The 62,246-nt window shown below is 37.2% G+C and overlaps 2 protein-coding genes across 2 annotated transcripts; both read right to left on the bottom strand.

Moving 5' to 3' along the window:
• Positions 1-1,557: 1,557 nt before the first annotated feature.
• Positions 1,558-10,991, bottom strand: LOC122001474 (zinc finger MYM-type protein 1-like). The gene is made up of 4 exons (XM_042556236.1): positions 10,071-10,991; positions 9,264-9,480; positions 9,048-9,160; positions 1,558-1,593 (listed from the first exon to the last, which is right to left on the bottom strand). The coding sequence occupies exons 1-4, from the start codon at positions 10,989-10,991 to the stop codon at positions 1,558-1,560; spliced, it is 1,287 nt and encodes a 428-aa protein (XP_042412170.1).
• A 5,227-nt stretch (positions 10,992-16,218) lies between these two features.
• Positions 16,219-18,141, bottom strand: LOC122008939 (basic transcription factor 3-like). Its single transcript, XM_042564871.1, has 5 exons — positions 18,068-18,141; positions 17,280-17,428; positions 17,125-17,181; positions 16,794-16,830; positions 16,219-16,384 (listed from the first exon to the last, which is right to left on the bottom strand). The coding sequence occupies exons 1-5, from the start codon at positions 18,133-18,135 to the stop codon at positions 16,219-16,221; spliced, it is 477 nt and encodes a 158-aa protein (XP_042420805.1). The 5' UTR covers positions 18,136-18,141.
• Positions 18,142-62,246: the final 44,105 nt, after the last annotated feature.

Raw genomic sequence — 62,246 nt, 5'->3', positions numbered from 1 at the left:
TAATTATATCATCGTAGTAAATGGTGATCATTACCATGTGTTTCTAGCAGACCATCCCAAATTATATAAAGAGAGAAATTATGAAATCTATTGTCAAATAACTAGGAATGGAAGAAATTTTGTTAACTGATCATGTGGCAAAAATAAATAATTCGCTCGTCTCCAATGTCCCCGTTTGTCCTACGTTAACACGAAGAAGATAAATCACGGATGACTACTAATCATTAATATAGTTGGTCAAGGCATGGGAAAGGCATGCTAACCGATTATGTGACAAAAAATGATTCGTTCGCCCCGACGCCCCCGTCAACTCGTCCTTAGGCCAACACAGAGAAGGTAAATCATGGATGGTTACTAGCTATTAGTGCAGATGACCAAGGCATAGGAGAATGCATGCTCGGACGCACTGAATTTCAACCCCAAGACCTCATGGCATGTCTACTGATCATGTGGCAAGAAAAGGATGATTTGCTCATCCCATGGTCCCAGCCAACTCGTCCCTAGGCCAACACGGAAAAGGTAAATCACAGGTGACTACTAGCCATCAGTGCAGGTGGCCAAGGCATGGGAGAAGGCATGTTCAGACATGCCAAGTTTCACCCCAAGACCTCATGTGATAACACCTCATGCCTTAACCACCCCATGTCGACTAATCATGTGGGAAAAAAAGGTGATTCGCTCACCCCAATTCCCTCGCCAACTCATTCCTAGGTCAACATGGAGAAGGTAAATCATGAGTGACTACTAGCCATTAGTACAGATGGCCAAGGCATGGGGAAGTCATGCTCAGATTCGCCGAGTTTCGATCCCAAGACCTCATGTGACAACACCTCATGCCTTTAACTACCACACTGCCCTGAGGGGACCTATGCTAACTGATCATGTGGCAAAAGACGATTCACTCGTCCCCAACACCCCCGTTACTCCGTTCCTAAGTCAATATGAAGAAAGTATATTAGCAATAACTACTAACTATTAGTGTAATGTGACCTAGCACGGAGAAGACATGAACTATAATATAATGGTTTTTATTGATGTTTGGCCTATAGTAGATTTGAAAGATTTTTTGGACAGACATTTACACCTAAAACTCATCCATCCATATCAAAGTCTTAAATTAGCCAAGCATTGATTATGCATCAGCCATTAGAGCTTTGATTTTTGAACTATGCAAATAGTTATAGTTCAGAAGCATGTGTCGAGCATATTATTGCGCAACTTTGCATGGATATGTTAGTGTTGCTCCGTCAAGTTCTTAACCTGTAGGCTGTTGAGTAAATACTTTTCTCAAGCGATCTAAAACTTCAACAAAAGCTACATGAAAGAGCACAACGCATCCATCTAAGAAAATGTCTAATCCAAACATGTAAACCTGAGTATTCAGGAGTCACTTTTTAGTATTTTACAAGCGATAAATCTAGGCACCAACATGTTCGCAAAGGAATTCCTTATTACACCCGAGTGAAGTTGGTGCTTAATCCAAAAAGGAAAATAAAAAAATCAAGGTCCAAATAGGCAAACATAAAAACCTTAGTCCTTGGTAAACATTATTGAACATCAAAGGCCCTTGAACCCAGCTGCAAATCCTGATTCCTGTGAAATGAAAAAAGGACAGTTAGGAAGGAACATGAACACTAGTTTTATAAAAGGAAACGTGTTATACAAGCAAGTCGAAGGATTGGAATACTAGTTCAAGGAATCGATATGGATCACACGCATAGAAAGAATGAGGATTAAACCAACATCTCATCACATGGATTGAAATGATGTAAGACAAAGATAGTAGTAGCAAGAGCTGATTCTTTTCAATTTTAGTTCAGTGTCTGCTAAGAAATCATTAGCATATCTTAAACCAAACAAAATGAATTGAAGATCATAATAAACAAAGGCATTATACTATAACAAAGGCACAAAGATCTTAACAGTATACTATGTAAAGAAGTCGTATGTAAAGAAAACGTTAAAAATTAGTATGTCAAGGAGCTCAATGTTCTCTTGTATCATGGTAGAAGCAAAAGAAGATCAACAGCAACAAAACAGACTAACAGTTCTTTCAACATCTAAATAAATACTCTAATGCAATTTATAAGTATTATCAGCTCACAATTCAATTAATGTAGAACACATCAAATCCTTTCCAGAGCACGTAGATTTCTTCATGTGCTATAACATCGCAAGAAAGAATTCTCTCCATATGCTATAAAATCACAAGAAAGGGTTCCTGGAATCCTGAACAAAGATGACTTGTATGTTCGAAGCCCCACACTCTAAAGCTAAAAGGACCAGTAGGATGGTCAATAAAATTGCAACACATACAACCTTAATTTTGAAAGACTAAGCTGAGAAATGAGAAATTTATATTAAATAACAATTCCAAACATGATCCATTGGAAATGGCAATTCTACATCAATGCTATCATCAACATCAGAAACCAGTTAGTGCCAACTATTTGTTGAGCGTGAATTTGCCCCTTCATTGAATTCTATGCTAACAGCCTTATAACAAATATGATTAAGCCACATGTTCAGAGTGTTTAGACATACTTTAAGTGGGCTGTTGAATCCTAAAGTAAACCACAGCCTTTGTATCAGAGCTTGCAACCAAATATGTTAATATTAATTTCTAATTTTCATTTCTGTCTAGAAATGCACTTCCTAAGTTAACTTGAGTTTCTGAGACAACTGAAGAAATAACCTGTGTTTTCCACTTTATTCAATCCCAAAACTCTTTGGAACAAGTCTGAAGCTTTGTTTGGCGTGTGTTATAAATGCTTTATTAATTTGTAATCATCTTCTTTAGTAGTTCAAATGTCATCACACCACTACTTGGAAGTGCAACACAAATCTCACAACAAATGAGTTCATACTAAGTCAATATAATGCATCTTGTCTTGCCATTCAAGAAGTAGGGACTAAAGTAAGCCCAACTTGGTAATATCCAAGTTTTGATTCATTGGTTTTATAAGCTTACAATAAGTTAAAAGGCAAAAGAGTCGGGATCAGTTCTGAGATTGTTCTTCAGCCGCCAATACAACTGGGAAGGATCATGTCAACACTCAATAAAAGAATAATTAACATAAAATAGTCTTCGTAAATGGTAGAGATTAATAAGAAAATACTATGCAGTTTAAAGGTCAATCACTATGACCCTGGAAAATCAGAAGCATTCAGATGCAAATAAGGATAATATATCTGAATTATGAACCTGGATGATAGTCCACTTTATTACTCTGTTGGGAAAGGATGAAATTATCTGAGTGTCTGCACCAAAGTTACTAGTATCATGATGGTCAAATGGCATTCACGAAATTAGACTTGACATCAAGTTTCTATGACTTAATGGTGATAAGAGATGAAGGAGAACAAAAGAAAAAGAATCATGAAACTGTAAAATTTAAATTATGAAGGAATATGCAATACGTAGATATCTGATAAAGAAGATGTTTAACAGCATATTAGCTGATGAACACAAATTGAACCTCATACGTCGGTCTCAATTATTTAATGTCCACTAAAGGGATCATATTCTACCACTGAACTGTCTGCAAGGTTACATTACTGTATTATCCAATCTGTTACATCATGTTTATGGTCTCCTTCTACCCCTTGCATGTTCAACTCTAATCAACTCAACTTGCTTAAAACTAGAATGTATTGATTGTCTTAGGACATTAATATCAGCTAAATTTATTTCTTTCAATTTATGATCTGTCTGAGTTGCCGGTAATTACTTCTAGATAGCAGTATTTTTGTTTTTGATTTTTTTTTTCTTATATACAATACATTCATCTTAGCATTCTCAGGGTTATACTAACCTTCTATACACATTATCTAAAAGACCAGCATTGACTCAAACTATTACAGATTGTACAATTTTCATTTCAACCTAAAAGGCTATAATCTTTCATGTCAGCTAATCTTTAAAATCCTTTTGCATTTTTATCATTAAAAACTAAATTTCATGTAATAGGTTTTGCATCTTTCAATTCTGTTTCCAAAACCCCAAGAAAAAATTTGCAGTTAAATATGACACTGAAGAATAAACATTACAAAATGTATGATTTTTAGGAAGTTTATTGATGACCATACAAGAAAAAGACATGGTGATGCAAAACACAGGAACTTGTGTGCCTCAGTTGATGCTTGATAGTCTCCTAAAAACAAGGTTCATCCCTACCAAATATTCTAGAACTGGTAAATTATTATCATGAGATTTTACACAATTTTTGAAATTCTAGCATTTAACAATTGATATGGTTGTCGCATTATGTTGTCCTATTAGATTAATGAGAAATCAGGGTTACAGGCAATAAACTGCACAAGCAAGAATGGTTCAAAGAAATTAAAGTAGTTAAAGAGCTTTGGATTCCAATAAACTTGACAAGTCCTAGTGTTGTGATTGCACAATTAACAAGGGAAAACAGATAGCTGAAATAGAAAAGGTCATTCAAATCACACAGACAATTTCATCAAAGCTACTATGTTAGCTGCAAAGAGAAGGTCAACCAAGAGAAATCCTTGAAAGATATTGTTCAACCTTCAAGGCATCTTATTATTCTGTTGAAGAATCCAGTATCTATCATCTGGATACAAAGTTACAGAACAGCTAATGAAGAATCTTTCAATTTCATTTATAGACCTGCTTGAACTAAACGTTCGTGAACAAGCTTGGTGTTCGGCGTGATAAGAGTTTGTTTATATTCGTTCAATATACACAAGATTAATTAAATAAACAAACTTGAACAGCTCGTTAAACTAAACAAACAAGTTTGAACACATATGTGTTCAGCTTGTTAACGTTCGTGAACAATGTTCGTAAACAATGTTCATGAACCATGTTCATTAATAAAGCTTTTATCAACCTGCTAAAATTAAATAAAATAAAATAAACAAATAAGTTTAAATTCAATAATCAATCAAACAAGTAAAAGTCTCAAACAATCAAACAGACTTGAATTGAGAACTCGATAATATTTAAATGAATCAAGCTCAAGCCAAGCTTGAATTGAGAGTTTGATAATATCTAAACGAACCAAGCTCAAGCCAAGCTTCAAACAAGCTCAAGCTCATAAAAAATAAATCAAACCAAGCTTGAAAAATCATTTTAAAGGCTAGGTTCATTTAAGCTCGGCTTGGCTCGGTTACCATCAAACAAGCTTGAACACCTTGAAGTTCAGCTTGGCTGGGCTTGTTTACAGCCCTAAGTCTATGGCAGATTCTCAATAAGCACATCTTTGATGTGACTTGCATGTGACATGTAATAGCAATGCTCTTGAGAACTTCATGTTGGTGAAAGCTTGTTGAGGCCTTCAAGCCATGAGCTAATACTGTCGTAGAAGAACAAAGAACCATGGAAAATTTCTTTTTCCAAGCAACCTGACCACCACCCTAAGCTAGAAACCTAAGCTAGAAAGGAAAATGTAGAACTAATACACTTGACATCCACAACTTCTACTCCATTATATTTTTCTTCCCATGCTAAATGCAAGAATAACTAATTGCCCAAATTGTGTAGATATGAAAGGACCTCATAACAATTAAAGTACAAATATTTCTTTTAGCTTAATGGAAATGAATTCTAGAAGGTGTTTTTGATACCCTTAGGATTGTTTATTTTCCATGTATCAACCTTTTTGCTAGGAACACATTGAAACCTAGAAATCAATTACAATCTCATTGAACTATTTGAAAATGGACATAAAGTATATTTGTTCCATAATCCACCATTTTGCTAACCTTACATCAACAACAGAAAAAATATGGTTAAAAGCATTTGGTGATTGGCATAGTTTTGCATTGATTATTGATACTTAGCACAACCCTGAGCAATATTAGTGGCGTCGTGTTGCTCACATTAAACAACAACAAATAGGGTTAAAAACATGAGGTTGTTGGTGTAATTTTACATTGGTTGCCAAGTCCTAACATATTAAACTTTGTCTTATTCGGGTTAGTACTTTGAAAGGATGTGGGAAAAATTGTTCTAGAAGATCAGATTGTCTTCTTCTAGCCCTTTTTACTAAACTATAGTTATAAGAACACCACCCTCCTTTGTACGGCTCTCATTCTATACAAAAGGTGGAAAAGACTAAAATAGTTTTTCATCTGTCAAGGCACCATTTTCCATCTCTATTTTCTCCTCTTCCTCCATTTTACATGTCTCATTGTCAAAGAACATTCTAGTAACAACAATAACTAAAAACTGTTAACAGTCTATTATAATTTTCATAATTCTGATTGTCTTGTGGTCCATCTTTGACTTGCACACTACATTACAACATCAAGATCAGGGGTGGTCAAATTATACTTGCAATGAATGATTCAAGCAATTATAATACATTGATCAAAGCACAAAAGAAAGCAATGCTTTCCTTGCCAATATTTGGAACCACTAAAACATAGTACATGACAAATAGCATGCATAAGCATATCATGAAACATGAGTAATTTCCACTATGCACATCTTATGCAAGTTATTTTATGTAGGTGCATAGATTCTAACAATTTGAGCAACCTATTAGCTGACGAGTAATAAACTTATAAAAATGTTTTCTCACAAACATAGCATGGCGCAAAAAAAAAAAAAGATGCTCCAAGCAAGAAGCTAAGAATTAGTACATCAAATTGTATGCACTACATAGTAGATTGGTTAAGTTAATATCTATTAGAACAAAATGAAGTGCTCATCAACAACTCTGGTTGCATTTCAGACAGAACTTAGCATAGCTCTATCACCTATATCATTATCATATGATTTATCCTAGAGGCTCCAATTTGTAAATCCACAACAATGCTATGTTCAGTTCTGGTTGCTCTGTAAATTATCCATAGCAGATCATATGTAACAACTATCTAAGCTGATGAAGCATACTTTCTGAACTGTCATAAAAAATTTGCAATGCTATAGAAATGAATGATAACAACTTATCATGAATTAATGGTCAAAGATCAAAAATAGAAATGAACCGTGAATTACAAAGAATTTTAAAAATCCTAACAAAAAAAAGAATTGCGCTAGATAAAGAACCATCAATTTTGACAGTATTCAACCAAATTACACAAATATAAAAAGGAAAGAAAGTATTAAAAGACGTTTAAGCACATTTAGATCATCGAGCCAGCCCACACCAAAACGTAGCAAAATTGTATTCCTGTAAAATAAGAAAATCCCAAATCCATTTTTTTTTCTTGTCCAACTGATAGAAAGCTTATGTTATTTGCTTTCCTCTTATCAAAACATGTCCTTCGAACGCTTAGATCCAGTGGGATAATCCGTAATAACTCTTTCTCAATTAGATCCATCGGAGAAAAATAATAGCATTCTCAACCCAGAAAACATCCAATCTCACTTAGCACAAGAAGAATCTTCGGGTTTCCCATTGGATGAGGATCCACAGCAAACGCGGTCGGGTTGATGCTCAATGTTTGCATCGAAACCCGTCATTAGGTGGGCCCCACCTAAATCAACGGGGGATTTTATCGTTTGTTATTTGATGGAATTCTAAATTAGAACCCCTCGCGGTTTAGAATTGACGGCCAGGTTTGACGGTTCATAATCTATCGTTCGATTGTTTGATGGTTCGACAGTTCAGAGTTGACCGTTCGGAACTGATGACTTGACGATTAAGAATTGACCATTCGACAGTTCAATAGTTCAAACGGTACGATGGTTCAGACGGATTGATGATTTGATGGTCCAGATTGTTTGACGGTTCGATAGTTCGGAACTGACGACTCGATGATTCGACAGATGATTTGATTGTTCAATGATTTGGAATCAACGATTCGAAATCATCAATTAGATGGTTCATAATAGATTGACCCTTTACCTCCTCCGTGTTGACCCTGAGACGGGTTGGCAGAGGCGCTGGGGACGAGCGCATTCGACTTATGCCACCATGATAGGTTGACCCTTAACCTAACCGTCTAAGACAATTACAATTCACAATTTATAAGTGTCAATTCGTCATGGTTCAAGACTATTATTATTTTTTAAAAAATAAAAATTATAAATTTATAATAAAATATAAAATTAATATCTTGTATTTATCTAAGTTGTCTATGTATCTCCTATTATTTTAAAGGAGTATTCTGATCTTTAGAAGTACCGTTATCAGTACTATTTTATATCTCAAGTGTCAAAATTTGCTTGGGTTTATCATCGATAAATTAAATATCATGATCCTCATTTGGATTCTTTTACCCCTCCAAAATCGAAATAATGAACCTTCTCCTTCCACTATAATTAAATAATTGAAGTTGAAAGTGATTAAAATTTTAGAATTGAAAGATGAGAGTAGAGAGGATGGTGTGAAAAATAATGAAATGATTTCTTTATTTATAGAATTTGGAGAATAACGATATTAAATCATAGTTTTCGATAAAAAATAATCAAATAATCTAAATTGTTAAAAAAACAAAAATCCTCCCCCTCTCCCTTAACGATTAGAACACAACTGTCAAAATTATTTTTATTCATTTCTTCTAACTTTTAAACTACCTTAATATAAATGAACTATTACAAAGTTAAAATAAATTATTAGTTAATTATTAAATAATTAACTATCACATAGGAGGAAAAAAATCTTTTGTCCCCTCGGGACAGTGTAGAGGTGTTGTCATCATGAGATCTAGGGTTCGAATCTCGACAAAGCCAAGGTAAATGTCTCCCTTATGTGCTAGTTCATTATTCCAAATGCTAGTAGTCACCCATAATTTACATCTTCCGTGTTAGTTCTGGGATGCAGTGGCGGTTCCAGACAAATATTTAAAGGGGTGCTTAAAGAAGAGACTAAAAAAAAATTCTTACTATCAAATAAATATATTAAAAGATAAAAGTACTAAATTGATAATGATAATGATACATACATAAAAATATGTGCATACCAATAAAGTAATTATTTTTTGATACTTGAACCACCAACATCAGATCTAGACATACAAACAAGAGGAGACAACTGGATCCTACGAGTGTTCATCTGTTGAAAATGTTATAAAATTTGTTCATTTTCAATTGTAGCAAAAATATCTTTCTCGATGTATACTACCAAACTGTCATTCATCCACTCATCCCCCATTCTATTATGCAAATCAGTCTTGATAATTTTCATCGTAGAAAAAACTCTTTCAACAGAAACAGTTGCAACTGGTAAAACTAATGCTAACTCGATCAAACGATATATCAATGAAAAAAATTATATTCTTGCTCGTTTCAACCATCTTTTTAGCAAGACTTCCCAAATCTTCAATCATAGAAAATTCACCTCGTACATTTTGAATGTAAGTCTCAAGTTGGTCCTCAAGTATTACACGATCAGTCAATGAAAAGTCCTCCGGATAAAGTTCAGCAAGGTGAAGTAGCTTACCAATATCAAATTGAGAAAAAGAGTCCTTTGGATCTAAGCAAGCAATGCAAGTAAGTACCTCCGTACCTGATTTTGAAAACCGATTATTCATCTCTTGAACTATCATATCAAGAACCTAATATTGTAACGATAAAAAAAATGAATAAAAAGCACTATTAGAAAATTAAAAGTCAATAAAATATTTAAAAATAGTACCTAACAAAAATTTCAACATGATAGTGATGAAAATTAGTAATCATTTGTCCATTACGTCTGCTGCGACCATGAGTTCTCATATTTTCTTCCATATTCGGTACTGGGATCATATGGTTACTATAAAATTTGTTGACGATATCCAAAAAATTCTCCCATCCTTCCTCTCTCAATTTTTATAATCGATCTTTCATTGTCTTGATCAAACTGACAACCAGTACAATATTTTGATCCTTTTGTTGGAAGGCAAGTGACAATTCATTTGTGATTCCCAATAAAGATTTCATCAAATGCATCACAAACACAAATTCATAACTTTTCATCTTATCAATCAAACTGGTGGCGATACCACTATTATCATCATTAGTATCATCATCATACATATTTTCAAGCACTTGTAAAACAGAAGTCCACGTAGACATCAAACAGATAATAGTCATGTAATGTGAACCCCAACTAGTATCCCCTGGTCGTTTTAAACTGATTTCCTGATTTTTTTCCTTTGCTACTAACAATATCTCCTTTCTCAAGACATTCTACAAGTCTATCATGTTCAAGTTGTTTAAACTTATCTTTTCTTTTGCATGAAGCACCAGTAATATTCACAATCATAGTAACATATTGGAAGAAATCACTCACAATTCGATTGCTTTTAGCAACTGCAACAACAACTAGTTGAAGTTGGTGAGCAAAACAATGGACATACCTTGCAGATGAATTGTCCTTCAATATAAGAGCCTTCAATCCATTATACTCACCTCGCATATTTAAAGCTCCATCGTATCCTTGACCTCTCAATCTTGATAATGACAACTTATATTTTGCAAACAATTCATCAATAGTCTTCTTCAAAGAAATAGCAGAAGTGTCAGACACATGTACAATAGCAAGAAATCTTTCAATAACACATCCATGTTTGTTCACGTATCTTAAAACAACTCTAATTTGTTCTTTGACTGAAATATCTCGACACTCATCAATCATAAGAGAAAATATATTGTCTTCTATATCATTAAGAATGACATTTGTGACTTCAGCAGCACAAGACCGTGTTAAATCCTTTTGAACTGTTGGAGACTCCATTTGATTGTTTCCAGGGGCATTTTCATTCATGGTCTTGGCAACCTCATCATTTCTTTGGGTATACCACTCAATCAATTCAAGAAAGTTACCTTTGTTTGAGGAACTCAATGACTCGTCATGTCCACGGAAAGGCAAACCTTGTTTCAAAAGAAAGCGTGTAACATCTAAAGTTGTCGTTAATCGAGGGCGATATGCAACCTCCATTCCACGCCCCCGTGCTTGTAGCAAATGTGACACACTTTGTCGTTGATTTTGAAAAGCCTCAAGTTGTGTTCTTGCATCATTGTGAGCACTAGCTACACCACCAACATGCGTATTAAATACTTCCATTGCTTTTCTCCAATTAGTCATCCCTGAATTAGTAAATGCCTCATCTCCAACTTGACATCCTCTATGAGAATTTTTAAAGAGATAACACCAAAAATAAAAAGCTGCATCTTTTGATATGCTGTACTCTAACCATGAAAATTTTTAAAACCAAGCAACTTGGAAACTTCTATGCTCTTTACCAAATTGTCTTTGGGGATAACTATGACCAAATGGTTGACAAGGTCCTCTAATCAATATTCTCTTCAAATCTGATCTCTAATAGAAACATCAAATTCATTAATTGGTTTGCGTAGCCCTGAGTCACTAACAACATCATCCGGGTTGAATTCAATGCGAGAATATTTTTTCTTACTATTTTCTTTCATAGAATTCTTAGAAGACTCAATACTTCATTTTAAAAATTTCTCCAAAACCTATGTCAATTTCTCAAAATTATTAATTTATGCAATCAACAAAACAATTTGATCCGGTGGTAAGGACGGGGGACCTTCGTTGGCGGGAGGTCAACGACACGTGGAGGACAATGGTCAAGAGGGTCAACCCCAAGGTCGTGCCGAACAGACAGAGGTCATGCCGAGCGGACTAGTGGGCCGATCGAGCATCCGGCCGACCGAACATCCGGCCAGGGGTCTCTCAGGCCGGACGAAAGACAGTCCGACTAGGGGTCGGGTTTCCGATGCTCAAGGTAAAAGAGTCTCTGGGCCGAGCGGACAGGCCGCTCGGCCGAGCCACAGGACAATAAGGCGCAATCCCATCCGAGCACATGAGCAGGGCTTCCCCGCACGGTCCGAGGTATGCGCATTCCCGGAGGCCATGAGCGCTGAGCGGCCGGTCCGCTCTGCCCGGGAACAGGCAAGAGGTGCAAAGGGACAACTGGTAACATCATCCTCGAGACACCTACCGCCGGCAAACAGCATGGTCGACGCCCGGAGCGAACAGAGTATTGTACGGTGGAAGTTTCCACCGTCACGTCAGAGATATGCTCGGACGATTGCGGAATGGTGTCACACATGCTTTTCTGACACAACCCTATTGAGGTATGTTTGGGGAAGCGTGCACGCATCGAGAAGCGTGCCCGCGCCTCCCCGGGGTCCTATATAAGGACCCCCAGACTTTGACGGAGGTATGCAATTCTCATCACTGTAGCCACAGTAGCGTTACTTTGCTCCTCTTCTTCTTCACTGCCTGACTTGAGCGTCGGAGGGTCGTCGCCGGGAAACCCCTCCTGGCTCGGCTTCTTTGCAGGTTCGCCGGAGGTCTACACCATCATCAGAGGATAGCGGAGAGGGCCACGTCCCCAGCGCCCATCGACTCAGCGCTCGAACAGGATCACAATTAATGTACTACCAAGTATAAATCATGAAATTAGAAATTAGATGAAATAAGGGACAAGATTCACCTAAAATTGAAGAGATTTTGCTTGTTGTGGAGGATCACCGATGGAGCACGGTGGCAGCGACGTCAACAATGGTAGCGGTGTCGACGGAACAGACAAACCATGAATAGTAGTGGCGTCACTGGTGTGAGGCGTCGACGAAGTGAAGAGGCGACAAAGATGAGTGCAATGGTTTGAGGAGACCGGAGAGGGGGAAACAATGAGATCTCTTAGTGCGATTAGGGTTTTTGGTTTGAAGAAGAAAGGGTTGGTTTAGAAAAAGAATGTTCGGCTGTTGAAAAAGCTGCTGGAAAAAGGATCGGGAACGAGAAAGAAAGAAAACGAAAGCTGCTGCATGTTGGAAAAGGATTGGCAATGAGAAAGGAAGGGAAAAGGTGTTTTTATGACACTTTTGTGAAAAAGTCCAATAAATTTAAAAAATTATAATTATGCCCTTTATTTTTTAATCATGATTATATATTTATTTATTTATTATCAGAAGCAAGGGGGTGCTTCCACACCCTCTCACGCCCCCTGCCTCCGTCGTTGCTAGGACGAGTTGGCGGGGGCACGCCTTTGCCACCAAGTTCTAGTCTAATTGGTTTATTCTCACTCATCAACACAATTCTTTTTAATAAATTTTCATTAAAAAAACATCATCTATGAAAAAAAACAAAAGTCAATTGAACCGCCGATGCAGGGGATTTCAGTTATTGGGTCATTGAACTGCAATCGACTTGACTGGAGGCCAAGCCTATTATAGTTCAAGCTCGATAATTGGGTCAACAGGTAACTAGCACGTTGACTCAGTTACAAGCCCGAGCCAAATCCGATTTAGACTCAAGCAACATGGTTGTCTTATGCCTCCACGGTGTAATCAAGTTGATATCACTGGACAAGGATCGATTCCCATAAAATTCATTCTTATGAGAATTAAATGCCCTCCTAATGTATAATTTATCTCTCATCTTACTCCAAGTGATGAGGAGCGTTCGCCTTCATAATTGCCTTATGGATGAACGATTGGAGCCAATTTAGTTACATTTAAATTTATTTATTAAAATTTTTATTGATTTTAAGTCTAACTTAAATTTTATTGTTAAGTATATATATATATATATATATATATATATACATATATATATATATATATATACACACACACACACGACAACCACCATACCACTCACGTGCCACCCCATACCTCTTTCATTTCTCCCTTTCTTTTCTCCTCTCCCCCACGACTTCTCTTTCTCTCATTCCTTCTTCTCTTTTCTGTTTCTCTTCAACGACAGAAGAGAGATCGCAGCAACCCCTCTTCTTCTCCAGCACGAGTCCTCCTTCTCCTTCTTCTTCACCAACAAGCAAGAGGAACGTGAGCAACAACCCCTCCCTTCCCTCTCTTTCTCTTCTTCCTTGTTCTCCTGCATCTGGGCAACACCACCGAAGCTCGCTGGAGCTTGCTGGAAAAGGAGGGGAAGGAACCCTAGCTGTTGCCCTCTTTTGGAAACAAGAGCAGCAAGTTGTTACTCTCTTTTCCAACCAATCACAACTGCTGTCGGAGCTCCACCGGAGCTAGCTGTGGTCACGCCGAACTCGCCGAGGCTACTAGTAAAGAGAGAAAGATCATCCATTTCCGTGTTCTTTTGTTTTCAGCCCTCCCTTCTTCTCTGATAGCTTCAACAGCAACACCCTAGATGTTTCCTTTCTTTTTCCTAGCAAATACCCACTCTTGTTGTCCTTGCTTCTTGGCAGCAACCGTCGGAGCTCATTGCAACTTGCTGGAGTTGCCAACAAAGAGAGGAAGAGAACCCTAATTGCTACCCTCATTTCCAGCAGCCACAATAATCTTTAGAAGGTATACTTTATGCCTTGTATTAATCAATATGTAGTTAGGAGTGCTATCTAGATTAGAATAGAGGTTTCTTTTAGGAATGTGAAGTGGTATGAGCTAGCGAGATCAAAATAATTCACCGATTTCGAATGATAGACAATATTTAGATTTTAGGTCATTATTCTTATTAGATAGTATTTTGATTATTTGAGTTATGTTTGATATTATGTTTGTAGACATGAGCGTGAGTGGAGCACGGTGACCTGCCGACACCCAAAGATTTTGCTATATATAAAGTGAGTATATATCTCTCGTTGACTCCTATATTTATCCTTGTGCATGTATAAAGAACTAATGAAATTATATATATTTGTATAATTATTTTCAAAAGGAAATTAAAATGATATTACAATTAGTGAAATTAGTTAAAATAATAAAAATCATGGAGGGTAAATAATTGATATTATTTTTTATTCACATTTAGGTTCATACTGGGATTAATATGAGAAGGGTTGTTTTAAAAATTAAATGAATATTCTGAATTACTCTTTTGTTGATACCTGCCAACTTGCTTGACCTTTCATACTCTATGCTTTTAATGATCTATCTATTGATAATTGTATTTTTTATCTGTGAACCCTAGGATGATAAATTAACATACTTGATACAAAAATGTTAACTTGATTGACCATTTGTTACAAAAAGAGAATAATTATGATAAATGGGTAAAATGAAATCTTTAAAATGAAATAATAAAGATTAATGAAGAATTAAAAAGTGAAGACTGAGTCTAGCTTTATACCAGAGCTTTATATTAGATGTGTGGTCGTACACTCGAGGCGCGGTGGCGTGATGTAGCCATCGGTCAATGTTTATTATGTCTTCCACTGGTGAGATCTAATAGCCCATACATCAGATGACGTATGCGACCGTTTTATACTCTGAGGAGGCTTTTAACTTATACATATGACATTACACTTTGATGATATTGGCTCCAATGATTCACTTTTTAGTTGATCTATCAAATTTACCCATGTTGGTATTATATCATAGATGACATATGCGACTGTTGATTAAATAAATAAGATTTGAGAATTTATCTTAATTAATGATAATTTATGAAGATGAATTTTAATTCTAACAAATAAATGTTAGATGATCATAAATATACAATTATGTATATTATACGAGAACTTAAAGAAGAAATAAAAATTGAAATAATAAATGATACCTCTTTGATTTCTTAAACAAGATTTAATTCATCCACATCTTTCATAATTACCTACTTAATCATTTGGCTAACTTTCTACACTTCTTGGCCTCTAGTTTTGCAGACACAAGGATTCTTTTGATATTGTAGTTGATTTTGGACTTCCATAGAGTTGTTGATCAGAGATCTCGACGTGCTGATTTTTCTGGTTTGTTTTACTTTTGTTTTGTTGTATTTACATTTTGTAATTTTATTTCAAATATCGTTTATCTGTATAGTCTTGTATATATATATATATATATATATATATATATATATATATATATATATATTTTGATATATTTCTTTGTTATTCTTTTTTGATAATTCCTAGGGTTTCTTTTTATTATATCGTCACCGAGTGGAATACCGAGAATTAGACCCCAGGGCGTTACATTTATTCATAAATATTATTTAAACTTTTAATCGAATTTTATTTTATACTTATAATTTATATTATTTTTTATTTATTTATAAAATTTACATTATTTTTAATATATTATGAATACTAGGTTTAAAAAGAATACAAAAATTTATAAAATTATTCATGAATATTATATATATACTTTTTAATAAAATATTCATGAATATTTCAAATAATATTCATGAACATTATTTTCAAATATTATTCATGAGTATTAATTATTAAGGAATCAAATTCACTAGTATTCAAATTTATTTATTTTATATATTTTTTATAATTAAAGGAATATAGTTTTATTAAACTAAAAATTAAATTTATTTAGGAACATCAACCCTAATGCCTTGAGCCTTGTCAGAAGACCGATATCTATGAATCTTGTTTCTCCTCTGCAGCCCGTTCAAAAGTCTCTCCATGCACAAGTTCTGGGACATCATCATCATCTTCACCTTTAGCAGCAGCACCAGCAGCATCAGGTGCTTGCTTCTGGAAGTGCTCTGCAAGCCTCCCCAAGTTCTCTAAATTATCAGGGCCTGGGAGAATCAGAAATAGCATCGTTTAACAGCTACAAGTAAGCCAATGAATTCATCTTGCTCTCAAGCTAAACACCATTTTTCTCTAGTAAATGTCTAAAAACAAACGTGCATATATAGATCTTTTATATCTATCTAAAATGTTAAGGCAAATCTAATGGCCAGAACAATTATCAAATAAAAGAGAGAACAAAAATTGATTCTGTAATATGACATTGAAGGTGCTGGTTATTTTCATGAGGCATATAAAAGGTTTACAGAACCCGCTGAAGAAGCTTATAACTAGTGACATTATTCTGAATAGATGAGAGTGTGATACGTGAGCACATTACTGGTACTTAATAAAAATACAATTGGTGCATTTCACATAGAAGTTAGCCATGGCATGCATATCAAAGAGATGGCTTAATTAACTGGTTGATGACTGTAGGAAGCAAGTACTCAAGTTCTGAAAACAGAAAATTCATAAAGTTACACGCCATAGAGAATTTTTCAAAAGACAAATTGTGGGCAGACATCAAATTGAGCTAAACAGATGGTGCTTGAACATTATCTTTTTATCCTGAACTTTACAACCAAAAAATTGTGAGGTCACAGGTGAAACATCTGTATAAAGTACTGGCTACTAATAATCTACTTCATGTCACAACTAAATTTCCTTGGCCTATTTTTTTACCTTGATTTATGAATGCAGTTTCCTACTCTTGCAATATAATTAATATGAGAGGGAAAAGATATGTACTTTTAGTCTGAGGAGAACCGCTAACCACCCATGTATTGGCTGGAATAGAAGCTTGCACTAAAAAGAAACAAAAGGAGTTGAATGTCAGAATATAACTTTATTACTCACAGTACCTGATTATTGACTTGCCTCAATCAATGAGCATCTTTTTTTACCTTTGGGATTCAGAAACTGGATGACAACATCATCTTTAAAGATGTTGACTTCTTCTATGGCAGGTATAGTATTTACCCCAATTCTTCTCAGTGAGCTCTGAAGTTTTTTGTCATGTGTAGTAGGGCTCTTATGAACTGCCTTCTTCTTCCTAGATTGGATTTTAGAAGTAAAGTAATTGGTGAAAACTAGACAAATAATGCCAACTCAGGAGTCTGTGAACAACATCAGCAGAAACAACAGAATCATACAATTTCAGCACCGTGTCATGCTAATAAGATGAGTTCAAACTACTTTTACTCAATTAATCCTCTTTCACAAGGCTCATTGCCTTCTGAAAAACCGAGTTAAACCTTAAAACAAGAATAAAAAATATAACAATGCCTAAACTCATGATTAACCTTACTGATAGGCAATGCAATTGCAAAAGAATGTTTCTTTCAGCCAAGAACAATTAGGTGTATCTTTAAGCCTCCAATAGATGATAAATGAGGGGAAAAAAAGTTGAGATGGAATTAACATGTTTAAATGGGATCAATAGATTATATAGTGAAAAGAAATGGATGTATCAGAGTCAAAGGTGTAAGAGGTAGAGTGAGATAAAGTAAAATATTAGCCAATGTAATAAAAAAATGGCTTCATTGATCTAAATATTACTAATGATATTGATGCAAAAGAAAACTACATAATCAAGCTAAATATCTTTCTAAATAATGAAACAATGACTCATGATACGCCAATCAGCCCAAAGAAAATGATACTCCAGAATATCTAATATATCTAATAGAACCTGCGCATACTGCCTTTCCCACCGGTGCGGACAACACCAGCCATCTTGATAAGCTTCTCACGATTCATCTGCTAGAACAATAAAGTTTAGAATGCAGTATCAAAGGTTGTGCTAATTTTTTGATCAATCAAATCAGGAACTAGTGACAAAGAGAATAGATTAGATTAGAAAAAACTGTGTAGCAACAATAATATGACAGGAGAATAAAAGGCACTGTAGATAGAAACTATCATGGAAATTCACATAAACAAATGATACTCATAGGAAAGGAATTGATTAGAAATGATTGTTCTAGATGTATTCCTCAAATAATGTTTGAGAGGTTTGTAATAACCTTTGAAATCATCTCTATCTAACTTATTTGCAGGTCGTTGTGCTAGGATGAGAAATGTGCTTTGAGATATAGAACGGTTCAAAATTCCCTTTCAAAGTATCAGAAGCAATTGGGATAGTAGTAGGTGAACTATGTAGGCCGTTGTCAACTTGCTATCTACTTTATTATTAATTTTCTAGGTAAACAACCGATTTAGCATGAATGGCATTTTTTTACTAGATTATTATATGTCATAGTTTGTATAACCAATATTAAGTTTTGGCATCATATAATTTAAGAAAAATAACTATCCAATCAAGTACAAGCTAGGTTAGGTTTCAACTTATTTTATTTTTTATGATTTTTGTTTTTTTATTAGAATCAGTACTAAATTTTATTCCGAAAATTAAATTCATACATGCTTGTGTAAATTAAGACAACAAAACATTTTTAGTCTTTTAGAAATTATTGTACTTGAATATCTGTTTGGGTTCACTCAATTAATTTCTTTTAATGTGTCGAACACCCTTCATAGTAGCAGTTACCCTGCCAAATATCATAAGGGAAATGCTTTCACGTAGAATATTGATCCTCATTTCAAAATAATAATCAACCATATAATATCCTGGTCTTCGTATGAAGATCACAGATTGACAAATCCAGCTCACATATATTTAGTGTCGTCACCAATTTTCAAAATCCAGTTAACACCACCAAGCAACGTAAAACTACCATGCAATCTTCTCAAAGGGAACATAAATCCCAAATTTTTATGCTTCAAAACATGGTTTAAAGTGTCGTGCCGAAACGGTGGAAACGGGTGAAACGTCTCGTTCCGCTCGGCGACCAACACCGGCACGACCCCGACACCAGACGCATGACAAGTGCGACGTGTTGCGCGACCCCGTGATCACAACAGAGGGATCGCTCGACCCTGCAACAATAGCGGAGGGGTTGCATAACCCTTCAATTGTCGTCGCGGAGGCATCGTGCGACCCTGCGATCACTACAGAGGGGTCGCACGACCAATGTGGTCGCGTCGAAGGAGTCACGGAATCCCCCCGGCCATGGCTGGTCGCGCAACCCCGCGACAGCGCCGAAGTCGTGCGGGCTTGCAAGTGGTGTCAGATTTCAAAATTTTTTTTAATTAAACTTAGATTAATTATTTTAATCAACTTCTAATAAAGATAATCTAAAGAGACTTTATTAAACCCTAATAAAATTATCTAATTAATTTTATATTTCATTTATTTTAATTTAAAAATTATAATAAATTTTTTATTTATTTAGTTATCTATTTTCATATCTTTTCCTTTTTTAAAAGATTATTTTTTATCTTGTTTATTTTTTAAATGTTTATGTTAAATATTTTAGTTTTTAATTAATATATTTTATATTTAAAAAATACCGAAATTATATCGGCACTGCATGATACGGTACCAAAACCGCATCGTTCCGATCCAGGACCGAAACCTCGGCACGGGTCGAAATTTTAAACCTTGCTTCAAAACCACAGTCTGTAACCAAATCACTAAACGTAGCAGCAATTGGCAAGTGAGGCAGCCCTAATCTCAAATTAATTGTACCAAGGGGAAAGAAGGATCCAGGAATCAATTTAATCCACGAGCATTGACTAAACGTTGTACAGAGAAAAAATAGTTATCGGAGGAAGGGCTTACGGTTGATTGGAGGCGGCAACGAGACGATAATGTCCTTATAGTGCGGCGCAAAGCTAAGAAGTGAGGGATGGTTAATGGAAAGAAGACTCGAAGTCTCACAAGTGTTCGGGACTAATTTCACACAATGGATCAAATGGCCTAACAACGGCCCAACCTAATTTTGAAAGACTGGCAACGAAACAAATAGTTTAAAAGAGAATTTCAAATATATTTATGAAATTTCTAAATCGATACCCTACACACTTATGGTGGGCGACACCTATGAGAAATTGAATGCACTTTCGGGCACCCCACGCATTCAGTCGCCCATGGTGGGTATGCACATGCATGTGCGGTATCAAACCTCTATACACACAAGAATGATACCCTGCACAATCTTACCTAAGCGATGGTGGATGACATCTCTAACGTGAATTATCTGACACCGCTAAAATCAATTTTTTTAATCTCTTTCATCTACATGTAACTCTCTTCTCTCTCCTACAGGCAAGGTGGCGCTAGTTTTTACAAACCAGCACCAAGGTGGAGCTGGTCTTTAAAAAAAAATAGATCCGCTATTTTAACGGTCCCTTAGTATCACCCTATGAATATGAAAGGAGATAAATGAAAGAACACAAGCATTAGGCGCATCGTTAATTTCTAAAAATCGACCCTTGACCATTACGTCAAAGATATTATGCTCTCACCATCTGTGCTACGCCCTAGGGGTTGGAGCTGATCTTTAAATATCAACACCACATTGGTGCTGATTTGCACCACGTTGGTGTTGGTGTGCATAAACCAACACCAACTACTGTTGCTGGTTTGCACATGTTATTGTTGATTTACGCAAACCAGTACCATGTTGGTATTGGCTGGTGCTGGTCTTTAAAAATCAGCACTATATTAGTGCTAGTTTCAAACAAGCACGGGTGCTGGTCTTTAAAGACCAACACCACCTTAGTGCTGGTTTACACAAACCCGCACCACCTTGCATGCAAGAGAGAGAAACGAGTTGCATGAAGATGAGAGGGAAATAAAAAAAATCAATTTTGGCCGCATTAGATCATCCATGTTGAATGTCGCTCATCGTCGCTCAGGCATGATTATGCAGTATATATATACAAAAATGATATCCTGGGCAACTTATCTTACACGGCCCTGGGCAACTAATCCCTAGAGCTAAAACCCTAAATGGCTAAACTCTAAGCTAAGAAAAAGGTTGGAGAATGCATAGGCACGCACAACGCAGCACACAGCATAATAATAGTGTGTATATATAGAGAGAGAAGTTTTGCTAGCTACATCTCATGATGCACACCTTACGAGCATCATGTGTAATTTTTATTTATTTTTATAATTTGTTTTTTATTTTAGAACTTCGGGTTTAGAGGTTATGGTATAGTATTTAGTTTAAAGAAAGTGAAAATAATAATAATAATAATAATAATAATAAATTCATTATTCATTTCATTTCTTTCTTTTCAATATAAGGATAAAGAAAGCCTGGATCTATTAATTTAGATGAAAATTAAGTGGATTGGATTGAATGAATCAATCAATGAGGGATAGGTTGAGTCAATCAATTTGATTAGTCCAACTAAAATAGTATATATAACTGGGCTCTCTTATGTAGGCGGTGGTGGGACCTCCTAGCGACACAAAAATGTCCTGGAAAAGCATTGTTCCAGTCTTCTACCTTGCTCTCTTATATTAGTAGCAAACTAGTACCAATTTGTATACTCCAACTCTAGCTATTCTTTACTCCTGAAGGTTCCAACTTACATCAGATATTATAGGAAGGTTTTCTGCCTTAGGTTCCCACAAAAAGAAGTTTATCCCTGGATAAAATATGCAATAGAAAGACCTAAGGACTTTTAACTAGGCCATTATAGGAAACTAAATAGTGACTCAATCTAGAATTATGAAAATAGGAGAAGCAAGGATTTAAACATCTATCTCTGAATGCTCAAGCTAACCTGTACAATTTAGCCCAAAGCATAAGTTAGCAGGAAATTTTCTAACTAATCGGTTCACACCATCATGGTTTAACACAAATCAACAACTAAATTTGGACACTTGGGATAATCACCATTCAATATAAGTTAGTAAATTGATTCCCATAAAAGAAATTCTAAACCTGGCTAATCATGATTCATTCACATTGAGTAGTAACACACTGAGATTAGAAGTAATGAAGCTTTGATGGGCAATCACAATTGCACTTGGTAGTAGAAACTACAAAGATTAGCAAAATAAGATAACTGTAATTTACCTGAATAGCAGGGGGAAGAATAGACTGGAAAACATTATCATCAATAGACACAGCCACTGAAGCCATCTGACTAATAATGCCTGGGTTGACACTCATGCTGTTTAAAAAGGAAATTTCCCTTTAAAAAATTATCTTAAAAACTATAGACTGTACTTGGAAAACTTACAAGTAGATCATACCTTGTCAAAATGTTGCCTATGTTTTCTCTGACCTGATAAAATAGGTTTATGTTATCTTGTACCTGAAATGTTTCAGCGAGACTTGAAATGACGCTAAAAATTACTTGACAAAATACTTTCAAAAAGTTGATCACTGTCCATTTAAAAATATTTGTGCCCTCCACAAAATTCTTAGCAAAAAGTTATTAAAAAGAACAAAACCATTGGCCAAACAGAATTAGAGAAACACCCTTAACAGATGATTTGAGAATATAATTCAGAGATTATACATAAAACTATAAGATACTATTTAGTGCATACAGAAGATGCTTATGATACAACACAAAAATTGAAACGAGAAATAAAATTAACTATGATGCGTTCAAACTAAAAAACATAGGATTCACAGACTATTATGTTTGGTTTCGCTGTAACCTATTTTGGCTTTGATTATGTGATGAAGTTGCCATGGTGTGCAAAAAATTTATGATAATTAGAACTGTGACAACTACCATGGCAGATGGATCGACAAGCCACACAATGGGAAGGTTGTGCTTTTGTAACATTCAAGTTTCGACTATTGGTCAACCAAGAACATTGACAATGGATGGCAAGATTTAGATGAACCTGTATCACTGGCACATTTGACAGCATAACTGTAAGGAAGGTCCAACAAAATAGGAGATATTCTGTACAAAAAGTCAATGATGCACTATACAGATATGAAAGAGAAGCATAGATTATAATACTTATCAAATTGCATAATGTCCCATTATTAATCTTTCTGATGATGCCCATATCTCTAATCAATTTGAGAATGCTATTGAAATCATTATCAACTTTTATGATCAATTGCAATTTTCATACACAAAAAGAAGATTTCATTTATACTCTTATTAGTTTTGGATACTGCTACTTATTGATCAACTCAGTACTTCTATGGGCTTCAGATCTTGGGAGAAGCATTAACGAGTAATTAATGAAACAGATATGGCGTACGAAATTGTTCTATGAATTGCAAAATCTAAAGCAATTTAGTCAAACTAAAGTTGGCATTTCAATAACAATAAGCTCAAAAGTCAAAAAAAAATCATAGTGTATAGGAAGACAATCATTAGCTAATGCTCTTTGGATTGGTTATCTATACAAGCTATTTTCTATATCCTTTCCCTCTCTCCTTAAATTTCCTCTTCCCTGCATATTCCCTCACCCTGGTCTCTATTCCTACTTCTGACTTACATTTGCCCAAATGACAAGGTGTCATGGTATACTGCCTTCTCTATAAAGAAAGGAATTAACTAATTCCTGTACTCAAACATAAGAGGTGAAATTGATTGTGAGTATTTATACAATAACATTAATATAAAACTTGAAGGCAAGAAGGAAAAAATTGAGGTAGAGAATATAAGATATCAACCTTACTCATTTCGAGGTTTGATCCTATCTGATTGAGAAGATTAAAATTCTCCATTAGAAGGTGTTGTGCCTCTATATTTATTGGTGCATCTGTTGGAAAACAAAATCTTATTATTCAGAAGTGAAAAGTAAAAAATAAAATAAAAAAGAACTATCCATAATCACAACAGGATTTTACATGAGAACAATGTGAAATTATGGGCTTGCTTGAATATTAAAAATCTTACATTTAAACAACTATTAATAATTTTCAACCTAAATATTCAAAAAAAGTTAATTACTAGTCTGCAGGTATGATTAATTGCTTGTAATCCAGTCGAGGAATAGGATACAATTCCAATTAATTATGTTCTGCAAGTATGATCTCATTCAATAAGTCATTACATCGTCATAAAGTGAGGGATGAATTAAGTAGACATAACACTCACAAAAGGAACTAACAAGATCATGCATGATTGGACTTGTTACGAAAAGTCATTGACAACATAATATTCAGAAGCTAGTTAGCTAGGTTTTGCTATTGTCATCCCTAAAACAATTTTGGGATAAAACACATTGACAAATCAGAAACAACAGATCATATTTTACTAAATATAGCAATATACCCCATATACACAACTAAAAATACAACAAGAGCATACCAATAGTCAAACATAGTAAAATAGAAGGGCAGTTGAGAAAATTTGTGTTCATTAAATTACAAAGGCACATCTAAATTGCTTTATATGGTAACTACTGCATTTTGCACTTGGATTATTTAAGTTATATCAGATAATTCTATCCTCATTTTCCTTATTTAAGAATCACAAATAGAGATTAATTATGGGACAAACTTAAATTATGATAAAATCTGAATTAATTCAACAACCTTGAGAAGGATGATTATTGTTTGGCATGTTGTGCACCCTGAATAACAAGGGGGTCATGCTCTCTGGTTGGAAAGAATGCTCAGTGCTCAATGAGGAAGAATGCACCACATTTTCCTGAAGAAAATTCCCATATCAGCATCTATTTAACATGTGCAACATAGAAAGATAAAAATCCTCTCACAGTGGAAGTTTGTTGCCAAGTTACAAACAAAAACAATTAACATGTTGCCAAGTTTATTGCCAATAAGGAGACTGTCTTATAAGTTATAACTATGAAAGACATAATTGAATAAAGAAATCTACAAAGTAAATGGATGCAATTCTATCATTAATGTGTGAACAAATAAAAGGAGCATAAATTATTGAGAGAAAAAGAATGCCCCACTATTACTACTAGGATTAAACAAATACAGAAATGAATACATCGGTTTTGCAAACAAAAGTCAAGGAAATTTTATTGGGTTGGAGATTTGCTCTCCTTTACCTTTTTTTCTGCATGGTAATTTTCTAGGTTGAGTCTTTTGCCACTTTCCTCCTAAAAGGAAAATCATTGTATCAGTTAGAAAATACCTTGTAAAAAGTGTGCAAACAACCAAACAGATAAAACACTTTTTACAAATCATTCAGCTTAAGAAGCGTCACAAGAACCTGAGTACCAACAGAGACATGATTATGTGAAATAAGAACTGCATTTATTGTGTAATAAGAAGACCATTCATACCATAATGTTTTTTAGTACAAAATTGCAGCAGACCATTTTATTACAATAAGAAGATCTTTCCAAAATTTTTCCAAATAAGAAGAGATAATGATAAGGAATATCAAAATTATGATAATGTGATTTATTCCAGAATGTCCTTCAGGAGAAAATCCATTATCAGGATTATGAATGGTGAAAAATTTTCTAAGTGAGTCTGTCTACTTATATATTTTCTTGAGTAGCATTTGGATGCAAAAGAAATGGAAGTTTGAGATTTTCAAGCATATCCTTTGTATTGTTGTGTCCTTTATTAAATGGTCTGAAACTTAAACAATCAGCTCAGTTTTCTCCTGATCTTATAATCTCTCATATTAGTCATCTGGTGTCATAGAAAAAAGCTTACTAGTTCATCTTCATATGGAGATTGGACACTCTTATAGGAAGTGACATTACCAAGGTAGATTATCCTTTTTCCACACATCGTTTCAGTTGCTTTGAACATGGCATGTTTGGGCCTTTCATGAGAATGTCAATGCCACTATCAGGGGGAAAATGATTCAGAGTTTCTAAACAAAAGTAATTTCATTAAGAACACAAGGCATGCAGATACAAAAAATGGTGTCAGTTAGTTATAAAGCATCTTGAAGTAGAATCCAAGGATACAGTGTTTCATCTCCTTGAAAAGGGTGTGCTATTTCTCTGCAAAACAATGGTGGATGGTACAGTCTCTACCAAAAAAAGAATAAGATTTTCTACTGACTCTATAGAAGGTTTATGATTACAGATAGATTCCTCAAATTTCAGTGGATCTAGGATCCCCTGATTTAAATAAGAGGGTGATGAGAGCAAGATTTGTTTATTTCATAATTATTTTTAATACAAGTTTGGACCTACTTCTCAAACACACAGAGTGTGCATCCATTCTGATCTGACCTTTATGGGTGATATCCATTCAAGCCATAAAGTACGGGTCCAATGGCTTGTCCTTTCATAATTGAGTCGATTGAATTTGGAGGATTAGAAATAACATTGTTACTACTACTACAATCAACTGAAGCAATATGGTATGAATTGTAGGATGTGATGGGTTAAGTATGTGAGAGACATGCATTAAAAACGCTGTGAAATTATGTAGCATATAAAAATGTCAAATCATATACATATCCAAGTAAGTACTCACAGCTATCAATTGACACTTCATTGCGACATCCCTTAGTTGCTTCTCAGGCAGCTTAGCATGTCTGGACATATGACATAAAACAGTAACGTCAAGCCAAAATGTATCAAGGATCAGATACTGGAATAGGAGTAACATTTCAAAGGACAACATTTCTAGTATGCTATAAAAGAAAACACATTTCCTTAGGAGCTAAGACATGAACGAGTAATTACAGCTATCATGTTTGAGAAGAGAGGAGTTCTAGATATCTAACTCAAACACCATTATCAACAAATAATCCATCTCCACACCCTGGTTCAATTAAGGTGTTTACATAATATGACCCCATGCTTCATGTCTCTCAGAAAACTAAGGGTGCGTTTGGTACGCGTGTTTTCCATTTTTATTTTATGGAAAACGTGTGTTTTCTAGAAAACAAAAAACGATTTTTTGTCATTTTCTGTTTTTCTAGAAAACGCTAGCTATTTTTTTTTAAAACAAGTACGAAAAACGTAAACCAAATACCATTTTTCAGAAAACGCACGTTTTTCAGAAAATAAAAATGGAAAACGCACGTATCAAACAAAAAAATATAATTAAAAAAATAAAAAAAATACATAAGTAAAAAAAATATAATTAAAATGGAAAACGCACCCTAATATGTCCCTAATATGTTTGAGCCATATTAAAAAATATTTGAAAAATAAAAAATTATAATTTTCAAAGCAAGAAGTCAAAAGGACCTCAATCCACAATACATCTATCTATGAAAATAACAAGAAAATTTATACAATGACAAGAAATAAATTAATTAGAGTAACAATTACTGTTTTGGGTCGGCGTTACTGTCCGTCATAGGTTGAGATTCGGATCCGTCCTTCGTCATGTAACACGTAGGAGGAAAAAAAAGAAGAGACACTTGTCCTAGACAGAGTTCAATTATTCAATTTTTCTTCCCTCTTTATTAATAATTACACTCCTTATATAAGGAGTCAAACATGATGCGATTGAGGAAAGATCAACCATAAAGGAAACAAAGAATCCAAAATAGGAAAACGAATTAGGCCATTATTTATTTCTACTATAGTAATAGTTAAATTAGGTCATTATTTATTTTCTACTAATTAGGTAATAGTTAATTTATTTCTACTATAGTAATAACTAATTAGGCTGTATCTAATTTCACCTAAATATATTTTTACTTATTGATATTGTTGTAGTAATTATAAGCGGGTAACTATAATAATATAGTAATTTCGAGTGTGGATAATTAATAATTATTACAATATGAGTATTTTATTTTGGATCAAAACTTATGAATGTTATGGATGATTGTTATTATAAAATAGGTAATTTTATTTTTAATATTATATTGTAATAATTACGGAATTGTACTTACTATATAATTATAACATATTATCTTTGATCAATATTTATTAATATTATATTATAGCAGCTATGAATTGGATTTGTTATTGTATAGGCAATTTATATATTTATAGCGCTATGATTGTATAATTAGTAGGAGTTATTATCTTATAGTTACAATATAGTTAAAAATTAAAAGTATTTTTGAAAATAAAAATAGGTTAAAATGGGATAGATTAATGGGCTGTAAAGTTATAAATAAAATATCACAATTAAAACATATGAAAAAGATCATAAGTATATAAGAAAAGATACCTTTATTATTATCAAATTTTTTTAATAAAGTCTAAAAATAAAATTATGAAAATTTACTCTTAAAATGAACAATAATATATTATCGTCCAAATTTTTTCATTACAAAATGAATGTTTGTTTTTTTTAATTATCCCTATCTAAATCGAAGTGTGATTACCTTACGATAACATAAAAAATATTTTCATAAAATTTAAACTTAGGAAAATTTGAAAACATCTTTTTTCTAAATTACCATAATATATATTGGTAAATTTATTATTATTTTTTCTATTCTCATTATTTCCTATATTAATGTATTTTCCTCATAAAGGCACATGACCCTTTACCCATTATAACTTTATATGCCTTAATTAAATATACCTTTTCAAAAATTAAATAATAAAGAATAATAGCATTTATTTAAAATATAAATAAAGATACAGTTGAATATCGAGGAATAAAAAATTTACTTGTTGTATCTCAATAATTTTTGTATATAGTAATTAATTAAAAAAATATTTGTTGAAATGAAGTAAAACTAACTAATAATATTAAATAATGATCAGCGAATAACAGTTGTATAGTTGTTTTTAATTTTTAGACAAGCATAAAATTAGAGTATTTTTGTGCATGATATTTTTTTAAAGCAAATTATTTTAAATAAGGACGAAAAGATCCCAAAAAACTCCACCAAACAAATTAAAAGCAAAGATTTAATAGTAGAAATATAATATTTTTATTTTAAAATTTCTTTTGATAAAAATGAAAAGAAGGAAGATCCTAAAAGAACTCCACCAAACAAATTGAAATAAAAGAACTAATTAATTATTATTTTTCACTTTTTTTTTAGCATCAAATTACCGCAAATACGACCATTAAAATTCATTCGTCCATTAGTGACAAAAATGTTAATAACTATCACAATTAGCAGCGACAGACTAAAATTATTCGTCGCTACTTCACATAAATTTAGCAATTGGGGCCCTAAAACCAAATTTTTTACATCGGATTAATGACATATTAATGTCACAAGTAGTAATCTATCTCTAATAACGACGGATTATTTAATTTTATGTCGCTGATAAAGATAGATTATTTAATTTTCCGTCGTTGATAGCGATGACGTTCATCCATCGCTAAATCGACACCAAACATTTGGGTTAGCGCCTTATTTCCTAAATTTACATGATAGCCATGAATTAATATAAATTCTCTCTCTAATAATAATCTGTCTCTATTAGCGACGGAAATTTAAATAATCCGTCCCTATTAGAGATAGAATTTATATAATTCCATCACTATTATAAATCTGTCGCTAGGCCTCACATGTTATCGACTAACCTAACGATTTGCGTTGGATTTGGCTGTCGCTATATTTAGGATATTAGGGCTAATGTGCCCGACTCTTTCTTCCTTACGTGAACAGTTCTCCATGCTCCGACGATTTCATCCCTGCTCCGGCGATCGACTTCTCCTCCAGCTTCTCCTCCTCTGGCGTTCAGGTACTCCTCTTCAGAACCGTAACTTTCATGAGGCCAGAGAGGCAACTGCCTCAGGGCCCAACCCAATGAAGGGTCTATTTTTTTTTAATTATACTAAAAAAAATATGAGAGATATGGACCTTAAATGGTCGTTAAACCTATTCTTATAGCTCCAAGGCACACACCGACGCATGACTCTTCTTTGCACACAATTTCTTCTCTGGTGTTACTCTTCTTTGCACGCAATTTCTTCTATGACATTCTTTCTACCAAGGCACGGATCTATGGAACAAGAGGTAATCATAATCTTCTTCTTCAACCATCTTCTTCGTCTTGCAACATGTGATACTAATTGTAACCTAATTGTGCAACAAGGATCATTTGTGTGACCTAATCATGTTGATTCTCGCAGTGGTTATCTCACTCGACGCGGGCTAGCGGTTGGCCTTTGCTCGCGTGACCTAATTGCGTAGCACGGGGCTGTCGCACGCTACCTCAGCCACTTGTGCGAACTACGACCTAATTGCATGGTGATCACTACTTGTCGCCTTGCTACTGCCTGCGACCACTGCAATGGTCTTAGTGTTACAGGATACACTAAATGGACTATCAATGTTATCATTGAGAATAAAAAAGTTCGACAATTGAATTATGCAGATTTAATAAATATTTTTTATCTCTAAAATAGCTAGACGGATAGTGTTTATATAATTATTTAAGATATTTATTAACTTTTTATTGATGTAATATATATTTTTTAGTTTATTTATATATTTAGTATATATGTTATTTGTAAATTGAACTTTATTATTAGTTACCGTAGCAAAAGAGTCACTTTTTAGTATGCGCTTCAGGCCCCGTTGAACACAGTTCTGCTCCTCTTCTTCTTGTCTTTGTTCTCCTCTGATTTCTTCCCTGCTAGCCTTGGCTTGCTCTAGCCGAGCGGTGCAGGTGCTGGATGTGGCCGGTAGAGCAAGGCCGCGACCGCCACTGCTCGACCTCAGCCAATAGAGCAGGGACATGATCACCACTTCTTGGCTGTGGCTGGTAGAGCAGGGTCGTGGCCGCCATTGCTTGGCCTGGCTGACAGAGCAGGGATGCAGGGACGCGATCCTAGCACTACAAGAAAATTAGTCTATTATGACACACATAAATGTCTTTATAGTATATTTATGGTGACACTAACATTTTGGTGACATCTACCAAAAACACCCTATAAAGTGATGTCGTCTTAGACCCTCCTCAATTTCTTGACATTTTATAATGTCGTTATACAATATCAATGCTAACATCAAAAGTGTCACAATTTAAAGATATAATGACACTCTACAATGTCAGGAAATATTTTTTTAAGGATATTTATATATGTTGGGTTATCATCATAACAATGACAAAACTAAATGTCACCAAAACTCATTTATTATGATATTTCTATGTTTTATAAAGACAATAAAAAGTGTTAGTAAAGATAATTTATTAGATCATTTAAATGTCAACTTCACTAATCTATAATGACATTAATTAAATATCATCATAATAATTTATAAATATATTTAAAATGTTTATTAATATTATTTAGAATATATATAACATGAATTCAATTTTATACATTATCACAATCCATCCACCATTTAGATAGAAAAAAATTTTAAAATACAATTTAAAGTGTAAATAGATAATCTACATTCATCCAACAAATATTTGAGTCAAAGGTTCAAATACAAACTAATAACAAGTTCTTTACATCCAAAATTAATTACACACTACACTCAAAATATTATGTTTTACAACTAACAAAGTCTTATAAAATAAAAATTCAACTAGGCAGACCATCTTCAACCGTCATATTGATTCACAAAAATCTAAGTACCCATCACCTATAAAATACAATGAATATATTTGTATTAGTGAAATAAAACAATATTGCAAACAAAAAGTTAATAGAAATAATGATAAAAATGGAATATCATACAAAACCAAAAGATGTAAAGTATCATTTCATATTCACGTAATAGTAATCTTCACTTACTGTTAACTACAAATACATTTCATATTTATTAAAAATTATAATAACATGATAAATATAAAATAATAATATTTTAATAAAAAATTAAAATTATACCAGATGATAAGGTCATGCTATTATTCCTCCAAGTGTATCATCAAACTTATGTAAAAGATCAAAAGTTCAAATCGAACTCTCTTTTGGTTCTAGAATAACTTGTATTCTTATTTCACATCAATTTGATCCTAATGCTTGTCTCCCTACTATAGTATTTGGATCCATGCTACAAAACACTACTTTTGTCACACTAATTGGCATGAGTAAAGCAAGCCTAGAATAATTCAACTCTTGATGGAATATGACCCTTTTCTTTTTCCTGTATAAATTCAAGTTTAATCCAATCTAATGAGTATGTTTTTCACCTTGAATGACTTCAATAAAACTAATTAGCAAAAGTTGATAAACATGTACTTGGTGATACTAAATCTTATGCTTTCTAGCCGCTTTATTTTTTTGCTCCTTTCCTAATATATTGAAATACACATGATACACAAAATAAAAATCTATATATGATTTGAATCAAAATATATTCTAAATAAAAAAATATCATCTACCTTTGATTTTTCCTTATTCCAAAAAGTAATTAGTTTCATATACTGTTCTACATGAGCTCTCTCATCTTTCTATTGTAAAAGAATATGAATTGATAATTCAGGATTATAGTACTTCTTTTTAAGTTATGGCTTCCAGTTTCTTCATTTTTTTGCTATTGAGTGTAACGTCCAATTTTCTGTCCCAAGGGGAAGATCATACTTTTCCTATCAAAAAAATTTAGATAAATTATCATTACATAAATTAAAAGACTTAAATACTAAAATAATGAAAAAGTAATTTATGAAGTAAGGATTAACTAAGAATAGTAAATAATACAAGTCTGTCAAATATAACATGAGAAAACAAATTATGAAGTACTGCAAATTAGCATTTATATATATATAAAATACAAATAGAACTTGAGAAAATGGATTAACTGATGAAAATTTTCATCTAAAAGTATTTTCCAACTTTGAAGGCACAGGTTATATGATCACAACTAATAAAAATTGCAAAGGGATACACATTGAGAAGCACATACCCATTGGACCTATTGCAATCATATGAATTATAAAGCTCTAAAGTCATAAATTTATCCAAGTTTTTCTACATAAGATTTTTTAGCAAGTCAACTGTTCTATATGATCCAAATATTTAAAGTGGCATACTTAATAAGTTATACGAATAATTTTGCATGTTTTATCGCTCAGCCTTTGTGACCATTAGATGCCGACTATAGCAAACAGCCAACACACAAGTGAAGAACAAACCTTACATGTAGTATCAAATCCAAAACTTAATTGTAGGAACTTATTTGCATTTGACATCTCCATCAATCGTTTTGGGGCATCCAAAGAGCTGAGTTTTAATTTTCTTTTGCCTAATCAAATGTGAAGTTCAAGAATATTATTTGATCAGTATTCATCAAAATGAGTACAATATTAGTTTAATGAATTGTCTCAAAGTTCAACCTAAAATTTTCAGCAAATAGGCATGCATAGCCACAACCACAACAGGTAGAGCAGGCCCACGACCGCCACTGATTGGCTATCACCGACACTGCATGGCCTGGCTCGACACTGCACGCCCTAGTCCAACACTCATTGGGCGCGACCAACACTAAGTGTAGACTATTGACATTTAACATATCAAACATCAATACTCTCTTGACTTTACAATTAGTGACAGATGTTTTATTTGACGTTGCTATTAGCGACGGATAGTTTAATTTCCATCGCTAATTGTTCAACGGAAATTCCATTCCATTCGGCTATCAGCAAATAGAGGTCAACATATTTCATCGTTAATGACGAATTACGATGGATTTGCAACGGAATGCATACCATCGGTTAGGTATCGTATCAGTCGGTATCCCATTGGTTTGCTACAATTTTTGTAGTGCTCGTAACTTAGCTATGAATTGTGGCCACAACATCCATGAGTTGTGACCTCGTTGCGAATTGTGACCTTGGCCAAGGAGAAGACACGTGTTAGTCTACCTGGGATTTCGCTCCGTCCATTTTAAAGTTTAGGGAAAAAGTCAGTATATTTAAGAACTTCTCGATACATTTAACTATTTAATTTGAGCCCGATGATCTTTTTTTCCGTGATCAATCTAGGATTATATAGAGAGAGTATGTATTTTTGTTACGTTGCATATAGAACTGTAAATGAACCAAGCGTTCATGAACAAGCTTGGTGTTCAGATTAATAAGAATTTGTTTATATTCGTTCAATATACACAAGATTAATTAAACAAACAAACTTGAACAGTTCGTTAAACTAAACAAACAAACTTGAACACATATATGTTCAGCTCGTTAACGTTCATAAATAATATTTGTGAACAATGATCACGAATCATGTTCATTAATAAAATCTGTTCAATATGCTAAATAAATAATAAAATAAAATAAACAAATAAGTTTAAATTATCAAGCTTAATGACCAATCAAACAACTAAAAGTTTCAAATAATGAAACAAACTTGAATTGAGAGCTCAATAACATCTAAACAAACTAAGCTCAAGTCAAGCTCAAGCCAAGCTTAAGCCAAGCTTGAATTGAGAGCTCGATAACATCTAAACAAACCAAGCTCAAGTCAAGATTTAAACAAGCTCCTACTCATAAAAAATAAATCAAGTCAACTTGAACAATTATTTCAAAAACTTAGTTCATTTTAAACTCAGCACGACTCAGCTCGGTTACCTTATCAAATAAGCTTGAACACCCCAAAACTCGGCTCGGATCGGCTCGACTCATTTACAACCCTAGTTGCATACTTATCTATGGATAACTCTCATGGGTATATAGTGTTAATTTTTTGAAAAAAAATATTTTTTTAGTCTAAATACTAAATCCTAAATTCTAAAAGGAATTAAAAAAAATTAACACTACATACTAACAGTTAATAATCCCAGTTAACCTCGCTATATATGTTTTGATGGGGTTGCGCAGTCTAATTCAATTAGTTTTTTATTTCGATCATATGTGCATATCCGACTTTTATTTTGAAGGGTTGGGTTGCTAACTCATTTTAACTCCGTCACTTACCACGTACCGTGGCGACTAAAGGTTGCCACCACGACGCACATTGCAATGCGAGCTGAAGACTAGGCCATAAATTGTAGCTACGATCGAGATCACAACCTAAATGTGAGCTCCGATCCGTTCTTTTCCTTTCCTCCATTTTTTCTAAAAAGCTTTTTTTTGTCCTTTTCCATTTTGCAGTTGTTTAGGGTTCAATCAAAGTCCCGTATTGGAAAGATTTGGTAAAGATCATGTGTTTAAAAGGATATAGGATATCTCCAATGTCATGAGGCCTTTTGGGGAGATCCCAAGAGCAAAGCCATGAGGGTCTAGGCCTAAAGTGGACAATATCATGCCATTGTGGAGATATGTGGACATCCTTTAGGTACAACAAATGATATCAGAGTCATGGTCCAGACCAGATGCAATGTGGGAGACCTTGAACAAAGTTAAGGGTGGGTCCGTAGTAGGTCAGGGTGATCAGATGTTTGTGAGGAGGACCGAAGTAAGTCAGGGTGACCGGATATTCGCAGGGAACTCGGAGTAGGTCAAGGTGACCAGATGCTTCCGGGGAGGCCTAGAGCAGGTCAGGATGATCAGATACTTGCGGGGAGGCGAGTAGGTTAGGGTAATCAGATGCTCATATATAGGAAGGCAGGTCAGGGTGACCGGATACTCGCGAGGAGGCCCGGAGCAGGTCAGGATGACTGGATGCTTGCGGGAAGGCCTGAAGCAGGTTAGGGTGACCGGATGCTCACAGGGAGGTCTGGAGTAGGTCAAGGTGACCGAGTACGGATGCTTGCGGGGAGACCCAGAGTAGGTCAGGGCGACCAGATGCTCGTAGGGAGGCTCGGACCATGAGAATAATATGGTCCTTCGTTTGAGGGGAGGATTGCACTATTGTGCATCCTTTTTCAAATTCCGCCCCAGTTTATGTCACTCCCTCCTCGTTCCGAAGCTCTAATATCAACAGTATCAATGATCTCTCCATCATATAATATCAAAGCAATTCTTTGTGTGAGTTTGAGTGCTAATGCTAAGCTCTGGATAGGATGGTGGATTATACTTTTTACTACCATTGAATGCTAATGCTAAATCTCCTAGCAAAGTTCATATTACATGCTATGATTTGGTTCTAATTAACTAACTATACAAGTGAGCAACTTTGGGTCTAATCATATCAATCAGTGATTTGATTTAGTTTCCTTTTTTATGGGTAGCTGTGAAATTGGATGACAAAAATTATGTTCTATAGGCATTATATTATATATTTAAAAAGGGTTTCTTGGAAGAATAAGATCTTTAGAGCTATATCGTAGGGGAGATCTTGAGATCATCTAAAAGCATCAAGTGGGACATCAATAATGCAAAAGTCAAGGCATAGATTATGGAATCTATGGAAACCTTTTTTTAATCACCATCGACTTGTGCCCTTTCATATCGCTAAAGAGATATTGGACTGCTTAGAGTGCATCTATAAACAAATTAATGTATTTATCACTATTTCAATTTTAACAAGAGATGTCTCATGGTAGATTTTTTAATTTTATTTTTATGAAGATGAGACTTGAGTTTGAACATGTTCGTACTATTATTCTAAATAGATCAAGCAGTCTTAAACTTGATGAGATTTTATTTGAGTTTATGGCTAAAGAAACTAATCTAAAGTTTGTAGAGATAAGAGGTCCCCTACTTGACACAACTCTTCTCGCAAGTGAAAATATATATGCCTTATAATTTAAGTCAAGTGGAATGTTTCATATGTCATGAGAATTGACACCTAGGAAATCAATGAAAGAAAGATTCTAAATTTTGTAGGAATTAATTACAAGAGAAAGAGACATCAAATTATTGAAGATTGTAGAAAACATCCTCTAAAACAAGAAGTTTTCACTGTATGTGCCACAAGCTCTTTTGATCTAGCTCCTCCATCTGAACAAATTGTTGTGACATCTAGTGACTAATGCTCTACTCCTATAAATCCAACTTCCATCTCACCATAACTAATCCAACAAGTTATTCAAGCTCTTCATATCTTTATCTTTGGTAAGGAAAATCTCTCAATGTATGATAATTTTTACCTGAAGCTACATATCAACTACAATTTAGTAAATTTGGAGTTAGTCAGACCTCGTGTAGCTCTTATATATATATAGAGAGAGATATTTACTTTATATCTCCTCAAGTATATTTTCATTTTCACATGGCTCTCCTATTGTTCCATTATCCTAGTGGAGAAGTTGTTGGGACCAATGACGCCACTAGAGGAGATGAATAGTGATTCATGATTCATCACTTATCGATTGTGTGTTAGTCTACAAGAAGTTAACACGCAACGAAAAATACAAATAACAAACATAAAAATAAAACACAAGCACAAGACCTTGTTAGTCGATTGCTTAGGTCAAACTCTAATGTTACTCTGTCCAACAGCTTGATCCAGCTCAATAACAAAATCATCAGTTGACTATTGCATCAACAGTCGAGTACCATAGTCAAATTTTAAACATTTTGTTTGCTCCAATAGTATAGTTGACTGATATGCAACAAACTCTTTTAAACGCCTTTAAACTTCAAACTTGAGATTTAGAGACTCATTAATCAATTGTTAGTCCATAGTAGTCAAATGAGATCTCTGTTTTAGCCTTGCGAAGACTGAAGTTTCACTTTACCTAGTATCGGATTGACTTCAAGCTAATAAGGACTTTCTTTGTTTAACATTCGGTTAATCTTGACTTGTCAAAATTTTCTTTGTCTAACATCCAATCAATCTTGACATGTAAACTTCCTTTGTTTAGTATTTGATCAATCTTGATTTATCAAGACTTCATTATTGCCTAGACAATCTTAATATGTCAGGACTTCTCATCTCATGAAACATTTGGTCCATTGTCAAACATCTAGTTCTCCTTGATCTATCATGACTTATCCATTGCCAAACATCTTATCTTCTCCTTGATCTATTTGGACTTTCTTCATTGTAAAATGTATAGTAAAACTTAACCTACTTGAACTTTACCTTTGTAAACTCTCTATTAGACTCTCAACTATCAAATGTCCTATCCTCCGTTACCCATTTGGATTTCTCCAATATTAAATATTTAGTCTACCTTGATCAACTTGATTTTTTACTCTCACATCAAATATATTAATCAAATATCAAATTTAACTAGTCAACTCAAACTTAATTAATTTTAATCAAAAATCGACAGAAGTAAGATTTAATTTGTTCATATGAAATCTTAATTAATGGTCAACCTTGTGATAGCTTGTGAAATTTCAGAGATTGAGTTAAAGTGTTATTCTTATTTGTAAATATTTATCTCATTAGCCCTTGTGAAATTTCATAAGTCATGGAAGAGTAGGAAGATCTCTATCTAAATCATATCATCTGATTTTTGTTGGCATCATTTATTGTCTTTTTTTCCACGTGCCCATATTCTTGATATGACATATTATACGCTTGCACACTCATTCTACTTATAGTTATATTTGTTAATGAGAATTCATGATTTAGGGGTGTTGTTTATTGACTCTTCTAGTTGGACCATTTGGATCCTACCAAAAATGTCTCCAAGGTGATAGAAGACCACCACCTGGACATAATCCAAGCACCAATATCGTGCGCAACATACTGAACTTCACCAAAGCCCTAATGATTATTCTCTATATTTTCTTCTTTTACAAATGTAGGTCACATGTTTTTTGTCGTGGTCTATGGTGATGATATTTTAATCACATTAGATGATTATGATAGAATTAAAATATTCAAGTAGACTGCAAATGAAACCTTCAATATGAGTAAGGACAGCTGATGCTCAATTGCATATCTTTAATAGTACAATTAAAGAAGAAGATTGGTTAAATTTAGGGTGACAATTAAAATTCACTTCGTATTTAGTCCATCCATTTCATACCAAAGCTCAGTCCACCTCTAATTTCTAGATCCATCTTGTACGGGAGAGATGGATATTTTTTTAGCATGAAGATCTCAAAGAGTTCTTTGGGGTATTTTCTCTTGATAAAAATATCGATAAAAATATCTAGAAGATTTTATTTCTACCATAAGATTGATTGTACTGGTTGATACTGTTGGATTGAGATGCGCTAGAGGAGGGGAGGGGTGAATAGCACTAGTGGCTTTCACTTTTCGTATTCGGAAAATCAACGAGTTAAGCAGCGGAATAAGAAAAACAAACACACAAAAGACAACAAGTATTTACTTGATTCGGAGTCTAGGGCGACTCCTACTCTAAGGTCCACGTTCGTTGAGCGTTTACTTTGGGCAACAACTATAATAGCGCAAATGTTTATAATGAGAATATTACAATTCAACTTAAACAGTAATTATACCAACAACGATAATGAAGAATCTGAAGCTCCTGGTCGTCGGGGGTGTAGCTACAACACTTCTAGAATATTTCTTGAGCAACACATGGAAGAAGGATTGCTTGGTTCTTGATTGTGCAATGTGCTGGTCGAATGCTCCATAAAAGGACTATTGAAGGTGCCTCAAAGCCCCTTGAGGGCGCCTCCATCACAGCCGAGTCAGCCACGCGGATGAGCGCTGAAGAAATCGTCGTTGATCCTCTTGAAGGCGCCTCCATACCCATTGAGGACGCCTTCAAGGTTGTCCGAGGCACCTCAAGCTTCCATGAGGGCGCCTCCAACCTTGTCGCGCGCACTTCTTCTCCTTTGCACCCGAGACACCTCCAAGCTCCATGAGGGCGCCTCGGGTACTGTTCATCCGAGACAAACTTTACTCTTTTGACCTTGCAAGATATGTTAGTCCACAAAACAACAATATATCCTACAAAACAAAGTTAGCACATAATAATATCATAAAAACAAATATATGACAATCACCGGACTGCCCGGTTCTGACATCGGATTTCCGACCGAAAACCGTAGGTCGAACCGACGCCTACTGTTCCCTCCGTGGGAGGGGGGGGGGGCGCCCTCACCTACTCCACTCAAGAGAAGTTACCTTTTGCCAGTTCGGTCCTCTAGACCGACTGAGCTTTTGCTCGGCGCTTGAGTCTTCCGGTCCTCATGCTGGACGCCCGCTCCACGACCCGTCCAGACTTCCACCTGATTCGCGACACCAGGATTTCCACTTAGAGTTACCACCCCTAGGATTTTTGCCCGAAGCTTCGACCCGTCAAGACTTTCCGCCTAGGGTTACCACCCCCTAGAACCTAGGGTTACCGCCCCCTAGAGTTTTCCCTTTGCCTAACCGCAATTAGGACTTTTCTTCACATAGGGTTACCACCCCCTAGGATATAGGGGTACCACCCTTAGGGGTTTCCACCTGCCTAACCGCAGTTAGGACTTTTGCCTAAGTAACCTTAGGACTTTCTTACAATCTCATTCACACACATTAGATAACAAACCAACTTAACTTGAACCCTTTGACATAATAAAAACACCAGTTCGATCGTCGGATGCTTCCCACACCAATAATCTCTCCCTTTTTGATTATGACAATACGGTTCAAAGTTAAGTAAAAAAAACATTAAATACAGAAAAAACTGTAAATATAGACACTTAAACATGAGCATAAATGAAATAATTATGTTGCTCCCCCTTTTTCCATTATGTTTAAGTTCTTAATTCTTTCTTAATTCTTAACTTTGACTTTTCTCTCCCCCTTTGACATAAATCAAAAAGACTGCTAAGAAGAGAGAAAAAGTAAAAGTTTAATTTATTTAACTTTAGGCTCCCCCTGAAGGGTAGCACTTAGCAAAATTTAGCTTTGAAAATACTTAGCTAATTTAGAAATATTTTGGAATATATCTAACGTTTTCAACAAAAACTTAGAAACTTTTATATATTTTTTCAAAAAAGAAACTTAGCTAAATTTTTAGCTTTAAAATTGATCGTGTTGAGAAAATACCTTGCCAAATAGCTAAGTTTGAGAAAATAATCTAACTAAGTTTAGTTTTAAAAAAAACTTGATTAAGTATTTAGCTTAAAGGGTTTTTTACAAAAGTATAGTTAAGTACTTAGCTTGAAAATACTTGGCTTGAATAACATAACATTTTCAAAAGTATTTTAACTTGATTTTTCAAAGAAAACTTAGCCAAAACTTACAAACTTAAGTATGTCAAGTACTTAGGTTTCAAAACTTAACTTCAAAAATATTTTGATAAATTTAGTACTTAGCTTTAAAATATGTAAATAAAATTTGATAAAAGCTCAATTAAGTATTTGGATTAAAATGGATTTTCATAAAAAACTTAATTAAGTACTTAGCTTAAGGAGATTTTTCATAAAAGCATAGTTAAGTACTTAACTTGAAAAATACTTAGCCTTTAAAAATATTTCATTCTAAAAATATTTAGCTAAGAAAATGATTTCTTTGAAAAATCTTTCAAAAAAACTTTATCAAGTACTTAGCTTTTAAAAAGATTTTTAAGAAAAACTTAGTTAAATACATTGAAATTTAGTAAAGATACAAAAATATTTGAACTTGATGAAATATTTGATGTTTATTTTTTTAAAAAAACTTTAACTAAAAAACTTAACTCCCTTCACTCCCCCTTGATTAATGCCTTAGAAATTTTGAAGATCCTAGAGTCCAAGCATGCATTTTAAAAAAGAATAGAAGTTATTATTTTCTTAATTTTCTATCTCACCCATTCTAGGTTATTAAGCATGTTCAGCTTACAAGTAAGTGTGAGACGGTGTTAACTTTATTTCAATTTTAGCAAAAAATATTGAAATTGATATTTAAAATCTAAGTTTGAATTTTCAATGACTTTGAATTTGAAATATGAGTTACCATTTAAATTTTTGAAGATTTTAAAAATATTATAATCTTCCCATAATAATTAAGACTTTGAAAAATTAATTATTACTAAGATTTGAAAATTATGATTTAAAATTTAAGATTTGAAAATTAATTATGAATCATTTGAAATTTGATTTGAAAATTTAATAATTTTGTAAATAATAATTTTGATTTAATTATAATTTTGGAATTGATTATAAAAATAATTATAATTTTAAGATTTTTGAATCTTTATTAAGATTTTGAATTTAAATTACTTGAAAATAATTAATTATGATAATTATAATGATTTGAAAGGAATTATTATATTTGAAAAATAATTTAAAAATATTTATAGTATTAAGTAAGATTTTGAAATTAATTATGGTTTTAAAGTTAATTATAATGTTAAGTAAGATTAATTTCATTTTGAAATTAATTATGATTTTAAAATTAGTTATAGAATTAAATAAGATTTTGAAATTATTTAAAATTAATTTAAGAATTGATTAACTATTTTAATTCTAGGTCGATCTCACCTTTTCTATATTATCAATAAAAGAACCTTAATAATTTTGTGAGTTGACTAATTTTAATCTTCAATTTAAATTTCATCTAAGGATTGATTTACATTTGGGTTAGACTCAGGTTTTAAAATAAGTTAATTAAATATTTATTTCGAAAATTGGCTTCCAGACTGTGGCGAGGCACTAGGTCTTCTTGGGTATGAGATCATTCACCACTTTTAGACAAAGCCTTTCAAATAAATTGAATATTTAATTTCCTTATTTTAACTCCTAGGCCTAACTAGTCAAGTGTAAATCACGCCTAAGTCCTTAACTATCCTAGCCTAAGCATGCATAAAAATAAAGTAGAAAATAACAATCATCAAGCAATTCTATTTATTTATTAAGATAGTTTTTCTATTAGCTCCCCCTGGATCATAGTCTTGATATGGTCTATTAAGGTAATAAACTTGATCCTTGGAGACCCAATATTTACCAAGTCCAACTTGATTAACCAAGTTCAACTTGGGGACCCATGCTTGGATCATGTTTCTATTTGATCTATTTACAAGTGACAAATATGATTTGAATTTATGCTTACGTTTAAACCCAAGCCCTGATATATTGTAAACGGCTCTTTGTTTTCCAAGAATCAGATTAAGATTCTTGGAACCTAATGTGAACCGTTCCAACGTGTCTTTAAGTTCTTTGACTTGAGTTTTCAAATTGGAATTTTCTTCCTCAAGTTGTTGGACTTGAGTTGAACTTCCAATTACTGGCTCAGTCAAAGGACTCGAGTTAGTCACTTTCTTAAGGGTTGTTACCTCCTTTCAGAGTGACTTTGTCACGCCCCGGAGGATGTCCCTGTCCGAAGAAATTTCGGCAGCATCTCCCCTGTACGGCGGACAATCTGAAACTTTACTACATCACCATATACCTCAGCCACATGAGGCTGGAATAAATAACAATAATAAACAAACCACAACATATAGACATCCACACAGTTTAATAAGCAATGCTAATAAGACTCAAAATCCACCCTACTCAACTACACCCATAAAGCTCAAAACCGATATTCTACTCCACTACACTCATAAAACACAAATCCGACGATCAAATCAGCTTACCTCTTCTATCGTCTAGGCAGGCATATAGTAAAACAAATCCAATTAAAAACCCATCGACAAGTACAATCCATGCAAGCTCCAAGTATCAAAACAAAACAAGTCCAAACATAGTCTAGTACATAAAGCCAAAAGATAAATAAACATCCTCGTGGGTTGCAGGGGATTAGCAACTGGAACTCTCTCCTGACAGCATCAACCTGAAATAGCAACGGAGGAGGGTGTGAGTCCAACACTCAGCAGGTACAACTGATATACATAGTAAGGAAATAATATCTAGCACTAATCATGCGTACAGTCTCTTGACATAACAAGGATAAATGCAAACTGAGATAAACAAGAGCATAACTGTACTAACCAGGACCAGGTATAAATAACACAGAGTCGTCAGACCAAGAAGTACTAATATCCTGTATGCATGTCAAGCATATGCATCCATTCAAATGCAGCAAATAAAATGCAACAAACACAAACACAACCAATAAATGCATCATGCATATGATGCCCATGACATGTCTTGGTCACCCCTACTCTCCAGTCAGCCGTCTCACACACGATAGTGAGACCGAGTGGGTAGGGCTGTGACAACCGTGCACTCTGCATCACTACTCCTGATGAGTGACCGAGAGGACGGGATGCTATTGGAGTACACCTATCCTCCTACCCCAAATCATAAATGGGGGAGCTCAATGCTCTCATCTCCCGGTACACGATGACGGGGAGGGATCTCTGTCCTGCTACAACGTTGCGTCACACTAACCCATGAGTGGACTAATGGAGCCCTTGACAGAGCAACTGCTGCAACACACCCTGCCTGAATATACCACTAACCCACGAGTGGTCGTGTGTGCAGATACATGTAACTGGCGATGTGCTCAACAATAATGGAGCAATCTATCACACAACATGCAATCATGTGAATGGTGCATGACACTAAGCATGGTAATATACTGAATAGCATAGCAATAATCCAGATACATGTAAAATGTGTACCATCGGTAAGTGAATCAATCAAAGTACACAGACCAGATAAAGTATCAAAAACCCTAGGTCCTGAACATGATAAATAACATGGTTGTGTCACTACCTCTATAAATAGGCATAATCAGGTAAACACTAGCATGATGTGCAAAACAAATAAACAAATAAGCATATAACAGGTCAGGTAGTGATCAACCGAAACAGATAACAAAACACAATCATTGCCATGTGTTATAAACATTACTATGCATATCAAATGACATAAAGTCAAAGTACCCGCCTCCAATAGAAAGGTCCAAATCCGACATCGAGATGCTCGTCTCACATCAAAGTCCTGTGGTATCAAACATAACGTCTAGTTTAGCTAATTCTATCATACAACAATTAGTCAAACAAAATTCTAATCCAATTAATCAATTAGGGTTAACTTCATTAACCTTAACCCCTCCCTTATTCAATTGATCAGATCTATATAAAACCAACCTGCTCAAATAAACTCGAATATATTTTATTCTTAACCTTTCCTAGTTCAAATCCTGAGCATGCTGCTACAAATAAATCTTCCATTCCTTACCTCACTTCACAACCGCTGCGGAAACCAGGAACTGCTGGAGGGAACTTCTGCCGGAAATTCCCACAGAACAAAACCTTGCCTCCCTGGAATCAATCGGATCCAGAAGACAAGATTAGAATCCAACACAACAACCTATCACCAACACAAGTTTAATTTGACCTCCTTACCACAGATGAGTGTTAACAGTGCAAGGACTAACGATGGCACAGACCCGTTGTCGCGTGGAAGCAAGGGAGAAGGCACCGACTCAATCTGGTGGTGCCGGACCAAACTAGGGTTTGTAGGTTGCACAACAGAACTTGGTGATCAACCTTATCCTCGGCGCACCCTCCCTATCCCCGATGATCTAAGCACGGGTCGCTGTGAGGAGGGCTCGGCTCTAATGAGAGGAGATCGGGGAATTAGGGCACGGTGTGGAGGTGGCCGGCGTTGCTCCGTGCGACTTCGATCTAGGGCAGAGGCGTCGTGAGGGAGGAGGAAGAGGGATCAGGAGGCAGAGGAGGGAAGGTCGGCGCTGCTCGGCGTCGGCGGAGATGCTAGGGCACAGAGGCGATCGGAGCTAGGCGGGAGGGCTCGGCTTCACAGAGAAGAGGAGAAGATGAAGAGGAAGAGTAGAAGAGGTGCGACACGATCAAAGTAAAGGAGGGGAGGAACCACCGACGGTTAGGGCTCGAGAGGCTTCGGCAGGGAAAGGAAGAGAGACGCGCGGGGGAGGGGGTTTCGGCGAGGAAAGGGAAACGAAAAGAATAAAAGAAATAAAGAAAAAAATAGAAAAGAAAAAGAATTTAGAAAACAAACATTTCCTCGCTAAAACAGGGTAATCTAAACAGGTTTTTCCGGGCCCGTTTTTATCCCCGTAAACTCGTCCATACGAGCTCCGAAAAATTCCCGAAAAATTTCCAAAAATTCTAGAAAATTCCCTTATTAATTTTCGCCTATTTTCGGTATTTTTCATTCTCCCCCACTAATAAAAATGTGATCCCCAAATTTCGTTATCTACCATCAGCAAGTACTAACAACAGATATAGAGTATAAATGTTGAACGGTAAATTAAATCACATACCTCAAGTGAAAAGATGGGGGTATCGAGCTCGGATAGTATCCTCGAGCTCCCAAGTAGCCTCCTTATCCGAATGATGCTGTCATCCGACTTTAACCAGCCGGATAGTCTTGTTCCGCAACTGACGCTCCTTCTGGTCTAAAATCCGTACCGGAACCTCCTCATAAGTGACGTCAGGCTGAACTGGAACTGAGACATTTGTCAGTACATGCGTCGGGTCAGGTACATATCTCCTCAGTATAGATACGTGGAATACATCGTGGACGTCTGCCAGGGACGGTGGTAGTGCCAGCCGGTAAGCTACCGCTCCGATCCTCTCCAAGATCTCGAAAGGGCCAATGTACCATGGAGCTAGCTTACCTCTGAGGCCAAATCTCTTCACCCCTTTCGTGGGTGAAACTCTCAGAAAAACATGATCACCAATAAAGAACTCCAAAGGTCTGCGTCTCCGATCAGCGTAACTCTTCTGGCGGTCCTGCGCCTCTGACATCCTCCGTCTGATAATACGAACCAAGTCTGCCTCCTACTGAGCTCTATGAGGTCCCAACAGCTGGGCCTCTCCAACCTCATCCCAGAGAGTGAGTGTCCGATAAGGCCTATCATACAATGCTTCAAACGGTGCCATCTGGATAGCCGAATGAAAGCTGTTGTTGTAGGCGAACTCTACCAATGGCAAATGGTCCTCCCAACTGCCTCCGAAATCCATAACACACGACCTCAGCAGGTCCTCTAAAGTCTGAATGGTCCGCTCTGACTGTCCATCTGTCTGCGGATGGAAAGCTGTACTAAATCGGAGCTGCGTGCCCAAGGCCTGCTGCAGACTCTGCCAGAAATGAGACGTGAACCGGGGGTCTCTATCCGAAATGATAGTCAAAGGAACACCATGTAATCTGATGATCTCCCGGCAATACAGATCTGCCAATCAATCCAGGGAATCAGTCCTCCGGATCGCTAAGAAGTGCGCGGATTTCGTTAATCGATCAATGATAACCCAAATCGCGTCATGACCTCGTCGTGTCCTCGGAAATCCCACCGCAAAATCCATAGTGATATGTTCCCACTTCCACTCGAGAATAGGAATCCGCTGAAGTAGCCTGACAAGTCTCTGGTGCTCAGTCTTCACCTGCTGATAGACAAGACATCTAGCTACAAATTCCACGATGTCTTTCTTCATACCGTTCCACCAGTAGGAACATCTCAAATCTCGATACATGCGGGTTCTGCCTGGATGGATCGCAAATCGAGAGCGATGAGTCTCCTGAAGTAGCTCCTGTAAGACCGGATGAGACTAAGGTACGCATAATCTGCCTCGGAAATATATAACACCCTCCTCGTCTCGTGTGAACTCGGTCTGTTGCCCGGAAGCTATCTGGCTGCCAATGAACTGCAAATGCTGATCACCAGCCTGGGCCTCTCGGATCCTTGTCTTGATCGACGGCTGAGCAACCAAGGTAACAAGAATACCCTGCTCTGTATGTCCCTGCTCCTCAAGGTCTAACTCGGAGAAACCCTGAACCAAGTCTGTAACTGAAACTCGGTGGCAAACCAAAATCCCTCTGGACTTCCTGCTGAGTGCATCGGCAACCACATTAGCTTTCCCCGGGTGGTAGCTAATGGTACAATCGTAATCCTTCAGGAACTCCATCCATCTCCTCTGTCAGAGATTAAGCTCCTTCTGAGTAAAAATATATTTGAGACTCTTATGATCAGTGAGAATCTCAAATGTAATACCGTATAAATGATGCCGCCAAAGCTTCAGAGCAAAGATGATGGCAGCTAACTCCAGATCATGAACTGGGTAGTTCTTCTCATGCTCCTTCAGCTATCAAGAAGCATAGGAGACTACCCTACCATGCTGCATCAGAACAGCGTCCAAACCCTGAAGAGAAGCATCGGTGTAGAGTACAAATCCATCCTCTCCAGAAGGTAAAACCAAAACTGGAGCCGACACTAATCTCCGCTTCAGCTCCTGAAAGCTGGTCTCACAATCCTCGAACCACGTGAACTTCACGTCTTTCCTGGTAAGACGTGTCAGCGGTATAGCAATACGCGAGAAACCCTTGACAAAACGTCGATAATATCCGGCCAGTCCCAAAAAACTGCGGATCTCCTGTACTAACTTCGGCTGCTCCCAACTGGTGACAGCCTCGATCTTCTGAGGGTCTACTGAAATACCTTTGCTCAAGACCACATGCCCCAGAAAACCGACTGAGGATAGCAAGAATACACACTTGCTGAACTTCGCGTACAGCTGATGTCGTCTAAGAGTCTCCAAGACTATACGAATATGCTGTGCATGCTCCTCCTCGGAACGCGAGTAGACCAATATGTCATCAATGAAAACGATAACAAACTGATTCAGATACTCCAGAAAGATGCGGTTCTTCAAGTTCATAAACACTACTGGAGCATTGGTAAGCCCAAATGGCATTACCAAAAACTCATAATGATCGTATCTGGTACGGAAAGCTGTCTTCTGAATATCTGAGTCTCTAACTCTCAGCTGATGATATCTGGATCGCAGATCAATCTTAGAATACACTGATGTACCTCTGAGCTGATCAAACAAATCTTTGATCCGTGGTAAAGGATATTTATTTCTGACGGTCACTGCATTCAGCTGTCTATAATCAATACATAACCTCATAGTGCCATCCTTCTTCTTGACAAATAACACCGGAGAACCCCATGGAAAAACACTAGGGCGAATAAATCCCCTATCCAAAAGCTCCTGGAGTTGAACCTTTAGCTCGTTCAACTCTTTTGGCGTCATATGGTAAGGAGCTTTCGATGCCGGTGGGGTCCCCGGAATCAGCTCAATAGCGAACTCCACTTGCCTTCTGGGAGGCAGACCTGGTAGCTCCTCTGGGAATACATCTGGGTACTCTCGGACCATCGGAACGTCGGAGAGCTGCGAACTACTGCTGTCCTCAGTACTAATCAAAGATAACAGAAAACCTTGACAACCATATGACAGCAGCTTCTGAGCCTGAATCACCGAAATGATCGATATGCCATCGTCTCTGATGCCAGTGAAATCCCACGAGGGTTGGTTCGGAGGCCGGACTGTGACCACACTCGTCTGGCAATCAACTGTGGCATGATATGCTGACAAACAGTCCATGCCAAGTATAATATCAAAATCGACCATTTCCAATACTAAAAGATCCACCGTAAGTATTAGGTTGCTAAAATCTAACGGGCAACCTCTGACCTCTTGGGTGACGTCCATGGTGTCACCGGAGGGTAGAGAGACGGTCAGTCGCTGCGATCTGAAAGTGGGTAATCTACCAATCTCCCGCATAAAAGTACGAGATATAAAAGAATGCGAGCTACCAGTATCTATCAGTATATCTGCAGATAAGGCATAAATAGAAATCGTACCGTGGAAAACGGATCCGTCGGCTCGCTGCACGTCCTCTCTGGTGATCGCATGAATAAGTCCAGTCTCTGGCGGCGAAGGAGGGGGTAACGCTGCCAGTGGCTGCTGCGGCTAGGCAGAAGCCTGCCACTGAGACGGTGCTGGATACTGTGCCATAGAAGCCTGAGAGGGCGACAACTGATACTGTACTGAGGGCTGGGACTGCATCTGATACTGAGCCTGTGGCTGGGGCTGCGACTGGTACTGCCCCTGAGTCAGATAATGAGATCCCGGAACAGAGCTCTGGGGTACTATGGGAGTACTGGAGTACTCCTGTCTGAACATGCCAAATGCAGCTGCTGCAGGAGGAGCTGTCCTCTGCCGACGATGCGAAGGTTGGGCTCTGTGCCCTCCTTGCTAAGTCCCTGTCTGACTGAGCTGAACTCCATGACCAGAAACTCCGGAAGCAATATCCTGAGCCTTCAGCGAACAATCTCGGCTCACGTGCCCCGGCAATTTACAATAATAGCAAACCGGCTGTCCTAGGGTGCAAGCTGATGTGGTGTGCTCTCTGGATCCCCACCGGGCACAGTGAATGTCACCGACGGTTTGTTTCCGGGTCTGTTGAGGAGGCCAGAAACGTCCAGATGGAAACCGCCTGGACCTCTGAGACTGACCAGATGCCCCAGAAGTCCCCTGACCAGGCCGACTACGACTACTCTGCTGCTGTCCGGTCGTCTGTGCTTGCTGGATCTGCCCTGACGTCTGACCCGTCTGCTTCCTTTTTATGTCCGGATACGCTCTCTATCCAACGTCTCTAAATAAGATGCACTACCCAAACTGGCAAGCTTTACTTGCAAATGTCCATCCAGCCCCTAAACAAACTGCTGCATACGTGTATTGTCCTCAACAACTAGCTCTAGACAAAATCTGGCCAATCGGTTAAATTCTGCATTATACTCTGTCACCGACCGGTTGTTCTGACGCAGGTTCATGAAATCCTGCCGGCGAGTCATCTGATATGCTCATGGAAAGAAGCGGCTCTCAAAAGCCTCTTTGAACCTGACCCAAGTAACGTTCCGCTAGCCGATGAGGGAACGCTGAGTAACCCACCAAGTGTTAGCCTCATCCCGTAAATGAAAAGCAGCCAGCTCTGCTTTCTCCCACTCGGAGCAATCTATATAGAAGAAGGTCTGCTCCATAGTCTCTATCCATGATAGGGCCATACCCGGATCGAGGTCTCCTCGGAAGAGTGTGAATCGACTCTTCATCGACTCTGCTAATACTGAAATCCTGGCTCGTGCCGCGACAAGGTCAATGAGATGTGTCGGAACGGCTGCAAGAACTGTCGGAACGGCTGCAGGAACTGTCGGAACCACTGGAACTGGTACTACAGGTGGTACCGCTGAATAGACCAGAGGAGGTACTCCCGGTGCTGCTGTATAAACTGGAGCATAAGCCGTCGATGGCACTGTAGGGTGAATATAGGTGGCCGCGACTGGAGGTACAGTAGGTAGTGATACCGGAGGTGGAGCAGCCGGCATCGCTGATGCAGGTGCTGCTGGGTATACTGTAGGTACTGGGGGCACAGGTGCCGCTGGTGTCAGGTACACTGTAGGTCCAAGTGGCGGTGATGCCGAGTACACTGTAGGCTGGACCGGAGCAGGTGCGGGGTATGCCGGTAATACCCCTAGTGGTACCGGAAATACCGTAGGGATAGGTACACTCGGCACAGCCGAGGTAGGTACCTCTATAGGAGTCATCGGGGTCTGAGAGCCTGTTGTGCCCGCGATATGCTAAGTCTGTCCCTGACTAACAGGCTCAGCCCCAGTAGGCATCTCTGGGGAATCCAGAGATCCCAAAGTCCTCGTACGTGGTCGTCCAGCACCACGTCTCGCAGCAATACGTGTAGATCTCCTCATATCTATTAAGTTATATCATAGATATCACTACCAGTATAACAATCATAAAATAACATCATACCTATTTGCCGTCTGGAGATATTTTGTCGTTGTCCAGTCCCCAATTTGACCTCAAAATTCTGAACGAGAAAATCATCGAAAATCCATACAAATCTGAAATGGAAGTTCGAAATATAACCATAACGAAAATCTGTACAAACCGAAATAGATATCCAAATATCCAGAACACCAAAAGTAGGTATCATGACCCGCTCTGATACCAATAAATTGGTATCAGATAAATCTCGAAAATCCAACACACGGAAATCAAACAAGTATCGCCAAACTTGGCTTTGATACCACTAAATTGTCATGCCCCGGAGGATGTCCCTGTCCGAATAAATTTCGGCAGCATCTCCCCTGTACGGCGGACAATCTGAAACTTTACTACATCACCGTATACCTCAGCCAAATGCAGCTGGAATAAATAACAATAATAAACAAACCACAACATATAGACATCCACGCAGTTTAATAAGCAATGCTAATAAGATTCAAAATCCACCCTACTCAACTACACCCATAAAGCTCAAAACTGATATTCTACTCTACTACACTCATAAAACACAAATCCGATAATCAAATCAACTTACCTCTTCTGTCGTCTAGCAGGCATATAGTTAAACAAATCCAATTAAAAACTCATCGACAAGTACAATCCATGCAAGCTCCAAGTATCAAAACAAAACAAGTCCAAACATAGTCTAGTACATAAAGCCAAAAGATAAATAAACATTCTCGTGGGCTGCAGGGGACTAGCAACTGGAACTCTCTCCTGACAGCATCAACCTGAAATAGCAACGGAGGAGGGTGTGAGTCTAACACTCAGCAGGTACAACTGATATACATAGTAAGGAAATAACATCTAGCACTAATTATGCGTACAGTCTCCTGACATAACAAGGATAAATACAAACTGAGATAAACAGGAGCATAACTGTACTAACCAGGACCAGGTATAAATAACACAGAGTCGTCAGACCAAGAAGTACCAATATCCTGTATGCATGTCAAGCATATGCATCCATCCAAATGCAGCAAATAAAATGCAGCAAACACAAACACAACCAATAAATGCATCATGCATATGATGCCCATGACAGACCAGATAAAGTATCAAAAACCCTAGGTCCTGAACATGATAAATAGCATGGTTGTGTCACTACCTCTATAAATAGGCATAATCAGGTAAACACTAGCATGATGTGCAAAACAAATAAACAAGCAAGCATATAACAGGTCAGGTAGTGATCAACCGAAACAGATAACAAAACACAATTATTGTCATGTGTTATAAACATTACTATGCATATCAAATGACATAAAGTCAAAGTACCCGCCTCCAATAGAAAGGTCCAAATCCGACATCGAGATGCTCGTCTCGCGTCAAAGTTCTGTGGTATCAAACATAACGTCTAGTTTAGCTAATTCTATCATACAACAATTAGCCAAACAAAATTCTAATCCAATTAATCAATTAGGGTTAACTTCATTAACCTTAACCCTTCCCTTATTCAATTGATCAAATCTATATAAAACCAACCTACTCAAATAAACTCGAATATATTGTATTCTTAACCTTTCCTAGTTCAAATCCTGAGCATGCTGCTACAAATAAATCTTCCATTCCTTACCTCACTTCACAGCCGCTGCGGAAACAGGAGCTGCTGGAGGGAACTTCTGCCGGAAATTCCCACAGAACAAAACCTTGCCTCCCTGGAATCAATCGGATCCAGAAGACAAGATTAAAATCCAACACAACAACCTATCACCAACACAAGTTTAATTTGACCTCCTTACCAAAGATGAGTGTTAACAGTGCAAGGACTAACGATGGCACAGACCCGTTGTCGCGTGGAAGCAAGGGAGAAGGCACCGACTCAATCTGGTGGCGCCAGACCAAACTAGGGTTTGTAGGTGGCACAACAGAACTTGGTGATCAGCCTTGTCCTCAGAGCACCCTCCCTATCCCCGGCGATCTAAGCACGGGTCGCTGTGAGGAGGGCTCGGCTCTGATGAGAGGAGATCGGGGAATTAGGGCATGGTGTGGAGGTGGCCGGCGTTGCTCCGTGCGGCTCCGATCTAGGGCAGAGGCGTCGTGAGGGAGGAGGAAGAGGGATCAGGAGGCAGAGGAGGGAAGGCCGGCGCTGCTCGGCGTCGGCGGAGATGCTAGGGCACAGAGGCGATCGGCGCTAGGCGGGAGGGCTCGACTTCACAGAGAAGAGGAGAAGATGAAGAGGAAGAGTAGAAGAGGTGCGACGCGATCAAAGTAAAGGAGGGGAGGAACTGCCAACGGTTAGGGCTCGAGAGGCTTCGGCGGGGAAAGGAAGAGAGACGCGCGGGGGAGGGGGTTTCGGCGAGGAAAGGGAAACGAAAAGAATAAAAGAAATAAAGAAAAAAAATAGAAAAGAAAAAGAATTTAGAAAACAAACATTTCCTCGCTAAAACGGGATAACCTAAACAGACTTTTCCGGGGCCCGTTTTTATCCCCGTAAACTCGTCTATACGAGCTCCGAAAAATTCCCGAAAAATTTCCAAAAATTCTAGAAAATTCCCTTATTAATTTTCGCCTATTTTCGATATTTTACAGACTTAACTCGGACGTTGAATTTAACTAATTTCCTTAACAAATAAGAAACTACTTTTGTAAATCGTTTACTTGAATACCGGTGAATAGAGAACTTATTGTGGGGTTAGGCCCTTCGGAAACGGATACGGATCCGTGACTTCTCTCGGACTTTGCTTCCGATTCGCTCTCAGTTTCAGACTCGAACTCGGACTTGGTCTCGACAATGTTCGCTTGTATCAGTAGAGCGAGGAGGCTCACTTGTTTCTCTTCGTCGGAAACTTCAGATTCGTCTGATGACTCGGACCATGTTGCCTTCAACACCTTCTTTCTTCGTTGCTTCTGTTTTGGACAATTTGTCTTGTAGTGCTCCTTTTGATTGCAGCCGTAACACGTAACTCCAGTCTTGACCTTTGAACTTGGTTGATCCTCCTTTTTGATGTTCTTTTTGTTGAGACCCTTCTTCTTTTTGTAGAGCTTTCTCACCAAGTTGACGAGTTCGACCGTGTGCTCGTCATCATCGTCGTCTGAATCCGGTTCTTCTTCTAACTCCGATTCGGTTCTGTGTCTTGGTTTTGATTCGCGCACTCTGCTTGTACCTGCAATCAAAGTTATACCTTTCTCGGTCGATTGTGTGTTAACTTGTTCATGCAATTCAAATTCAGCAAACATTTCATCTAGTTTAATTAAGGATAGATCCTTAGAAACCTTGTAAGCATATACCATGGATGCCCACAAGGTATTCCTCAGAAAAGCGTTTAAGGCATACCTTAGGATGTCACGGTTCTCCACTCTTTGTCCGATTGCATGGAGTTCATTGAGTAGATCTTGTATCCGGGCGTGGAGATGGCTAGCCATCTTACCTTCCTACATTTTAATATTATATAATTTATTAAGCAGTAAGTCACACTTACTTACCTTCGTGTCGGGCGTGCCCTCATGCAACTCGATCAGCTTTTGCCACAATTCTTTAGTGCTCGAGAACGGGCCGACGCGGTTCAGCTCCTCCTTGGTTAGGCCACACTGAAGTGTACATGTAGCTTTGGCGTTTGCTTCTACTTTCTTGATTATGCTTGCATCCCAGTTCACGCATGATACCGATTTTCCAGAGCCGTCGAGTGGAAGTTCAAGACCGGTTTGTATGATCATCCAGACCTTGAAGTTAGTTTGAAGGTATGCCTCCATCCGACCCTTCCAGCAACCGAAGTCATCTCCGGTGAAGAGCGATGGGCAAGCGGTGCTATAGCCTTCTTGGAGTGCCATAAACATGAAATCAACTACGCAGAGAAAAATAGAAAAACTCGTCTCAGGACTTAATCCTGGATTAGTAGTACGATTTTAAAAGAAAGAATACGACGTGATCTCGAGTGGTGGTGCACCAACTTCGAGACAAATTCGATTACAAAAAATCGGATCGGAAGGCGGCAAAAAATACCAACTCTGATTGACTCTGAGAAACTGAAAATCATCACGAAAAGAATGCTTGACTGGTGGTTGCACCAAATCGAAGCGACCCCTCTCTGATAACAATTGTTGGATCGAGACGCGCTAGAGGTGGCCGGGGGGGGGGGGGGGGGGGGGTATGAATAGCGCTTGTGACTTTCACTTTTCGTATTCAGAAAATCAACGAGTTATGCAGCGGAATAAGAAAACAAACACACAAAATATGTCAATTATTTACTTGGTTTGGAGCCTAGGGCGACTCCTACTCCAAGACTCACGCTCGTTGAGCATTTACTTTGAGCAACAGCTATAATAACGCAAATGTTTACAATGAGAATATTACAATTCAACTTAAACAGTAATTATACCGACAACAGTAATGAAGAATTTGAAGCTCCTGATTGTCGGGGTGTAGCTACAACACTTTTGGAACGTTTCTTGAGCAGTACACGGAAGAAGGATTGCTTGGTTCTTGATTGTGCAATGTGCTGGTCGAATGCTTCATAAAAGGACTATTGAAGGTGCCTCAAAGCCCCTTGAGGGCGCCTCCATCACAGCCGAGTCAGCCACGTGGATGAGCGCTGAAGAAGTTGTCGTTGATCCTCTTGAAGGCGCCTCCATACCCATTGAGGGCGCCTTCAAGGCTGTCCGAGGCACCTCAAGCTTCCATGAGGGCGCCTCCAGCCTTGTCGGGCGCACTTCTTCTCCTTTGCACGCGAGGCGCCTCCAAGCTCTATGAGGGCGCCACGGGTACTATTCATCCGAGGCAAACTTTACTCTTTTGACCCTGCAAGACATGTTAGTCCACAAAATTGTTGGGTTCTTCGGGCCGCGAAAACCGCTTTTCGCGTCGCGAAAACCCCGAATCACCCAAGGCCAACGGATCCCTGCAAGGAAAACCGAACGATAAATACGAGTACGAGTTTGAAAAACCTTTTAGATCTACTCCTAGATCTACATATTAAGAGCTTAACCTTTGTTGCGTGCCCTTTCGCGTTCCCGCTCGTCTAAGGAGTTGCCGGATCTCTAGACCGTCAAGCGTCGGTCCTCTAGAAGTATCCACACGGACACGTAGGTGGAGAAAAACCTCACACAAAGGTGTGCTAGCACCTTGGTAAGATTCGGCCAAGCAAGGAGGAGAGGGAGAGGGAGAGCTTGAGGAAGAAGAAAGGAGTAAATGAGGCTTGAATCAAAAATTCATTTTCATTCCCCTCACTAAAGTGGTCGGCCACATTTTTGTTGTGTAACCCCATTTCCACTTAATTACAATTAAGTGGAGACCATTAAGAGGTGTTGTGTAACTCCTATGATGTGGCACATCATGAAGATGTGGATCATTACCATTGGTCCACATCTTGCCACCTCACAATGATGTGGCAAATGAGTAACCTCCACTCATTTAATGTGGCCAACCCACATTAAATGCAATGGAGGCTTGTAACCTCCATGAGGTGGCAAAGCAAGATGATGTGGAACAATACTATTTGTCCACATCTTGCCACCTCACTCATGATGTGGCAAAGAGTCAAGTCAAACTTGACTCTTCCTCTTCCTCTCTAGTCAAGTCAAACTTGACTCAATCTCTCTCATGGTTGATCTAATCTAACCATTTGATTCAAGCCAACTTAATATAATGAATCTAATTCATTAAATTAAATTGATCTAATGAGTCATAATCTAAATTAGACTCATTAAATACATGAATCAACTTGAGTCTAACTCAATTAGCCCAATTTAGATTACTCTTAATCCAATTTGATTCATCAAATGAATCTAATCCTCTTGGTTCATCATATGAACCAAATCTCCATCTAAATGTCCTAAGTGTGTGACCCTATAGGTTCTTGTAACGTTGGCAATGCCCCTAAACTCATTTAGGAGCATAAGTAATGAGCGGTATCTAGCAACACATCATTACTACCCAAGTTACAAGAATGTTGAGATCCAACATCACCTTGTGACTACTAATTGTGACTCCTCACAATATGTGACATTGTCCTTCTATCCTAGACATCTAGATTGATTAATGTGAGGCATAGACCGTGTCATCCTCTAATCAATCTAAATCTTGAACTCCAAGTAGACTCACTTGATCAAATGAGCTCAACATTCTAATGTTGACTCATTTGGGCATGGCCATGCACTTCGTGGTCTAACTCTATCAAGAATATTGATGTCGCTCCCGTCATATGGGAGGGATAGATCCCATCTACATCACTCACATCCCTCTGCATAATTTGTTACATACCCAATAATCTCCTTTATAGTCCACCCTGTTACGGGTGACGTTTTACGAAACTAAAGTACATAACTCCTTATGTAGGGATCCATGGTGACTTCAGGTCAAAGGACTAATAGTCATACTAATAGCCACATAAGAAAGTATATGACACTCATATAACGATCCATGATACTTTTTGAAGGCGGGTCATTCAGTATACATTCTCTAATGCATACCCATGTGTCAGCTTGATATCTCTATATCCATGACTTGTGAGATCAAGTCATCGAGCTGACCTACATGCTAGTCTTATTGTATTAACATTGTCCCTGAATGTTAATACTCAACTAGGAATGATTTAGAGTAGTGTTCCCTATATCATCTCACTATCGATTCAACTAATCGATTGATATAGGTATGAACCTTCTACTCAAGGACGCTATTATACTTAGTTTATTTGGCACTAATACAAATAAGTATAATAACCAAACAAATGCCTTTATTAATATACAAGAATATGATATACATGAGTCCATACAATCATCAAATGATTGGCTCTAGGGCTCTAACTAACAAAAATAATAACATATCCTGCAAAACAAAGTTAGCACATAATAATATCATAAAAAAAAAATATGATAGTCATCGAACTGTCTGGTTCTGATTTCGGATTTTCGACCGGAAACCCTAGGTCGAACCGACGCCTACTGTTCCCTCCGCGGGAAACGCATCTTCACCTACTCCACTCAGGAGAAGTTACCTTTTGCCGATTTGGTCCTCCAGACCGACTGAGTTTTTGCTCGGTGCTTGAGTCTTCCGGTCTTCATGCTGGACGCCCGCTCCACGACCTGTCCAGACTTCCACCTGGTTCGCGACACCAGGATTTCCACCTAAGGTTACTGCCCCCTAGGATTTTGGCCTGAAGCTTCGACCCGCCAAGACTTTCCGCTTAGGGTTACCACCCCCTAGGACCTAGGGTTACAACCCCCTAGGATTTTCCTTTTGCCTAACCGCAGTTAAGACTTTTCTTCACCTAGAGTTACCACCCCCTATGACCTAAGATTACCACCCCTTAGGGTTTTCCACCTGTCTAACCGCAGTTAGGATTTTTGCCTAAGTAACCTTAGGACTTTCTTGTAATCTCATTACACACATTAGATAACAAACCAACTTAACTTGAACCCTTTGACATAATCAAAATACCGATTCAATCGTCGGATGATTTCCGCACCAACAGACACACCTCTTGAATTAAATGTGAATTATGATCAAATTGATGAAAGATCCTATCATACGGTAGACAATCTAGTTTACCTTATTATGGTAGGTTTAGCTGTAGCTCGTGCAAATACAATTTGTTGATCAATCAATTTGTATCTAATTTGTATGTTTTTCATTTAGTGGTAGTTTACTTATATTGTTTGATATCTTTGTTTACTCCAACTTTGGAATCTTTTATTATAAAGTTAAGAGGTTTTTGTAATGCTTAGTATGTTGGATTCAAATTAGACACCCTCACGTCATCCAAGTATAATAAAATTATTTGGCTATAATGATTATTAGCATACTTTTGGTTTTTTTTTTTGGTCAATTCTAATTTCATTGTCTGTCTGTAATAATAAAAGTTCAATTAACATTTTATCTGAGAGAAATTTATAAAAAGGATCTCTTTTTTTTCAATCTCACATATAGTAGTTAAAGAAATACCTTGTAGATTTATTTTTCATATATACAACACAAAGTAAGACCAAATATGATTATTTTATGTGAAAATTAATGATAGCTCAAAGTCTGACAATAAAATCCATAGTAACAAAAAGTCAACAATAAAATTGAATAACAAGCAAATTGAAAATTCAAACAACAAGGAGGAGATGGAATAGAGGACCAAGTAAATTAAATACTAACGACTTTGATATGCATTCAATATAATAATCTTCCTACTTTTCTATTTCCATGTTAATAAATGAGAGATCTTTAACGATTAATTCTTACTGCATGCCAACTTTTCTCAAGACTTTTTGATATAATTCACGAAGAGTAATGACTTGCTAAAAGATCTTTCAGCCTCCGAGTGTGACGCTTTAGGGGAAGAAGGTGATGTGCCCAGTTGGCGAGTGCAAATAATAAAGCAGATTAGCAGAATCACTTGGTATGTAGGCATCAGTAGTGCTGGTGTCCACTCTGACAGGACGCCTATACCTTAACTTTAAGCCTGCGCTTTCTCTAGCGTTCAGCTATACCGTTCACGGTGCAGCATCATGAATTGAGGTGGGAGTCCATATCATAAACGATAAAAATTAAAGGGACATGTTTAATTATATAAATAGTTTAAAAAACCATTTATTTATTAAAAAAAATAAAAAATGGACATTAAATATTTTATATTTAAAATATTTTTATTTCAATAGTTACTGTAACGGGATCGTTAAATTTTAATCTTTCTACTAATGATTGTTATATATTAAGGGTGGTTCGATAAAATATAATGAATCTTAAATTACATATTGTATATTGTATCGAAAATTTTGATATAATTTTTTATATCAATATTATACTAAAATCTGAGTATATTAAATTTTTAGTATAGTATAAATTCATATAGTTTATAGTAAATTTTCAATATCAATATGGTAGACAGAAAATTTCAATATAAATCTTATACCGATATCAATACCGAAAAATTTGATACGTGATACGCGATCAAGGAGGGGCGGCATGGGCAACAAGTTGATCGGTTGCGTAGAATCTTACATGAAGGCGGTCGGAGGAGGAGAAATTGGTTGGAACCCAGTCGACCCTTTCATTTGTTAGACACAAACAATCTGTCGGATATTTTAGGGGTATTAGCTGAATTCAAATAGCACTGATTTAAATTCAACTTACAGTAGAGATGACCTGAGTAGATAATCTCAGGCTGCCAGCAGGGGCTGGTTTCTGCTCCGAGTCGAAGAATTGCCGAGTAAGAAGATCGGCTGAGCCATTAGTCTGTGTTGCCGAGCGGGCGGATCAGCCGAGCAGAGGGCAGATCGGCCAAGAAGATCGGTCGAGATGAGGTGGGTCGGTCAACCGGGTCGGTCGGTCGGTCGGCCGGGTCGATCAGTCAGCCGGGTCGGCGGGTCGGTCGGTTGGCCGGGTCAGCGGGTCGGTCGGTCGGCCGGGTCGGCGGGTCGGTCAGTCGGTCGGGTCGGCGGGTTGGTCGGTCGGCCGGGTCGGCGAGTTGGTCGGTCGATCGGCCGGGTATGTCGGTCGGCTGGGTCGATGGTCGGCTGGGTCGGCGTGCAGCAGAACAGGTCTTGACAGAAAGGAACACCAGGTCTGTTTAGAGTAGAATGACCAGGTCTGTTCAGAGCAGATCTGCAGAACAGAAGACCAGGTCTGCAGAGCAGTCTCGAAAGAGAAGTAAGGTCGGACAAAATCCCGACCGGGCAAGCTGACCGAGGCCTACAAGTAGCAGTTTCCTTGAAACAGATTCGCCCCCACCTCCGGCTGTGCTACGAGGCTTATTTGGAAGGTCTGTTTCCCAGGATACAACGGTCTGACCGCGAACTCCACCAAGCACCGGTGGTTACGGCGAACTGAGTGGTACCCGAAAGCTACCGCGGGCAATCTGTCGAGCAGGAGTTGCACGACAGAGAAGGGAATGAGGAGGAGAGCTTCTGCTTGCTTTTGCTGTGTTATCTGCGTAACTTTTTACCTGAGGTCGCAGCCTCCTTATATAGGAGCTCAAGACCAAAGGACACCATTAATGATTATTATTCAATGCCAGCTTTTCACTTGGCCGTTTTTATTATATGTGGCAAAATGTTGGTTGTTCCGCTTGGGCAAATTTTTACCCCGACCGGTCCGGCATTCTTGTGCGCAGGTCGCGCTCGCGCACGAGTCAACTTGGTTCAATGCAATCCGGGCCCTGGATTTGCACCCCCTGCGCACCCACGCGTGAGAAAGAGCCTCTCCCCATGCATTTGTTCACATTCTCAATGCATGTGAATCAATATAAACCAACAAACTTGCCTTGAAACTTCCAATGTGGGACTAAAGTCCCATTCACAATGGAGCTTCTTCTCTTCCACCTCTTCTCCATTCACACTTATTCAACAATCTCCCACATGAATGGAGATAGGGTATGTGATAACATTCAGCAGTTGAGTCAAGTATAGGATAAGTAGGGTTTACCCTTTGAACCTTCCCTTGTGAAGATCTGGTTGCTTACTGGCTGATAGTAGACACGATGTCCTTGAACTATACTGACGTCTGTGTAAGCAGTGACAAATCTCACCCAAGACTCTCCCTGATACAACTCAATTTTCATGAGTATGTTCGTTCTTGGCCATGAACACGCCTGGTTCTGTGAGAAGCTCTAAGAATTATGCCTCCAATTCTCTTCGAAGCGGCTCCACTTCTTTCTCACATAGGTGATCCCTCAAGAGTTACCATCTACTTTTTTGATCATTAAAAGCTCATTAACTTATCCTGCTCTAGTCACTGTTTCAATGGGCTACCCCCCACAGTGTGTCTAGTCAGTGCAGATTAGTTGTCCCTTTGAACCTAGTTCTTGGGATCTTCAGTCAGCATAGGTTGGGTGTCCTCTGCATTGATCGCTGACAACGGCACCAAGCCCATTCCCTGTGATGAGCTTACTACTAACTCTCAATTTAACCCCTTGGTTAACGAATCCGCTAGGTTATCCTTTGACTTCACATAGTCAACAGTGATAACTCCAGTTGAGAGTAGTTGTCTAATGGTATTATGTCTTCGACGTATATGTATAGACTTATCATTATACAGATGA

The sequence above is a fragment of the Zingiber officinale genome, chromosome 1A, assembly GCF_018446385.1.
Source record: "Zingiber officinale cultivar Zhangliang chromosome 1A, Zo_v1.1, whole genome shotgun sequence".
Classification (NCBI taxonomy): domain Eukaryota; kingdom Viridiplantae; phylum Streptophyta; class Magnoliopsida; order Zingiberales; family Zingiberaceae; genus Zingiber; species Zingiber officinale.
The sequence above is the reverse complement of the archived record's forward strand: the minus strand, read 5'-3'. Positions and strand labels throughout refer to the sequence as shown.

Bases quoted from the DNA above. Each gene is read 5' to 3' on its own strand.
- LOC122001474 (XM_042556236.1), bottom strand. From the start codon at position 10,991: ATGACTAATTGGAGAAAAGCAATGGAAGTATTTAATACGCATGTTGGT. The intron at 9,161-9,263 runs GTGAATTTTCTA...TGATCGAGTTAG, and splicing joins TTACATTCAAAATGTACGAG to CATTAGTTTTACCAGTTGCA. The intron at 1,594-9,047 runs GTAGTATACATC...TTCATTTCACAG, and splicing joins AGTGGATGAATGACAGTTTG to GAATCAGGATTTGCAGCTGG.
- LOC122008939 (XM_042564871.1), bottom strand. From the start codon at position 18,135: ATGAATCGTGAGAAGCTTATCAAGATGGCTGGTGTTGTCCGCACCGGT. The intron at 17,182-17,279 runs GTAAAAAAAGAT...GTTTCTTTTTAG, and splicing joins CCAGTTTCTGAATCCCAAAG to TGCAAGCTTCTATTCCAGCC. The intron at 16,831-17,124 runs GTACATATCTTT...TTCTGTTTTCAG, and splicing joins CGGTTCTCCTCAGACTAAAA to AACTTGAGTACTTGCTTCCT.